This window comes from Eutrigla gurnardus (genome assembly GCF_963514095.1).
Source record: "Eutrigla gurnardus genome assembly, chromosome: 22".
In the NCBI taxonomy this organism is placed as follows: domain Eukaryota; kingdom Metazoa; phylum Chordata; class Actinopteri; order Perciformes; family Triglidae; genus Eutrigla; species Eutrigla gurnardus.
Genome location: NC_139933.1, coordinates 1 through 51,771, shown reverse-complemented (window position 1 = coordinate 51,771; position 51,771 = coordinate 1). Strand labels below are relative to the sequence as shown.

Genomic DNA, 51,771 nt, shown 5'->3' with positions numbered 1-51,771 from the left:
AATGCATTATTCCCAGTGTCTCATTACATTTTCTGTAACAGCTTTTTGTCAATTGTACCTTTAAGATACCTCAGTACATGTTTAACTGTGGCCCATTGCTCAACAGTTGGCTCTGTGAAGTACTGTGACAGTTTGCTTACCACAAAACTTATATCAGGTCTAGTACAGATGGTCAGATAGATGAGGCTTCCCACTGCCTCTCTATATTTTTTCACATGAATCATCTTTTCAGCATCATTAGTATAGTCTAGTTTTTGTTCACACGGTGTCGATCTAGGTTTGCAATCCTGCATGTTAAACCTTTGCAATATTTTTGACACATATTTTGCTTGAGACATTCTCACACAGTTGTCACTCTGTTGGAAATCAATACCTAGAAAATGCCTTAGTTTGCCCAAGTCCTTCATTTTGAATCTCTCTGTAAGTATGTCCTTCACATCTCTGAGAACATTTTCATCACTTGCAGCAATCAACAAATCATCAACCCATATTACAATTATCACTTTTCCATTTTCAGTTTCCCGTGTATAAACACAGCGGTCAGCTTGATTCTGCTCAAAATGGTTTTTGGTTAGGTACTCATGTAGCACCTTGTTCCAGTTTCTGCCAGATTGTTTTAACCCATACAATGACCTTTCCAATTTACAAACCAATTTTTCATTTGTGCCAGATTTCACCTCATAGCCCTCTGGCTGTTCCATGTAAATTTCATGATCTATTGGTGCGTTCAGGTAGGCAGTTTTTACATCCATTTGGTGCAGAATCAGGTTTTCTTGTGCTGCTTTTTGTATTATCACTCGGATACTTGTCAAGTTAGCTGTAGGGGAAAAAGTCTCTTCATAATCTACACCTCTCTTCTGACTGTATCCTTTTGCCACATAACGTGCCTTGCACTTTTCAGATCCATCAATGTTGTTCTTGATTGCATATACCCATCTACCCCCCACTGTTTTCTTACCCTCAGGCAAGCTACTTAGGGTAAATGTGTGATTTTCTCTAAGTGACTCCATCTCCTCATCCATTGCAGTGACCCATTCTTTTGATCTGTCTGAGGTTATAGCCTCTGTGAAAGTTACAGGTATGTTACATGTCACTCTATAACAGTAATCTATGTTAATCTGCACCTGATCAGTTTCCTCATCAGATGCCTGTTGAGAAACACAGTCATGGAAATAGTCTGGCCTCTTCCTCTCTCTAGAAGGGTACCTTGTAGGCTCAGACATAGCTTCAACTGTCTGGGTCTGAGGACTGCTACTCAGTTCCTCCTCTTTGACTGGAACCTGGTCACTTACTGGACTTACATTCTGCCTTGTCCTATTGACCTTCTGCTCCAGATCATCATCATCATCATCATCATCATCATCAACAATGCTAGTCTGAGTCTGTCGCTCAACACAGGTCTTAGAAAGAAACTTAACTAACCTGTGTTTCTGCACTTTCCTGCTGTCAGGGAAATAGATAATGTATGCTGGACTGCTTTTATCATAACCAATAAAAACACCTTTTTCACATCTTGGATCCAGCTTTCTTTTATCTTGTCTATAAGCAAAACACTCTGAACCAAACCTTTGCATCCTGGATAGATTGGGCCGTCGTCCTGTTAACATCTGAACTGGTGTCTGTTTGGTGCGTTTGTTAAAACACCTGTTCCTGATTATGGCTGCTGTCTGCACTGCATAAGGCCATAAACCTTTAGGTAACTCACTCTCTATCAGCATGCACCGTGCCATGTCAAAAAGTGTACGCCAATTTCGCTCTGCTGTACCATTTTGGTGGGGAGAATATGGTGCAGAAGTCTCATGTTTAATACCATTCTTAACCAACAGAGTTTTGTAATGCTTTGCCGTAAACTCAGTGCCATTGTCAGATCTAAGACGCAGAATTTTACCATATGGGGCCGTATCTGCAAGAAACCTCTCTGTTGCTTGTAGTGTGTCACTTTTATTCTTAAGGGCATATACAAACACTGCACTGGAAAAATCATCAGTGAATGACAAGACATATTTGTACCCCTCTCTGGACTCTGGGTGAATTGGACCTGCCAAATTTGTGTGCACTAGCTCTAGAATAATAATAATAATAATAATAATAATGAATTTTATTTGTAATGCACTTTATATTGAGCAAACAATCTCAAAGTGCTACATAAAAAAAGAAACGTAAAAGTTAAAATTTGGAGAGAGAGCGTCTCTCCAAAGGAAACAACTAATGAAAGGCTTTTTTAAAAAGGTAGGTTTTTAGGCCTTTTTTAAAAGTGTCCAGGGTCAGTGGTGCTCTCAGGTGGTCAGGGAGAGCATTCCAAAGACAGGGAGCGGCGTGACAGAAAGCTCTGTCTCCCATGGTTCGGAGTTTGGTCCTTGGGATCTGCAGAAGGTTTGCCTGACCGGATCGGAGGTGTCGTGAAGTGGGCTGAGGGGTGATTAGCTCCTTCAGGTAAATAGGAGCATTACCATGGAGGCACTGGTGGGTCAGTAGGGAAACCTTGTATTCAATCCTGAATGGGACAGGGAGCCAGTGGAGGGATTTGAGAATTGGTGTGATGTGGTCAAATTTTCGTGTCCTTGTAAGGATCCGGGCAGCACAGTTTTGAATGTATTGGAGTTTTTGGATGTTTTTGTTGGAGATCCCGGCAAGAAGAGCATTACAGTAGTCCAGCCTGGTGGAGACAAAGGCATGGACGAGTTTTTCTGCATCTGGGAGAGAGAGTGATGGACGGAGTTTTGCAATGTTTTTTAGGTGGTAAAAAGAGTTTTTGCAAAGCTGTTTGATGTGAAGTTCAAAGGTCAGGTGGGGGTCCATTATTACACCAAGGTTGGTGACTGATGGAGAAAGGTGGATGTCGTGGCCGGCGAAGGTGATACTGGTAATGGTGGATGACCGGGTCTGATGTGGGGTGCCAATGAGAATGGCTTCAGTTTTTGAACTGTTAAGCTGCAGAAAATTCTCCTTCATCCACGCCTTTGTCTCCCCCAGGCAGGTGGTGAGTGTGGAAGATGGCAGGGTGTCAGAGGATGCTGGGTTGATTTTGAAATAAAGTTGGGTGTCATCAGCATAGCAATGGAAAGATATTCCATGCCGGCTGATGACACGGCCAAGGGGAAGCATGTAGACAGTGAAAAGGGTGGGTCCGAGGACTGACCCTTGGGGGACACCACAGGAGACGGGGAGTGTGTCTGACTTGGCTTCTCCCAGGGAGACGTATTCAGTTCTGTTAGTGAGATAGGAGGTAAACCAGTTGAGAGTTGAGTCAGATAGTCCGATGGTGGAGTGTAGGCGATGGAGGAGAATGTGGTGGTCAACCGTATCAAAAGCTGCAGTGAGATCAAGGAGAATGAGCAGGGATGGTGAGCCAGCATCAGCTGACATCAGTAGGTCGTTAGTGACCCTGACCAGAGCAGTTTCCGTGCTGTGGCCAGGGCGGAAACCAGACTGAAATTTTTCAAACATGTTGTTTGTTTGAAGGTGGTCGTGAAGTTGGGCAGCAACTACCTTTTCCAGCACTTTTGAAAGGAACGGGAGATTTGAGATTGGTCTGTAGTTAGCAAGCACTTCCGGGTCAAGGCTGGGTTTTTTAAGGAGTGGCTTAATGACTGCAGTTTTCAGGACAGATGGGATGTGGCCAGTCTGGAGGGAGCAGTTTATGATTTTAGTAATCATGGGACTTATGGCAGAGGTGTGTGTTTTTATCAAAGCTGAAGGGAATGGGTCGAGGGCACAGGTAGAGGGTTTCATCTTCCTCATGATTTCCTCAGCCTCACGCTGTGTGATGTCCTGGAAGCAGCAGAGAGGTTGGGTCGTCCCAGGCTGAGGGCTGACAGTTGGGATTGTGGGGGCAGAGGGGGTGGAGAGGATGGCACGGATGTTATCTACCTTTGCCCTGAAGAAAAAGATGAAGTTGTTGCACTGCTCCAGTGTGGTGTCTAGTTTCAGGGGGATTTGAGGTTTGAGAAGGTTATTGACAGTGGAAAAAAGTCTTTTGGAGTTTCCAGAGCTATTGTTGATGAGATTGGAGAAGAAGCGAGACCGTGTATCACTGAGGGATTTTGAGTAGGCCTTCTGATGTTCCCGATAGGCTGCTTTGTGCACTGTGAGACCTGAAACCTTGAAACGCCGTTCGAGGACACGTCCTGCTCTCTTCATTTCCCGCAGCTGGCTGGTATACCAGGGGGCTGAATGGGTGAAAGTAACTGTTCTGGTTTTGACAGGGGCATGGAGATCCAGGAGACTGCTGAGTGATGCATTATAGAAATTCACAAAGTCAGTGACTGTTTGAAAATTAACAGAAGAAAGATGCTGTAGGTCAGAAGTTAGGGAGTTCGGGTTGATATTTTTTAAATTCCTGAAGCTGATCTGACGTTTGGGTTTGTCAAGGGGGAACAGGATTGGAAGCTCCATTGAAATGGCCTTGTGATCAGACACGCCCAGGTCGAACACCAAAAGGTTGCTGATGAGAGTGGAGTTTGTGATGACTAGGTCAAGAGTGTGCCCCCTGGTGTGTGTTGGGGCAACAACATGTTGTGTCAGGTTGAGGCAGTCAAGGAGATGCAGAAACTCAGAAGCAGGGTGGCAGGAGGGAGCGTCAACATGAATGTTGAAGTCACCAAGTATTATAATATTAGCTGAGGTTGTGCAGAGTGTGGTGAGGAGGTCATGTATCTCTGGGATGAAAGCTGAGTTAGGTTTGGGGGGGCCTATAGACCAAGAGTATTGTAAATGAGCAAGGGGGTTTGCATTTAAATGCAAGGCATTCAAATGAAGCGTATGCAGGCAGGGGCAGGGGAGACAAATCAAAATTGCTTCGGTATACCACAGCTAAGCCACCACCACGCCCAGTGCAGCGGGCTTTTTCCAGGTAACTATAGCCAGGAGGACAAGCTTCATTCAAGGCAGAATAGACCTCAGGTTGTTGCCATGTCTCTGTGAGGCACATGAAGTCAATCTGTTTGTCAGCAATGTGGTCCTGAATGAAGGAGGATTTATTGTTCAGAGATTGTGTGTTAAAAAGTTCAACTTTGACTTTTGTTGAGGAGGTGGTGTGACGCTGAAGAGGGCGGAGTATACTGGAATCAGCTCCCCGTTTATTGTCCTGCTTGGTGTGTGACCGTCTCGCGGTGTTTCCTGCGAGACTACGGCACGGACTACAGCCCGAGGCGGCAGCGCTCTGATGACGTGTCAGATGTGCGACAGACGTCCAGATGGAAGGAATGTAACGATCATGCCGCCGGTGGTAAACAAACTTTTTCCGACAGCTTCTGTGGATATAGCGGGGCCGACTCAGGAGTCCGAGTTCCTTGATGGCGAGGGGGATTCCATATCCAGGGGAGATTGTGGATTTGATTCGGAGGAGTTGGGCGGCGGAATAAGTGAGTGTCATGCTGTCCAAGGGAAGATGTTGTGTAGCCTCACTAGCCGCTAGCCACAGCAATGCCAGCACCAGCCACCTGCCTGCTAGTGTCGCTTTGCTGGTGGTCTTGGACCGGGGTCCCAGAGATGGAGAGCAGACGGGCAGAGGGGAGCAGTCCCGAGGATCAGCTCGCCGCGGACGCCGGGAAGAGGCTATCCGCCGGGGATGGTGCGATGAGCGGTTCCCGGGCGCGGAGCTCCCCCAGGGCGAGGACGGCAGTTCCAGGTAGCCGGTAGCAGGCAGGTACACCATCGGTAGGCAGTGGATGGTCAAACGATGAGATCCAGAGATCCGAAAAAGTTTGAATCCCAAGGTACCGCAATTAAAACATTCTTACACTGCTTAAACTAATTAGACTGGCTAAAAAAATACAAGGATAGGATACAATCACAGAGTTAAGTCACAGAAGGAGAAGCGGCGAACAGACAAACGCCAGCGTCCTCTCCCTCCGCACCACTAGAGGTCTTTTAGCTCTCACATCAGGCTTTCTGTTTCTTGTTTGCGTAAACTTGCCTTGGGTGCACACTTCACAAGTTGGAGGTTTGCTTATTGGACCTTCAATTTTCATGCCATCAACAACACCTTCCAACCTTTGCACATCATCAAAATTACAGTGCCCCAGTATCTCATGCCATGTCTTTAAATCATAACATCCCTTCACTCGGTCATCACATTCATCAGGTACTGTATGCAAGTAATATAGTCTATCATGTACATGAATGGGAAATTTTGTACCGTTTTTGTGCACCAGAATGTCCTCGCCTTTCTTGAAAGTCACGCTTGCTCCGCTGGCAGCCGCTGCTTGCACCGAGAATATGTCTTGCGGGTAAGAGGGAATGTACAGCGCCCGTCTCAATATTGTTTTGAGGTGGTGTCCGCGGCTGTCGATCAAGCAGACCTCAGCATCACCTCTGCGCTCTGCTACTCCCTTGCATCTTGTGCCGTCAGCTAGCTCCATGCAATGAGTCCCGGCCTGGCACTCGTCATCGAACCTCTTGAACTTGGAGATGTCGGTGACTATATGCGAGGTTGCCCCGCAGTCGACCATCAGGCCCCTCACGTCGACACCCTGGCTGCTTGGCTGGGATCCTGCCGCCCCATCGGTCACCAGGAATACGTACTCGTCGGTCACTTCCTCGGTGGTTCTCCATGTTGCGTCCTGGCGCCGCCTCCTTCTGCAGGTCGTGTCGCGGTGTGTGCTGCTTTTGCAGTGGCTGCACCACAGTTTGCGCTGGCAAGCGCGGGCAATGTGTCCTTTCAGGCCGCACCTGTAGCACACCACGTCCGCTGCAGCCCGTTCAGTTGGGCTTGCACTGGCGGGTCTCGCAGGCCTCTGTCGTGCCCGCACCGCCATTACATTGTCCTCTGCGGCTGAAGCACGCATCTTTTCGATGTCCTCGTAGCTTCGAAGCTTGGTTTTTAATTCAGCAAACGTTATTTTCTCATCCGATTGCGTTATATGGATGGCAAACTGTTTAAAAGTCTCAGGAAGCCCCTTTAGAACCATAGCCACCAGCAGCCCGTCACTTAAAGTCTCTTCAGCATTTCGTAATGCCGTGATAGCAGTTTCCGCAAGAATAACATATTCCGTCACACTCTCGCTGCTTGATTTTTGAAGCGAGGTTAACTCAGTATACAGACTTATTACTCGCGGCTTTCCTTTACCTGCATAATAGTCTCTCAAAATCTTTAGCGCTGCGCGCCCATCGTCGGCTGCTTCTCGCATCACTAGTGATAAACTTTTATCGTCCAAGAACTGGATTAATTCAGCATATGCCTCAGCATTTGAGTCCGCTTCTTCCGCTGTCTCCACACCTTCGGGCTCCACAGTAATAATTTCTTTCAGGCCTTGCAGCCGGAGGTGGCCCAAAAACTTAATCTCCCAAAGTTCGTAATTCTTTTCATCCCCGTCAAACAAAAGCCGCAACCAGTGACCGCTCTGTTCTGGGGATCTTCTAGCATTAGGCCTACTCATAGCGCTACTACAGTACGCTAAAAAACAAAGAAACACTTTTAGACTTAGACTGGGCCCATAACCTGTTGACAGAGTAGACGCAGCGACATTACTGACTTGTAACACACAGCCGCAGCTGTGCTCACTCAAGGTGATTTATTGAACACCCAATCACGATACATGTACACACCCACATTAATAATCATGTGTCAGTTCAACCAACTCAATAAAGTCAAAACTATCAATCAATAAAGAAAACAAAAACCGCATTCTCTCATTTGCGACCTTAACAAGACAAAAACATAATGCACACCGTTAACACCCCCACTTGCTCTCACATTAACATACAGTAACATCATTTTCCAAAAATAAATGCAACAAACTTCATCAACGTACACTTGGTTGCAGGCTTTGTCAACACATCTGCTACCATCTCATTAGTGGGACAATACTCCAATATAATTGTACCATTATTTACAGAAGACCTAATAAAATGATACTTGATGTCTACATGTTTGCATCTCTGCCTGCTCACGGTATTTTTTGTTAAGGCTATTGTACCTTGGTTATCTTCATATACCTTAGGTGGTGAGTACTGACATTTATCAAGATTTTCCAACAGCTGTTTAAGATGGAGACACTCCTGTATGGTTGTGGCTAGGGCTATATACTCTGCTTCACAAGTGGACAGTGCGACAGTTCTTCTACAAGCTAGAAGGCGTGAAAGAAGAAGAAGAAGAAGAAGAAAAAAAAAACATTTGAATAACAATAGGGCTTCGCAGCCCGACGTTGTCGGCGCTCGGGCCCTAATAACTTCACATGCAGGGGCACCAGGACAGGCGATGCGATGTGGTCGATCGGAGATAGAATAATTTTAACTTTCTGCGATGCGAGTGAAGTGAGTACCAAGCGAGTACCAATCACAATGTAGAATAGAGATGATTGACAGTGGACGTCAACAGAGAGTTCCACAGAGAGTTTCCGTTTGAAGTCGCCGCCGGCGGCAGTGAGCTTTTTTTTGGCAGCGAGTAGAATTCAGCGAGAAAGCGAGTGACGGGCGAGTAGCGACGTATGTGAACGGGGCTATACGCGCACGCACTGTCAAACTTGCCGGCTGGGGGGGGGGCTAACTTTTGTTCAGTAACATGATTTGACTCGTGAGTGGTGGCACTGGAGCCCTAGCAGTAGCTACCTCCTGTTGGGAAGATTCTTTTATTCTTTTGCTTTTTTCCGCATGCTTTCTTCATACCACTGCTGATGCGGGGAGAGACAGTAGAGAATCGAGGTCCGGCAAGATGGGCGAAACCAAATCTCAGAGCGGGAGGGGGCACAGACAAACGTCACTATTTTTTACTGGTAAATTGAGAAAATCTACCACACTGTTGTGATTATAATGCTTAACATTCAATATCAATAATTCTGATATCATATTGGGTGGGTTGTGGTGGTTGGTTTGGATTATTGGGTGGGTTACAACCCACCCATCCCCCCCATAAATTACGCCTATGGATATGAGTGTAATGGGTTGTTTTAGTAGTGGGAAAGGTAGCGTGTGTTTCGTGTCAGAGTGTTGTGGAGAAGATATGCTCTGTAAATGAAACAGTATGTGTTCTCAGTAACGATGCCGTTGGACTGTGGTTTATCGTTGTTTTGGGGTTTAGAGCTTTGAGTTGGTACCGTTGGTGTGCGTGTTTCGGTTAAAAAAAACATTTAGTATTTTCACCGTCATGTCTGGCTTCATGTTGCTTGTACTGTTCTCTCTGTGTGTTTTGCTCTTGCGTGAACACAGATACACAGCCAGCCAAACTCCTTATTCAAGAGCCAGGGACGTGAGCGCCTTGCTCCTTTAATGTCTTTTCACACATAAGTCAGCATTTCTGACTGCATTGAATTCGGTGTAAAACTAGAAAAGAATGATACAGAAATGTCTTAATAAACAGCCATGTAAATATCAGTATCAATGTATCAACTGCTTAATAATAACTCAACAGGTATTAGCACAGCAGGCTAGAAAACAAGGCAAATTAGTGGACAGTATACACACTGCTGTCCCACAAGCTACGACATTATACTGTTACTTTTATACACAAAATACCCACAAAGTTCGTTAACACATCTTATCAAACTGTAAACAATGTGTAACACTTACAACCATTGCTTTCTGAAAGATTAACTGCATTGATGCGGCCGTGAGACGATGCACATACACGTCTCCCAAGTACTGCTCGCTGCAGAACCACAAAGGTGGAGCTGCACCAGAGTCAGCCCCGCCCAGCTGGTGCAGCCCCGCCCACCAGAGTCAGCCCAACCCCAGACGACTTTTATTTATTTTTTTTTTTTTAAACTTTATTGCAAATGAATCCCCGCCGACTTCTTTTCTTTTTTAAAAAAAACTTTATTGCAAATGAATCCCCGCGGACTTCTTTTCTTCTTTTTAAAACTTTATTGCAAATGAATGAATTTACAAGCAAATCGCGCAAATAATCATTTTCTATAATGTTTGGTTTTTATTGAAAATACTTTTAATGGTTAAAATAATAAACAAGGATTACACACAAACTAAGGGGGGGCGCCGCCTTAGTTTACAGTAGTAAATTTAAGTGTTCACATATACTAAAAATATTAATATTCGTACCAGCAAAAAGATTAATGCCCCTGTCCCCTCCCTGATGGATATCATATGTCCTCGCAGGTTGCAGGTTATGATCTTTCCTTCCACGCTGTACAATAACAACTCTGGTCATTACTTACAGTCACTCCGCACTTTACACATGACACACATTGCACACTGACATGACAGGTGCCGTGTCTCTGAAATCTGTATAACTTTTGGTCTATGTTTTCTATTAATATGCACCTGCAAGTTCTTTTTATTTAATGTGATGCCACAGTGGTTGCATGTCACTTTCACCTGCTGGCGGACTTTTAAGCGTCCTGATGATGACGACGACGGTGTTGCTTGTGCTGCTGCTGGTGGAGGAGGAGGAGGTGCTGTCTTTGCTAGTGGTGGTGGTGGAGGTGGAGGAGGAGGAGGAGGTGCTGTCTTTGGTGGCGGTGGTGGTGGAGGAGTAGGAGGAGGAGGAGCTGTCTTTGCTGCTGGTGGTGGTGGTGTTGGTGGTGGAGGAAGAGGTGCTGTCTGTGCTGGCTTACATTTACTGAGATGTTTTATTAAAGCGATTCTCCGGAGTACAGATGACTCACAATAGCAACAGTGGAAATGTGCATTTTCCCTGCAGCCCAGGTTGCATTTCACAATTACAAAATCTAAAATGGAAAAAACAGATTTGATTAACTGTCTTGTGTACAGTGATGCTTCATAGAAAGTAGCACAACAGACTTCACCCCATACCAGCCCAACTGCGTGAATTTCAAGTCCTTTGTGAAAAGTACTTGCCTTGTATTTTACGTTATTCATTGCTAATAAAAAAGAAAAACTGACATAAAATAAATGACTAAATATTCATATTGGCAAAAAGTATACACTGATTGAAGGTTTGTGAAGGAAGGCCAAGACATGCAAACAACAGAAGGGTCCATACAGTTCTAAACATTGTGTGGGGGATGGACGGACACACACACACATACATACACACACACACACACACACACACTCACACTCACACACACACACAGAATACGGAACAGTAGGGAACTGACTTGACAAACTTGAAATAATGTATACGTACCTTCATGTTTTATAGCAGTACTCAGGTGATTTTCTATGTGGTACTTCACCTGGTACAAATGGGCAAATACTGTTTTGCAGAAAGGGCAATGAAAGCCACTGCAACACTTGCTGCATTGCTGGAGGTCCTCAAGGGGATCCTGCCCTCTCCTAAGTATTGTCTGATGCATCTGTGCAGGTCAAACACACACAAGCACACGTTGTCAATAGGAAAAAAAGTTACTATAAGTTCTCATGATACATACACTGAGCACATTTTAATTTCATTTCATTTTTTTTAGTGCTAATCAAGTGCACTGGGAAAGTCTACCACACTACCTACGTTAGCATGTACCGTAATTACCGAGTGTAATTACCGCAGAATTTACCGCACATTGCAAGATAAACGTTTAAAAAATAACCTAATGGTTATGTCAACATAATGACATATGTCTTGGAAAACACTTTAAACACTTAATAATTATGTTTATGTTACGTTGGGTTACTTACAGCCGTCAATCACTTCCTTACAGCTCTTAAATCCAGAGAGTACTACCACTTGCCTCCACTTGGGGCAGGCTAACTGTGGAAGTATATCAATGGGCGGGGCTGCACCAACTGGGCGGGACTGACTCTGGTGCAGCTCCACCTTTGTGTTCTGCAGCGAGCAGCCTCTCCACGTTTTTCGTCTTGTTTACGTTTTTACTTCCTACTTCCGGTCGGGAGATTTTCAAAATAAAAGCGCTGCAAATACATATAATGATAGAAAAACAATAGATCAACATTTTAACGTCATTTTGAACATATTAATACATTAAACATATTCAGGGAAGAACATTGCTGGTTTACGCCGCTGGTGAAGATGTAAACAGCAGCACATGAGGGGTATTCCACCAAACTCGCTAATTAAAGCGGCGCTTACCTGGTTAAGCCTGGTTAGAACTAACGCCAACTTCCACTTGCGGCTAAACCCGTTCCATTAACGCATTTCAGCTGCACCTTGTTGAGGCTTATTCAAGCCAGGCTAACGTTGTCGTGTGTTACGCACGTTCACGGGATATGAAGCCAGACCAGGGCCCTCATTCATAAAACTGTGCGTAGGATCCTTACTAAAAGTGTACGGCAAAAAGCCAAACGTTTGCGTGCGCCAAAAAAAAAATCTGATTTATAAAACTGTGCGCACGCAAGCTGTACGCAATGTTTCCTTTATAAATCACAGGATCACCTACAAGTGTGCGTACCTGAGTCCCGCCCTGTAGCCTACACGCCCACATTTTACTATGTTAATGAGCCGGTGTTGTACCCAATTCGGCACCCCCCGCGTCAGATGCACCCCCTCGCGGGAGCGCGCACCACTCGCTTGATCGGAAAGGAAAGCAGTTCGACTAAACAAACGCAGGGGAAAATACTATACTACGATTTAATTATTTGTGAAAGAGATGGAAGAGAAGAATACAAGTGATTACAGTCTTTAAAACTGTTCTAAAGAGTACAAACAACCGATGTTTTTCTTCCAAAAAACTCGAACGAACGAGTTTTTTGGAATGAACGCAAAAGAACACCTTATTGTTCTGTGGAAATATATAGCCTACCCCAGCCATGACTACAAAATGAATTAACTTAATTTTGATTTGAGCAAGTTGAATGTATTTGACACGGCGTTTCACAACACTAAATATGATTCTAGCATTTCTTGCAATTCATAGGTTCAAAAGTAAGTGCTTTTAAATGGGTTAACCTGTATATAGGTCGAAACAATAGCCTTCTGATCCTGAATATCTCTTGATGAAAATGTAATGTGATCTATGCCTGATAGACAAGTCATAACCTGCAAACTAGTTTACAGTAGTAAATTTAAGTGTTCACATATACTAAAAATATTAATATTCGTACCAGCAAAAAGATTAATGCCCCTGTCCCCTCCCTGATGGATATCATATGTCCTCGCAGGTTGCAGGTTATGATCTTTCCTTCCACGCTGTACAATAACAACTCTGGTCATTACTTACAGTCACTCCGCACTTTACACATGACACACATTGCACACTGACATGACAGGTGCCGTGTCTCTGAAATCTGTATAACTTTTGGTCTATGTTTTCTATTAATATGCACCTGCAAGTTCTTTTTATTTAATGTGATGCCACAGTGGTTGCATGTCACTTTCACCTGCTGGCGGACTTTTAAGCGTCCTGATGATGACGACGACGGTGTTGCTTGTGCTGCTGCTGGTGGAGGAGGAGGAGGTGCTGTCTTTGCTAGTGGTGGTGGTGGAGGTGGAGGAGGAGGAGGAGGTGCTGTCTTTGGTGGCGGTGGTGGTGGAGGAGTAGGAGGAGGAGGAGCTGTCTTTGCTGCTGGTGGTGGTGGTGTTGGTGGTGGAGGAAGAGGTGCTGTCTGTGCTGGCTTACATTTACTGAGATGTTTTATTAAAGCGATTCTCCGGAGTACAGATGACTCACAATAGCAACAGTGGAAATGTGCATTTTCCCTGCAGCCCAGGTTGCATTTCACAATTACAAAATCTAAAATGGAAAAAACAGATTTGATTAACTGTCTTGTGTACAGTGATGCTTCATAGAAAGTAGCACAACAGACTTCACCCCATACCAGCCCAACTGCGTGAATTTCAAGTCCTTTGTGAAAAGTACTTGCCTTGTATTTTACGTTATTCATTGCTAATAAAAAAGAAAAACTGACATAAAATAAATGACTAAATATTCATATTGGCAAAAAGTATACACTGATTGAAGGTTTGTGAAGGAAGGCCAAGACATGCAAACAACAGAAGGGTCCATACAGTTCTAAACATTGTGTGGGGGATGGACGGACACACACACACATACATACACACACACACACACACACACACTCACACTCACACACACACACAGAATACGGAACAGTAGGGAACTGACTTGACAAACTTGAAATAATGTATACGTACCTTCATGTTTTATAGCAGTACTCAGGTGATTTTCTATGTGGTACTTCACCTGGTACAAATGGGCAAATACTGTTTTGCAGAAAGGGCAATGAAAGCCACTGCAACACTTGCTGCATTGCTGGAGGTCCTCAAGGGGATCCTGCCCTCTCCTAAGTATTGTCTGATGCATCTGTGCAGGTCAAACACACACAAGCACACGTTGTCAATAGGAAAAAAAGTTACTATAAGTTCTCATGATACATACACTGAGCACATTTTAATTTCATTTCATTTTTTTTAGTGCTAATCAAGTGCACTGGGAAAGTCTACCACACTACCTACGTTAGCATGTACCGTAATTACCGAGTGTAATTACCGCAGAATTTACCGCACATTGCAAGATAAACGTTTAAAAAATAACCTAATGGTTATGTCAACATAATGACATATGTCTTGGAAAACACTTTAAACACTTAATAATTATGTTTATGTTACGTTGGGTTACTTACAGCCGTCAATCACTTCCTTACAGCTCTTAAATCCAGAGAGTACTACCACTTGCCTCCACTTGGGGCAGGCTAACTGTGGAAGTATATCAATGGGCGGGGCTGCACCAACTGGGCGGGACTGACTCTGGTGCAGCTCCACCTTTGTGTTCTGCAGCGAGCAGCCTCTCCACGTTTTTCGTCTTGTTTACGTTTTTACTTCCTACTTCCGGTCGGGAGATTTTCAAAATAAAAGCGCTGCAAATACATATAATGATAGAAAAACAATAGATCAACATTTTAACGTCATTTTGAACATATTAATACATTAAACATATTCAGGGAAGAACATTGCTGGTTTACGCCGCTGGTGAAGATGTAAACAGCAGCACATGAGGGGTATTCCACCAAACTCGCTAATTAAAGCGGCGCTTACCTGGTTAAGCCTGGTTAGAACTAACGCCAACTTCCACTTGCGGCTAAACCCGTTCCATTAACGCATTTCAGCTGCACCTTGTTGAGGCTTATTCAAGCCAGGCTAACGTTGTCGTGTGTTACGCACGTTCACGGGATATGAAGCCAGACCAGGGCCCTCATTCATAAAACTGTGCGTAGGATCCTTACTAAAAGTGTACGGCAAAAAGCCAAACGTTTGCGTGCGCCAAAAAAAAAATCTGATTTATAAAACTGTGCGCACGCAAGCTGTACGCAATGTTTCCTTTATAAATCACAGGATCACCTACAAGTGTGCGTACCTGAGTCCCGCCCTGTAGCCTACACGCCCACATTTTACTATGTTAATGAGCCGGTGTTGTACCCAATTCGGCACCCCCCGCGTCAGATGCACCCCCTCGCGGGAGCGCGCACCACTCGCTTGATCGGAAAGGAAAGCAGTTCGACTAAACAAACGCAGGGGAAAATACTATACTACGATTTAATTATTTGTGAAAGAGATGGAAGAGAAGAATACAAGTGATTACAGTCTTTAAAACTGTTCTAAAGAGTACAAACAACCGATGTTTTTCTTCCAAAAAACTCGAACGAACGAGTTTTTTGGAATGAACGCAAAAGAACACCTTATTGTTCTGTGGAAATATATAGCCTACCCCAGCCATGACTACAAAATGAATTAACTTAATTTTGATTTGAGCAAGTTGAATGTATTTGACACGGCGTTTCACAACACTAAATATGATTCTAGCATTTCTTGCAATTCATAGGTTCAAAAGTAAGTGCTTTTAAATGGGTTAACCTGTATATAGGTCGAAACAATAGCCTTCTGATCCTGAATATCTCTTGATGAAAATGTAATGTGATCTATGCCTGATAGACAAGTCATAACCTATGTGTGTTTCTCACCATTAAAGGGCAAATTCTCTTCATCAAATAGCTACACTTGTTTTTGTGAAATTAAACATTTTTCTTGCTGCTTTATAAGATAAAATATAATAAACCAATTCCACATCCACCACTGACTTATCTGTTGTCAGACCTATCAAACTCATACATATCTTGGCACCAATTGCATGCAGTTAAAAGCACCAATAGTGAGGTCAAAGGAACAAAATGATGCAGATGGGGTGCATTTCATGGCAGGCCTTGTGTTCCATTTCCTGTGATATGTACCCCCAGCATAACTCTTACTGTGAAGCTGTCACATACACTAAACTGACTCTGGTTACACATACTAGTCTCATCTGCGTAGCGTGAAAAGCATTTGATGCTAGGATCAACAGAATCATGAATGAAACTGACTCTGCTTAGACATAATAGTCCCATGTGTGTACTGTCAAAAGTATTTGATGCTGGGATCAACAGGAAAATAATTAGGAGGGGGTGCATATCACGACAGGCCTATTTTCACACCAGGCAGAATAAGCACCCCCTCTTAACTTTTACTAGGAAAGTGGCACATGCATGAAACTCACACTGCTTACTCATACTAGTCCCATGTCTGTACTCTGAAAAGCATTTGATGCTGGGATCAACAGAATTCTTTTAAAGGGGGGGGTGCATATCACGCCAGGCCTATTCACAACAGGCAGAATAAGCACCCCCTCTTAACTTTTACTAGGAAAGTGGCACATGCATGAAACTCACACTGCTTACTCATACTAGTCCCATGTCTGTACTCTGAAAAGCATTTGATGCTGGGATCAACAGAATTCTTTTAAGGGGGGGGTGCATATCACGCCAGGCCTATTCACAACAGGCAGAATAAGCACCCCCTCTTAACTTTAACTAGGAAGGTGGCACATGCATGAAACTCACACTGCTTACTCATACTAGTCCCATGTCTGTACTCTGAAAAGCATTTGATGCTGGGATCAACAGAATTCTTTTAAAGGGGGGGGGGGGGGGTGCATATCACGCCAGGCCTATTCACAACAGGCAGAATAAGCACCCCCTCTTAACTTTTACTAGGAAAGTGGCACATGCATGAAACTCACACTGCTTACTCATACTAGTCCCATGTCTGTACTCTGAAAAGCATTTGATGCTGGGATCAACAGAATTCTTTTAAAGGGGGGGGTGCATATCACGCCAGGCCTATTCACAACAGGCAGAATAAGCACCCCCTCTTAACTTTTACTAGGAAGGTGGCAGATTTATGAAATGGACTCCCCTCATCAGTCCTGTGTGTACTCTGACAAGTACAGTAGTGATGCTGGGAGAAACACACCACTTTCATGAAAATAATGTAATTGTTGAATTTAATTAGTTTTTATTTTTACACTGAATAGTATTTGCATATGAAATGAATAGAAATGTAGGCAACATTCCTCACTCCCCACCATCGAGGCTGTCCAGCACAGAAGATGTCTGCGGAGGGCGCGCAGCATCACCAAGTACAGCTCCCACCCCAACCGTTCCCGGACTAGCAGGTTCAGGAACATCTTCTTTCCTGGGGCTGTCTCCCTGCTGAACTCTGCACCTCCCCCCACCCCCCCACTGAACCCTGCAACATCACCCCCCCCCCCCGGCACATCGACCCCCATTGACTGTACTCCTCCCGGCCTTGACGGCCATGCACCTTGACCCACCTGTTCATTTGCACTGACTGCTTTATACTGTTTTACTGTACTCCACTTATGCCCTCTACCTCAATCCACTTCACTCCACACCACTTGTTCTTCACCTGTCTTAACTGCACTTTACATACAGAGTCTGATCTGCACTCCCCTCTGCTATTTAGCAAAACTGCTGCTCACTTTTATAGTCATGTTATAGTCTTATATTGTACTGCACATATCCTACTTCATACTGTGCATTCTCATGTCTATAGTCTTTGTCATATTTTACTACTCCGTGTTACTGTACATATCTATCCATACTGTATATATCTTATTTATAGTCTTTTCATAGTTTACAACCTTACTGCTCACATTGCACATACTGTATCTTATTATATACTATCTCATTATTTATATACCACTGCCATTCATATGCACATATTCTGCACTTTCTGCTTATTTGCACTTCTGGTCAGATACTAAACTGCATTTCGTTGTCTCAGTACCTTTACTCTGTGCAATGACAATAAAGTTGAATCTAATCTAATCTTAAACATAAGTAGCTTAGAAATTAATTGCATTTGCCCCTTCATGTAGTGTAACTACTTTATTTAATTACATTTTACATAATAGCATAAATTTGTTAGCAAAGGATGATAATGTGCAGCAGTTGTAGCGCACAAATCCAGAACTAGTCTGATAAAGAATTAACGGTGGGAGAAAATACACAGTGGGGAATCAGCTCTGTTTACCCTGGAACAACTTCTCTCTCACTGGAGAGGAAAATCTCCTATTGATACATGCTCTATGAAATAGGCCTACATGCACATCACGTCCCTTTTAGTATCTCATTGGCTGTCAACTATCACGCAGACTACCTGCATTAACATATCAAGTAATACACAACACAAAATAAAGGTTAATTTTCTATAATTAAGAGCATCAAATGTCAAAATATTAATGTAGCCATATCTAGTCATTCTATTATAATTTATATACATTTACACAGCATGTGATAGCTACTGAATACATTAATTGTAGCCTAGGCGTATATTATCCAATTTCGGAAATGACGCTACTCCATAGAGACGACACATTGACCGACGACAGTAGCTATTGACCGACAATTGAAAGGAATCTATTGACCAACAATTTTAAGCAATGGATCCAACACTGTACCAATCAATTTTGGACTACAAATCTGAAGGCCGATATTTGCCCAATATAACAAAGAAAGAAAAAAATGAAGTTCAGAGAAAGGCTACAAAGTTTATTCTCGAAGGTGAGTTATGGATGTCTTGGAATAGGCCTACAGCCTATACATCACGCGCTTACGTGGATTTAATTGTAGCCTAGGTCTCCGACTTTGCAATGTATAATACATTTGTTGATGTTAATGTAGGCTTATGTTACAATTAATTTCCTAGGTGGATCACTATACTTTTTGAAGGGTCCTGGAAAGGCCATAAAAACCAAAGTGGTTAGAGGCACAGAGGAGGCTAACGACATTTTTAGGGATTGTCATGACAGCTCCAGAGGTGGTCACGCTGGTCAAAGAAAAACCCGAGATGCCATTTCTTGCCGATTTTTCTGGCCTGGAATGACAGATGACATCAATAAATGGGTAAGTAAGCACTGCAATTGAAGGGGTGGGGCACATTGGTTTCTATTTACTTTCATCGCGTTACACATAAAGATAGGACAGCATGTCTAGTAAAAAACAGATCACATGACATATGTTCTAAAACTTGTTCTAGCTATGTTCGACTCAAATATGAAGTGACATAATAAATGTCAGCAGATATTTAACTATTTCATGTTTCAGGTGTCAGAATGTGCAGTGTGCCAGGCAGCTGCTCATATCATTAAACAGGAGGTGGAGTATACCCCAGGTAGCTGTTGTTGACACATTCTAAAAATCAATGCCTGTTGTTTTATCACAAAACATATTACATATTGCCATACAGATAAAAATACATAAATATCATTATATACTTCACAGCAGTTACCAAACTGGTTTTGTTTTCAGTGCCCAATTACCATCTTCTGCCCTTTATGGGGAGAAGATTTCTACAGAAATGTATAATTTTATTTTGTACTGGTTTTTTTTTTTCAGGTTACACATCCATTTGAGCTAATCGGGATGGACTTAATTGGCAAACTGAAAAAAACTGACAGTGGATACGAGTACATATGTGTGATGGTAGACTACCTGACCAAATGGCCACAAGCCTATCCTCTCCATAGAAAATCGGCAGCTGAGGTGACGGAATGCATAATCAAATTCTTTCACCAGTTTGAGGCTCCCAAAAGGATCCTGACGGACCAAGGAAGGGAGTTTGTGAATGAGGTAAGTTAAAAATACTTTGAAAAAATATTGCAGAAATATTTCAGTTGTGTTTTGATCTATATAGAGTATGTTCTTTTTATTTAACAGATTAACAAGGAAGTTTGCAAAAAGTTGGGAATCAAAAGGAGTCTTTGTTCACCGTATCATCCTCAGACAAATGGGCTGGTAGAGAGGATGAATGGTACAATACAAAGGTACAATACAAATGGTTGATTTAACATGAATTCATTAAATATTTAATGTACATTATCATCATATATTGTACCTATACCATATGGTCGTACAGCAGCAAATGCAAATGGGATCACAAATATTTTCATGAGATGCCTATGGTCAATTCAAATTCTGATTTTTTTTAGAGCTCTCGGCAAGCTGGTGGCCAACAAACCTCAGAGTTGGGATCAGTACCTGGATGCGATCATGTTTGGGTTGAGGACCAAAAAGCAGATTACAACTAAGTTCTCCCCATTCATGTTGATGTTTGGACGAGAGGCTCGGTACTTAACACAAGTGCCAGAACACTTCATGGTTAGTAGACACATGTCTCAATATAATTTTATGTCTATCGATGCAGTGTTGAAAACATGGGCTGAAAGAATATAAAAAACATTTGTTCACAGGTTGACAGCAGTGTTGAAGACGTGGTGGCTGAGGAAGCTGTGTCGGAGGACATAAAGCGCCTTGACGACATCAAGGACATTCTCCAGGGCAACATCTCCAAGCAGCAGGAGAAAATCAGGAGACAAATGAAGCACGGTGCTGCTAAACCAGCATTAAAAGTAGGGGACAAGGTGTGGAGGCAGAATGTGAGGAGTCAGCAGAGGAAAGGTGGAAAGCTGGAGCCAAACTTTCTTGGCCCTTTCACCGTGGTGGCACTTCAGGGGAAAAGTGCAGATCTGCTGGCTGAAGGTGGGACTGTCATAAATAAAGTTAATGTAGACCACCTTCAGCTTGCAAAGGTGGAGCAGCCCCGAATCCCCCACAAAATCGATGCATCATTGGGCCCAGTCTCCGCAGCACCAACCTCTGCAGCACCAGCCACAACAGCAGGTCAAGCATCGCCAGCCTCCACCCCACCAGCCTCCACCCCACCAGCCTCCACCCCACCAGCAGCACCAGCCTCCACCCCACCAGCCTCCACCCCACCAGCAGCACCAGCCTCCACCCCACCAGCCTCCACCCCACCAGCAGCACCAGCCTCCACCCCACCAGCAGCACCAGCCTCCACCCCACCAGCAGCACCAGCCTCCACCCCACCAGCCTCCACCCCACCAGCAGCACCAGCCTCCACCCCACCAGCAGCACCAGCCTCCACCCCACCAGCCTCCACCCCACCAGCAGCACCAGCCTCCATCCCACCAGCCTCCATCCCACCAGCAGCACCAGCCTCCACATCCACCTCACCAGCTCCATATACTCTTACTTCAGCAGAAAAATGTAGGTATTATGATATTGTATTTCTTAAATTTGATTTTTTTTCCCCCAAAATGTACAAATCTTCTTTTTTCCCCCAGATGTTCAGGAGGCATGGGCAGGGAAAGATGTTCATGTACTTCTTTCCAAAGTGGGCCCATACAAGCTGTTTTATTGGGACATTCTGAATACTGGTCCGGACAAGGAGCTGGAGAGTGAGGTAATACTCTTTCATTATTGTATGAAATCATCAATTTCCACTCCCTATTGGGTAATACTTCAGTAATGACATTTAGAGTATATTGTGTAGAAATAAAATGACCTTAAAACATGCAAGGAAAATCAGGAATACTACAACAGTGTAGTTGATAGTTTTACAGTGAAACTGCCACTGTGTAATACTAATGACATCTTTATAACATTTTTTATAGGTGATCAATGCGTATTTGTCTTTGCTACTGCGTCAGTACAACCAGTGCAATCCTGGAGATGGTGCGGTCATTGACACTTTCACAATGCCCTCAATATGGAAAAGAAATTTCAGAAAAATCCGCGTATGTACTGGAGTGAAATGACTTTGCATTTTGTAAATATTACAAATATGCATTTTCAAGTTAAAGAGATTATGATTTTTTTCCCCCTTTAACTTCTTTCAGATTGATCCAATGGCACACAAAGTCATAGTGGGAATTGTGAATGACAACCATCACTGGATGTTGGTGGTGAGAAGAGCAGCATTGCCCAACATTATAGAATTTCACTAATATCACTAATGCCCAGGGTGTTTTCCTAATTTATGTTGTGTTTCCATGTGAAAAATAAAAGGTGATGTACCCACATGAAAAAAGAAGCCTTTTCTTGGATCCATTTGGGGAATCCAAAGGCAAGATCCAAACGTGCCTGGAGTCAACAAGGTAAATTTGACTCTTAAATGTAGTAGCTCTTCTATGAGTTGCTAAATGATGTACAACAGTTTTCACACATGTGTTATTTACATACTTTAGAGCCTTCATGAGGAAAAAGGGCTGCAACGTTTCCAGGTGGACATGCAGCACTCTCCCCCATAGCCGTCAAAGAGATGGCACATCCTGTGGTGTCCTGGCCTTAAAAGTGAGTGTGAAATGCAGTTACGGAAACATTATTGTCAAACTCAAATTAAGTAGCAATTGCAGTGAAGGTCTTGACCTGCTTTTAGACATCCTGACGTAGGTTTAATAGGTAGGTAATACTTAGAATTTGTTTGATTTGTATTTAATGAATTGGGGCAGGCGGTCATAGACCATGCAATGCTTATTACATGTTCTTAATCAAAGTTCTCTTCAGTTTGCAGAGAAAATTTTACAAGGGCAGGCAATGGACATCGACACATCACAGAAGGCAGTGGACAAGTTCAGACTAGAGATAGCCAAGTCCCTCCTTAGAGAATCAGGTGTTTCCTTTTTGCTCAACATTGTCAGTCACTTCATGTTGTTGTTTTTTATTCATGTTCTCTCACAAATATGAAACCGTAAGACAGTCGATTAATACTGTGCAATGCAAATTGTATTAATCTGAACATGTTTGTCCAATATTGTTTGTCTTAACAGATGACCTGAGCAACGTGTGCTTCTTTTGTGGGATGGAGCACCAGGATGAAACACAATGGGTAATTTCTACGCTTTCAAAAATGTTAAAAAAGGAAAAGGAATAGTTTTTACTTCATCATTGTCATGGTTGCCCTGGTTATTTACAACAATTGATTACAACAATCTTATGCTTCATCGGCATCTATTAATAAAGACATTGCTTATGTTGTGCTCGTTTTGTGTTGACATTTAAGATTACTTACTTTCTATTATGTGCTGGACAAAATATTTTTTTAGCCCGAACAAAACACTTATGTTGGTGAGAACATTCAAAAACTGAATTAATATTAAAGATATTATTAGTCAATAAAATTAGAGTTATTCTATATTTAAGGACACGTTATAATATAAAACTTGCATACCACTACCCCTCCCTATTTCCCCAGATTTGCTGTAACGTCTGTCAGAGGTGGTACCACCACGGTTGTGTAGGTTGGCCTCCAGTGGATGAGGAGTACCTGTGTCTCGCTTGTGAATAATGGCGCCACTTGCTATTTATTGTATATATTTGTATATTGTTAGAATATTTATATTATTTATATTTTTGTTTGTTTTTTTAGATGTGATGTGTTTATTGTGAAGGTGTTCAGTGTTCAAAGTGTTTTTTCCATCACAATAAATTATGTAAATGTTCCCTATGACTTTGTGTGCACATTTCCCAAAAGAAGAGTCTAGAGAGAATATGTCATCACCAGGTATGAATTACACTATCGTAGTGGGAGATGTGTTGCCGTTTCTCCCAGCATAAAATACTTTTTCAGAGTATAGTCAAAGGACTGATACTGATGACGGGAGTCCGTTTCATGCATCTGCCACCTTCCAAGAAAAAATTAAAAGGGGGTGCTTATTCTGCCTGTTGTGAAAATAGGCCTGGCGTGATATGCACCCCCCCCTTTAAAAGAATTCTGTTGATCCCAGCATCAAATGCTTTTCAGAGTACAGACATGGGACTAGTATGAGTAAGCAGTGTGAGTTTCATGCATGTGCCACCTTCCTAGTAAAAGTTAAGAGGGGGTGCTTATTCTGCCTGTTGTGAATAGGCCTGGCGTGATATGCACCCCCCCCTTTAAAAGAATTCTGTTGATCCCAGCATCAAATGCTTTTCAGAGTACAGACATGGGACTAGTATGAGTAAGCAATGTGAGTTTCATGCATGTGCCACTTTCCTAGTAAAAGTTAAGAGGGGGTGCTTATTCTGCCTGTTGTGAATAGGCCTGGCGTGATATGCACCCCCCCTTTAAAAGAATTCTGTTGATCCCAGCATCAAATGCTTTTCAGAGTACAGACATGGGACTAGTATGAGTAAGCAGTGTGAGTTTCATGCATGTGCCACTTTCCTAGTAAAAGTTAAGAGGGGGTGCTTATTCTGCCTGGTGTGAAAATAGGCCTGTCGTGATATGCACCCCCTCCTAATTATTTTCCTGTTGATCCCAGCATCAAATACTTTTGACAGTACACACATGGGACTATTATGTCTAAGCAGAGTCAGTTTCATTCATGATTCTGTTGATCCTAGCATCAAATGCTTTTCACGCTACGCAGATGAGACTAGTATGTGTAACCAGAGTCAGTTTAGTGTATGTGACAGCTTCACAGTAAGAGTTATGCTGGGGGTACATATCACAGGAAATGGAACACAAGGCCTGCCATGAAATGCACCCCATCTGCATCATTTTGTTCCTTTGACCTCACTATTGGTGCTTTTAACTGCATGCAATTGGTGCCAAGATATGTATGAGTTTGATAGGTCTGACAACAGATAAGTCAGTGGTGGATGTGGAATTGGTTTATTATATTTTATCTTATAAAGCAGCAAGAAAAATGTTTAATTTCACAAAAACAAGTGTAGCTATTTGATGAAGAGAATTTGCCCTTTAATGGTGAGAAACACACATAGGTTATGACTTGTCTATCAGGCATAGATCACATTACATTTTCATCAAGAGATATTCAGGATCAGAAGGCTATTGTTTCGACCTATATACAGGTTAACCCATTTAAAAGCACTTACTTTTGAACCTATGAATTGCAAGAAATGCTAGAATCATATTTAGTCTTGTGAAACGCCGTGTCTTTTGTAGTCATGGCTGGGGTAGGCTATATATTTCCACAGAACAATAAGGTGTTCCTTTGCGTTCGTTTTAAAGTTTTAAAGACTGTAATCACTTGTATTCTTCTCTTCCATCTCTTTCACAAATAATTAAATCGTAGTATAGTATTTTCCCCTGCGTTTGTTTAGTCGAACTGCTTTCCTTTCCGATCAAGCGAGTGGTGCGCGCTCCCGCGAGGGGGTGCATCTGACGCGGGGGGTGCCGAATTGGGTACAACACCGGCATGCAATCGTTTCCGTATGGTGAATCACGGCGACAGGTCAGAAAAATAGCGAAGAAAATTAACTTTTCAGAAACGGAGAAAGAGACACTTGTTGGGGAGGTGGAGGCCCGGACAATAATTTAATTTAGTGGCCACAGCAGCGGGATCACGAATAAAAAGACGCAGTGCGAGTGACAACACACTGCTGCAGTCAACAGCGTCAGCTGGACGGAGCGGACGGTGATCTGAAGGTAAATGACATCTTTCCGCTCCTAACATGTATTTGATATATTATTGCTTGAGTATTTGAGGAAGTTTGATTTTGATGTGACTTTGACGGGGATTGTGTCCGAAAAGGAGGGAGACACAGACGCAACTGAGACCAGAGGGATAAGGGTGAACAGATTTTAAACTTTTATTGTATATAAAACAAAACGTTAAATCGTTTCTGTCCTTCCAGAGTCTGCAGCGTGTGGCGTAGAGGAGGGTGACGGTGAGGAGGTTGATGTGAGGAGGGTGACGTGAGGAGGGTGATGTGAGGAGGGTGAAGGTGACGGGCCCTCGCCACAGCGTCCGGGTCCGGCGCAAAGCAGCAGCGCACCCCGGACGAATGGCACATCAAGCGGTCGGGTGCTCACTGATGCCGTCCTGCAACTTCAGCGAGACACAATCACCGCCATCAACAACGTTGCAGATGAGCTACGGCAAACGCGCACTGTGATTAATAAAATAATACGTTTACAATGAACATTGATTGTTGTCTTCCTTATCTTACAAACGCAGCATGACATCCTCACGGATTCATGCACCCTGTTGATACCCCTCCAGTCGGGCAGGGGGCCGTGGCTCATCATGCTGGGGACTCTACCACCTTTGCCGGGTGGTAGATTCTGCCTCCTGAAGTTCGGTAAAGTTGCGCTCTCCACGGTCCACGACTGAGCGTGGAGCGTGGCACTCATTATAGCGCATTTCCTCTGCGCTCTGGTGGTTTAAAAACGAGGATAAAGTGTAACAATTATACGATGGCTTAATGGCTGTATGTATGTGTGTTGATGATATATGCACATAAATAAGGAGAATATTTAGTTATTCCCGCTGTGTTCTACAGTGATCTAATGGAAGGTATTGTATTACATGCATTTGGGCCGTCTCCTCCTCCTGCGGTGACAGCGCTGATTCAATATTTAAAAATGATTTTGATTTAAGATTCAAGTCAGATTTTAAAAGAAGGTGTTAACATGAAAAAAACTATCACTCATTAAAAGCGTCAAAAACATTGCTGGAGTTCATCATGATAACGCAGATCTAACGTATGATATGGAGTGTAATTAAATGTGTGCGAGTCATCAAAAATATATAGTTCTTCTCACGTTTACTGCTGATTCCCTTCCAGTCTCCAGAATGTGCGTACCGGTACGCATGCCTCAGAGTTTGCTTACGGGTACGCACACTTTCCCGTCAAGTTTGGTTTTTATAGATCACAACATTTGCGTGGAAAGTGGCGTACGCACGTTTCCAGCCCCGTTTTGTGCGTACGCAAGCTTTATAAATGAGGGCCCAGAACCGTGAATGTCGAATCATCGAGAAAATGGCAGAAAAGACCAGAGCAAAAATTATTGATGGAACTGTATGAGGAGTACAAACCCATCATAACCAATAAAGGGAATACTGTAGTGATAAATAAAAATCGCGAGGCTGCTTGGGCAAGAATTGCCGAGCGATTTAATACGGAAGTACCGTTAAGAGTAACATGTTCTAATATAACACTGACTACATTTTCTCTGATGTGAGGATAGTGTAGAGGTAACGTGCCGGCTTAACATGCGGCCGCCCTTGGTTCAATTCCCGTCCATAGTCGTTTCTTTTTCTTTCTTTGGCCGGAACTCTCTCTCTCTCTCTCTCTCTCTCTCTCTCTCTCTCTTTCTCCCTTTTTTTTTAGATAGGCCTAGTAAATGCATCTACATTGACCAACTCATTTATCGCAACAATTTAATGAATACATTCAATGAACCTATTAATGAACTCACCTGAAAGGAATTTATGTGGCTGAAAATTGCATGCAGCAATGCCTTTGTCATTGGGATCTATAACATGCTATTAATAATAACATCTTTATGCCTATCATGTTTTTGCAAGTTATATTTGGGTTCTGGGGAAATTGTATGACATATTTATCATAGTTAAAGTAAAATGTTGGTCTAATTCTCTGATCTACAGAGAATTATGCAATCAAAAAAAAATTATTTGTAAGACGTCCTGGCCGGGATGTAAACACGGACTGCCTGCACCTGGGGGCAGGTGCATCACCACTCACCCAACTGGGAGACTAGCAACACAAGAAATAGATATGTATTTAGATAGTCGGTGTTCAGGAAATAAACGATTTATTCATATTTTTTAATTGCAAGCATGTATTCTTAGACACTTGATGCAAATATAGTTTGTACTTCATATATGTAATTTTTGGTCTTTCACGTGACGAAATCACGAGGACTAGGCTTGGCGGAACCTTCTGCTGGTACAGTTGTTTCCGACAGATGGACTTCTCTGAAACCCCCGCTAAAGTAAGCCTGATGTTTAGCCTGCCCCGGAGCAGGCTAGTTTGGTCGGATAAATTCCCATGGTTACTTAGCGGAGAGTCCCTCAAGTCACGTTGATGGAACGCAACTCTCGCTAAAGGTAGCGGGGCTTATCGAAATTAGCCCGGCTTTGCGCTTAGCGAGTTTGATGGAATACCCCTATGGTTGCTTGTTGTGCAGGCGTAGTGCGTGTGTGGGTGTGTACGTAACGGCGGTTACAGTTCATTGGTTGGACGTTTTTTCTTAACCCCGCCCTTTTATATTTGCCGTTTGTGATTGGCTGTCATGTGTTTAACTTGTGTTGCGCGGGTCGGCTTCGGTAATTCTGTAGTGTTTCTCAGAGACTCTGCACGGATTCGTGAGCGCGAGCGTTTCGGTCTTTTTTAAGAGTTTGCTGGATTGCAAGTCTTTTCAAAGAAGTCGGATTTTCGTTTCATCATCTTTGCTGTTTGAGGACGTGTCGGTGTGTTTTTTTCTCACGTAAGTTCATTTATTTATACTATTATAGCGATTTTGTGCAATATGTTGTTGTGTGCGGTAGTTTTTTTTTGTATGTAGCCTACGTATTGGGTTGTATTGAAACGAAGGTTACGATGTTTATTTCCAGGTGCTTTTTGTTTAAAAATGTGCGGTGTTTGGGGACAGAATTAAAAATCACACATAATTATGTGTGTTTTCTATTTATACACATTTATTGAAACGGAGTTAACGTAATTTAGTTCCATGTTAAAGTAAATGGTGGCTTGTTTAATGCGGCTTCTTGTTTGGAAATGTGTGGTGTTAAGTTAGAGAATTAGAAAGCACACATAATTATGTGTGTTGGTTTCTAATATACGCATTTATCGAAACGGAGTTTACGTAATTTAGTTCCAGGTTAAAGTAAATGTTGGTTTGTTATGCTGCTTCTTGTTTGAAAATGTGTGGTGTTAACGGATAGAATTAAAAAGCAGTCATTTTAATGTACGCATTTATGGAAACGGGGTTTACGTAATTTAGTTCCAGGGTAAAGTAAATGTTGGTTTGTTTAATGCTGCGTCTTGTTTGAAAATGTGTGGTGTTAACGGATAGAATTAAAAAGCAGTCATTTTAATGTACGCATTTATGGAAACGGGGTCTACGTAATTTAGTTCCAGGTTAAAGTAAATGTTGGTTTGTTTAATGCTGCGTCTTGTTTGAAAATGTGTGGTGTTAACGGATAGAATTAAAAAGCAGTCATTTTAATGTACGCATTTATGGAAACGGGGTTTACGTAATTTAGTTCCAGGTTAAAGTAAATGTTGGTTTGTTTAATGCTGCGTCTTGTTTGAAAATGTGTGGTGTTAACGGATAGAATTAAAAAGCAGTCATTTTAATGTACGCATTTATGGAAACGGGGTTTACGTAATTTAGTTCCAGGTTAAAGTAAATGTTGGTTTGTTTAATGCTGCGTCTTGTTTGAAAATGTGTGGTGTTAACGGATACAATTAAAAAGCAGTCATTTTAATGTACGCATTTATGGAAACGGGGTTTACGTAATTTAGTTCCAGGTTAAAGTAAATGTTGGTTTGTTTAATGCTGCGTCTTGTTTGAAAATGTGTGGTGTTAACGGATAGAATTAAAAAGCAGTCATTTTAATGTACGCATTTATGGAAACGGGGTTTACGTAATTTAGTTCCAGGTTAAAGTAAATGTTGGTTTGTTTAATAGTGCGTCTTGTTTGAAAATGTGTGGTGTTAACGGATAGAATTAAAAAGCAGTCATTTTAATGTACGCATTTATGGAAACGAGGTTTACGTAATTTAGTTCCGGGGTAAAGTAAATGTTGGTTTGTTTAATGCTGCGTCTTGTTTGAAAATGTGTGGTGTTAACGGATAGAATTAAAAAGCAGTCATTTTAATGTACGCATTTATGGAAACGGGGTTTACGTAATTTAGTTCCAGGTTAAAGTAAATGTTTGTTTGTAGGCCCTATATCGTGTTTCAAACCACACGTTATTATGTGGGTTATAAGTTTGATGTAGGTTGCTGCATGTGAAGTTATTAGGGCCCGAGCGCCGACAACGTCGGGCTGCGAAGCCCTATTGTTATTCAAATGTTTTTTTTTTTTTCTTCTTCTTCTTCTTCTTCTTTCACGCCTTCGCCCTGCATTTTGGGGGCCTGAGAATGAAAAAAAACTAACCAAAATTGGAGTGTCTATAGGGCCTGGTGAAAAATGTAAGAATTTGCCATCTTCGCATTCGCTCATGAAAAAGTTGCTCGCTAGCGCCACCTACAGTGGAGAATCGCCAGCCCCGCCGCACCGTAAGTCCGATTGACATTAAACTTTGCACACATGTGCAAACAAGTGTCCTCTACAAAAAATCCTCTTGGAGTACCAAAGTCCGCCTACCGAAATTTTCCGCCATCTTGGATTTTATGAAAAAAAGGAAGTTGTTCATTCCTCAGACACCGTCGGTCCGATTTGGATATAATTTGGTACGCATACTCTTTACACCTAGCTGGGGGGGTGGTCCAAAAATGTTAGGGTTAGGGTTAGGGGAAGAAGGGGGTGGTGGACTCCGACGCTGCGAAGCAGCGGCGGAGTCCGATGCACAGTCCATCTGCGGCTCTTCCTCCCGAGTACGACCCATCCCTCGTCGCAGTGCAGGCAGTGGTCACCTCTCATTCAGTCCTCCTGGGTGTGTTGTGCCGAGCCTGGCGATCCACTCCTTCTCAAACCGGGTTCTCTGTGCCTTGGTCCACCTCAGGTCGCATTGCACCACCGTGGCCCGCACCGCCTGCCAGCCATGCAGGATAAAGTGATGGACCAGGTGGGTGTGTGTGTTCTTGCGCCTGAGAACGTTGTAGCGATGCTGGGTGAACCTGGTGAGAAGGGTGTTAAGTGTTTCCCCGACATACTGTGCCCCACAGGTTGAACACATAATGACATACACACAGTTGCTAGACTTTACACACCCATAAAAGCCAGTCTTGTATATGTTGTTGTTGTGTGGGTTTTTGAGCCATGTCACATGTTTAAAGAACTGGGCCCACACAGATGTCCGTGGGGGGTTCAACACTTTTAATTTAGCCTTAACCAATTTGTCCTGTAAATTCCTGTTCCTTCTGTAAGCTGCGATGATTCTGTGATCCATCAGGAGCTGGTTGTCCCTGGAAAACACAGAGAAGCTGTTCTTCGTGGCTGTAACAAGCTTCACAGTGGAAGGAGAATACATGGTGACAAGTGGCAGTGGGGATTCAACAACAATCGGCTTCTTAACCATAAAGTTTCTCCGGCATTTGCGGAGAAATGTCCAGGAGTACCCTCTAGTGGTCAACACTGAGAATAGCACCTTAGTGGCTTTAACAAAGTCTACATCAAGTGTGCATATTCTCTTGAACCGTAACAACTGGGATTTAACCAGACCCGGAAAAGTGTGTTTGGGATGGAAGCTGGTTTTATGAAGGAGGGCGTGAGTGTCTGTCTCCTTAAAGAAGACTTTGATCTCCAAACGGTGAGTGTCTTTGAAGTCCGTGTGTTCGAAGGTCGTTGTGTCGAGGAAATCGACAGAGTGATGGTCAGCTGTGGATTTAAGTGTTATGGAGGCGTTATGCGTGTTCAAAGTCTTGAGAAACACCTGGAAATCCTCCCTCGAATGAGTCCAAACGCCCCAAATATCATCCAGATATCTGAAGTACTGTGCAGGTTTTTTAACACATGCGGCTAGGGCTGAAGCCTCCCACTGGGCCATGAATATGTTGGCGTAGGCCGGTGCGAACTTTTTACCCATGGCTGTGCCTTTAATCTGCAGAAAACAGTTACCATCAAACTGAAAGTCATTTCTCTTGAGATTAATATCCAAAAGTTGAAGCAGCTCCTTATCCGGCCTCTTTTTATCAGGATATTTGAAAAAAATGTTTTTAACGGCTAAAATGCCCTCATCAATGTCAATGTTAGTATAGAGGCTGTCAATGTCCATGGTAAATAGGATAGATTGCTCTGGCATGTGGAGCTGCTTCACCTTGTTGACAAAATCATAAGTATCCTTAATGTAACTGGGATGCCTGGTCGAGAGAGGAGTTAAATAGTGGTCTAGAAACTCAGCTGTGTAGTACGTTTCACTATCACAATCGGAAACAATCGGTCTACCCGGTGGGATCACATGTGGAACACTCCATTTAGCAGGATCTTTATGGATCTTAGGAAGCATGTAGAACAGTCTGGCCCTCGGTACAGAGTTACCCAGTAAATACTTCTTCTGCTTAAGATTAATAAATTTCTTATCAACCAGTGATTGTATGACCTTGGCCACTAGGGGGATTGTGTCCCGGAATATGGGTTTGGGTAGCCTAGTGTAGTATTGACTGTCATTAAGCTGCCGATAGCCCTCCCACAGGTATTGGGCCCGGTCCATAATGGTGATCGCACTGCCTTTGTCAGCCGGTTTAATAACAATGTGTTTGTTATGGCAAAGTCGTTTGAGAGCCTCCACTTCTGCAGGAAGGAGATTAGGTTTAACAGGAACAACCTTGAACTCAGTATCAAACTGTGAAATGTCTGCATAAACAAGTGCATTAACGGCTGGGTGGATCTTTCCAGGAGGAGGGGTCCAGGTCGACGCAGGTGTGAAGGGGCGGTGGTTCCGAGTCCGGCTTGTCCTGGAAGTACACAGCGAGTTTCAGTTTTCTGTGGTAAGTCTGGAGATCAAATCTACTTTGTTCCCTAACATGTTTATGGCACCCCTCTGTGGGGATGAATGAAAGACCCCTGTTCAGTAGGGAAAATTGGGTCTCGGACAATTGAAAGTTTTTAGCCAGCACAATCACATTCTTACTGTTGTTGATGTTCGTGCTGTTAATGTTAGTGCTATTCCCCTCCTGATTAGACAGGTTTGTGGGGAAGTCTAATTTAGGTAGTTGATCCAATGCTCTGAGACATTAACTGCCATTGAACGAGTCCAATGAACCATGTCTCTTTCAGTGTTGAAGTTTTCTTGGGGCAGAGCCTCAATGAACCCACAGTTTGTGGAAATGTGTTGATTGAGGTGGGCCAGGAGGGTCTGCTCCTTGTGTGGGAGAGTTTTGGAAAAGTTAATCTCTGGGACCAGGATCTCAGCATGAGGGAACCTGGTCTTAGCAGTCTTAAGTAGTTTCTGTAGCTCTTTAACGGCAGTCTCGCCGTTTAGTTGGCCCTTGTTGTTGAGGCCGAAGGAGAGGACCATTTTGTCGACCGTCACAGTGCTCGTGGCGGTGGCGAGGATGGCCTCTGCATGTCTGATCATGGCACCTGGGAAGCCGTCGATCTGTAGGTCTGAAATGGTGTATGGCGGGAGTCTGGTGACGTTCGAGTCGCCCAGGACGACCCACTTCTTTACAATGTGTAGAGACCAGGTCTGAAGCTTCTTAGTAGTGTTGCAATGTCTAGTGGGTTTGCGTGCTCTGCTCTCAGGGGGAGAGAGAAGAGGCAGTTTGGTTTGAACCATAGTCTTACGGCCCAGGGGGGACAAGTTGTTCCCGGTCCTCGGTGATAGTCTCTGGGCGAGTCCAGGAGGAGGAGGAGAAGGAGAGGGGGACGGAGAAGACGACTGGAGCTCCGATTCAAAAGCGTCGGCGTAGTCGAGGTCCATTGCATCCATCTCTGGGTTGCCCTCGATCATTTCCTCCTTGGTCGGCAACATAGTGTGTGAGTCCATGGCTGTGTCTTCTCCCATCTCTGACTCCAGCACTTCAATGATGTCCAGGTCCGGTCCCAGGACGCAGACGTGGGATGTAGGAGGGGCCCCGGGGGTCCGAAGGGGTCCACGGGAGTCTCCGGCGGTCGTTGCAGCAGGAGACGTGATCCGTCGGCGTGAAGCGGGTCCCGGCCGTGCACGTGGGACGGGGGTTGGTGTAAAGGGGACCGTGAAGTCCTGATCGACCCTTTCTGGGGCGGCAAACCAGTCAGTAGCGGGCCCTGAAGTGGGGGTCACAGCTTCCGAGACGGCCCCCTGTGGTAACGGGGTAACCGCGTCGGTCTGGACAATGTCTGTAACAACGGTGGGTGGGTTGTGCACCTGCGGCGTTGTTAGAAGCGTCCCCGGACATGGGGGCGTGGTCTTTGATGGTACAGGATGTTGGGGGGGTCCCTGCGTGGGCCCCGGTTCAGCGGTGTCCTCCCCCGGTGGTTGAGGGGGTCGAGGAGATCTCCGGAGGGTCTCTGGTCCCGCCGTGTGAGATGGTTGAGAGCGCTGGGGGGGTCTCTGGAGGGTCTCAGGTCCCGCAGTGTCTCCGTCGATGGGCCGGGAAGGTCTCTGCGCCGTCGCTGGTCCCGCAGTGTCTTTGTTCGGTGGTCTAGGAGGTCTCCGTGAAGAAGCTGGTCCCGCAGTCCTTCTAGCCGGCTGTACCGAAGATCCCCGCGAAGCCAAAGGTGTCGCAGTCCGTGCCCTGAGTGTTGTGATGATCTGGTCGATGGCGATTCTCTCCGGTACGATGTCAGAGTCCTCATCGGTGGTCTCATGGATCGTCAGGTAAGCTGCCAGCATTGTCTTAGCCCGTTGTAGGGTTTCTGGCAGGAGACGGTTACCCAGGCTGCGCCTGGCCCAGATAGTCGCCACCTGGAGGGGGTCCTGGTACTCGAGGGTGGACAGGTTAACAAACTTTGTAAATTCAGTCTCTAGGGTACTTTGGTAGTGATTACGTAGGATAACCAGTGTGGAGCTTTCCCAACTATTAGCGTTATCCTCAATTAGTTTCATTGTCTCATCAGTGGGCGCTGATGGCTTAATGCACGTCGCGAGATGCTTTGTCGTGCGAGATATGGTGACGGGAGGGTCCCGTTCTGAGACGTTTTTAAGATGGTGTACCGCTTTAATGATCCTATGGAGGATACAAACTTTAACCGTGAAGTCTGGGTCATCAGAGAGTGGTCTTTCGGTGCGTGTGTCTGCGCGGGATGAGTCGTGACGTGGATCACGTGTTGGTTTCCGCGTATGGTAGGGTCTCGGGTTATGTTGCGGTCCACGGCGTGGTTCCCGTCTGTAAGAGTTACTGTCATATCGGTTTTGTGGACGGTATTGATCGCGTCCCTGTCGGTAACTGGGCCTGGTTGTATCAGACCGGTCAGCCCGTCGATAAGTTTGGTCGTATGTGTTACGTTCATTACGGTAAACGGTTGTGTTATCATAAAGGCGATCGTCACGGGGACGGTTGTTATTAACAGGCCGGTGATCGGTCGTTCTATGTGTGTCATACACGTAGGGAGGACGGCGGCGGTCCGGGGAGTCTCTCCGGATTGTACGTCGGGGGACATCATCTCGCGTGGCCGCGTCATCGATCCGTACGGTCGGGTGTTGTTGATGTTGCGGGTAACGGTCCCGTTTAGTGGGCACATCGTGCTTATGTGGTGAACGGCATCGGTCCGGGGAATCCCGCCGGGATGTGCGTCGGGGAACGTCGTCGCGCTTGACCTCGTCGTCGTCACGCACGGAGGGTGCCCGGTTTTGTGTACGTGGCGGGTGATATATATCCCGTGTTGTGTCCGCGTCTCGTTCGGGAGAAGGACGGCGGAGGCTAGGGAATTCCCGCCTGTACTGGCATCGGGGAGAAGCTTCCCGTAAAATTATGTCGTTATCACGGACAATATCCGCGTAAGACGGTTGGTGGTGGCGCCGGGAATCATGCCTAGGAGAAGGCTGGCGCTCACGTTGTGTCTGGCGGCCGCGACGGTGCTTAACTACCGTCCAGCCGTCGTCTCTGTCTCGTTCGAGAATAGTCATAGTGGAATAACGGTGCACAAACGGTGAAATAACGGTGAATAAACGGTGAAATAGCCGTAGATAACGATGGTGTTAGCTAGCTTAGGCCCCGTGGCTAACACGCTACAATAAAACAGTACGTGCACAGCAATAATGGCGAGCGACACTGTGTCTGCAATAGAGCGTACTCACGCGGGCAGAGAATGACAAGTTACATGGTCGACGTTTCGGTTCTATGGCAGAACCTTCTTCAGGAAATAACTTGTCTATATTTAGGAAAAGAATGATGAACGAGCTCGTGTAGAATATCCGGGAATCGTGCAGCTACGGTGCGTAATGAGCAGCACGTCCACTCAGGTGTGAGTGTCTCTTGTGGTCACTGCAGGTAAGTAAACCGTGAAAGGCGGTAACCAGTCCGCCATTTTGTTTAAAGCGCGCCATTGACTGTGGGTAATGTCGTTTTTCGCAGGAAAACCAAGATGGCGGTGCTCGGAGGACACGGGATATCCTCACAGGTCCTGGAAGGGAGCTAACGCGCCAGCAGTTTCCTGGAAGAGAGCTAAACATCACGTTTAGGCATTCAACATGGACATAGTGTATGAACAACAATAATAATAATACATGCTTGTATTTATATATTAATTGTTCTACTGTAAATAGTTGTTTTTTATGTGTATTAATAAAAAATGTTGTTACATCCATGCGATGTCTGAGTGTGTGTTTTTATAAGTTCCAAATACAGTGGATGGCGGCTTATGGTTGGGCTCAGGGAGTCTGGACTAGTCCGTGGATCCAAACCCACCAGATCGTCATCCAGGTCGTGTGACTGGGGTCGAACACGGGTGGAGAAGGATCCGTCCTACCCCGTAATTAGGGTTAGGTGTGGAGATGGAGTGGTTAGGGTTAGGGAAAGTGGACAGGGTGAGGTGTCTCACTTCCCTAAGCACCGTGGGTCTGCAGTGGGGCGTGATGGGGTCCAAATTGTGTAGGGTTAGGTTAGAGGAAAGAAATAGAGACAGGTGCACTACCTGTCCCCCCAAAGGTGCACGGTCCATCTTGTACATGGGGGATGATCAGACGCCCCTCCCCATCACCTCTAATTGGGTTTGTTGTCGCGGTGTATATATATAATAACGTATTTGTTTTATCTAGTTGAGTTTATTTATCATCAAATTAAATTTTATATCAAGTATAACTTATATGTTTTAATACACCACTCTTTTTCTTGTTTTCATTGTGTTTACTATTTTTTTGTTGTTTTTAACTTTTTTGTTTGGCATCATGTTGTTTTTTTTAAATAATTCCCTCCCTTGTTTGAGTTGGTTAACCTTGTTTTTCTTCTGCATGTGGCGTCGACGTTTCGTCTTGATTCGGACTTCTTCAGGTTGCCATCATACAGGTAAGTATCGGTAAGTAATTGAGTTTCTCTGGGGAGATGTTGCTCCTCCGAAGTTCCCCGCCAAACTGATGCACTTCATGTTCTGCTCTCCCTTTTATACTCCGCCTCCGTACGAAACAATTTGTGTTCAGCCAATTTGTGTTTATGTATTGGATATGTTTTTATATTCCCTGTGTTTGCAATAAAGATGAATTTGTTTACCCTTTCAATTTGTATTTATTGTGTTTGTATTAAAAATGAATTTATTTACCCTTATCAAATTATATTTAATTTATATACCCTACTATCCATATTCCTCCTCCTTCTTCCTTTCCTTTCCTTCTTCCCATCTCCCATCCTTTACTCATAACCGGTGTCCAAATTAGTGTACCTCGTATATTTATTTTGCCATTTCCACTTGGGTTTATGTTAAGGCCATATACGGTAAAATCAATTTAGGGCCTCTGGGGCCAACTTACGGGCTAGAGTCAGGGTTTGGTGTTAGGATTAGGGTTGGGAACCAAATTGGGATAAGTCCTGGGGTTGGGGTCTGAGCCACAAATGGGGCTAGTCTTTAGGGTTAGGGGAAGGAGGGGGTGGTGGACTCCACCGCTGCGAAGCAGCGGCGGAGTCCGATGCACTGTCCATCGACGGCTGGTCACCCCCGGCACGACCCATCCCTCGTCGCAGTTGGGCAGTGGTCACCTCTCGTTCAGGCCTCCCGGGTGTGTCATGCCAAGCCTGGCGATCCACTCCTTCTCACACCGGCGTCGTTGTGCCGTGGTCCAGCTCAGGTCGCACTGGACCACCGTGGCTCTCACCGCTTCCCAGCCGTGCAGGATGAAGTGGTGGACCAGGTGGGTGTGCGTGCATTTTCGTCTGAGGACGTTGTAGCGATGCTGAGCGAACCTGGTGAGAAGGGTGTTGGAGGTTTCCCCGACATACTGTAGCTCACAGTTTGTGCACATAATAACATAGACACAGTTTTTGCTCTTAACACACCCATAAAAGAGCGTTTTGTGTAATCCGTTGTTATGTGTGTTTTTTAACCATGTAATATGTTTAAAAAAACCGGGCTAACACAGGTGTCCTGGGGGGATTTAACACTTTTACTTTGGCTTTGACTAATTTGTCTTGCAGGTTCCTGTTCCGTCTGTAAGCTGCTATTATTCTGTGATCCTGCAGTAGTTTGCTGTCCCTGGAAAACACAGAAAACGACTCTTTCGTCATAGTAACAAGCTTAACAGTGGAAGGTGAGTAGGTTACAATGAAAGGCAGGGGAGACTCGACTGAAATAGGCTTTTTTGCCATGAAAACCCTCCGGCATTTCCGGAGAAATGTCCTGGAGTACCCTCTGGTGGTCAACACCGAGAATAGCACCTTGGTGGCTTGTTCAAAGTCCGTGTCAAGTGTGCATATTCTTCTAAATCTCAGTAATTGAGATTTAACCAGACCCTGAAAAGTGTGTTTGGGGTGAAAGCTGGTTTTGTGGAGGAGGGCGTGAGTGTCTGTCTCCTTGAAGAAGACTTTGATCTCCAGGCGGTGAGTGTCCTTGAAGTCCGTGTGCTTGAAGGTGGTGGTGTCGAGGAAATCGACAGATTGCTGGTCCACTGTGGATTTCAAAGTTATTGAGGGGTTATGTGTGTTCAATGTCTGTATAAACATTTGAAAGTCCTCGCTCGAATGAGTCCAGACGCCCCAGATATCATCAAGATATCGAAAGTACTGTGCAGGCTTCTTAACACAAGCGGCCAGGGCCGAAGCCTCCCACTGGGCCATGAAGATGTTGGCATATGCAGGTGCAAACTTTTTCCCCATGGCTGTGCCTTTAATCTGCAGAAAGTAGTTATCGTCAAATTGGAAATCATTCCTCTTAAGATTAATTTCCAACAGCTGAAGCAGCTCCTTATCCGGCCTCTTTTTATCGGGATACTTAGCAAAGATGTTTTTGATAGCTAATATGCCCTCATCAATGTCAATATTGGTGTAGAGGCTGTCAACATCCATAGTGAAGAGGATAGATTGCTCTGGGATGTGGAGCTGCTTCACCTTGTGGACAAAATCGTAGGTGTCCTTGATGTAGCTAGGGTGTCTAGTCGAGAGAGGAGTCAGGAAGTGATCTAGGTACTCAGCTGTGTAATAAGTTTCACTGTCGCAATCGGACACTATTGGTCTCCCTGGTGGGATTACATGTGGAATACTCCATTTAGTGGGATCCTTGTGGATCTTGGGGAGCATATAGAACAATCTGGCCCTCGGAACAGAGTTGCCCAGTAAATACTTCTTTTGTTTGAAGTTAATAAACTTTTTATCAACGAGTGATTGGATAATCTTAGCCACCAGGGGGATTGTATCCCGGAAAATGGGTTTAGGAAGCTTAGTGTAGTAAGTGCTATCGTTAAGCTGCCTATAGCCCTCCCACAAGTATTGAGACCGGTCCATAATGGTGATCGCACTGCCCTTATCTGCCGGTTTGATAACAATATGCTTGTTATGACAAAGACGTTTGAGAGCCTCCACTTCTGCAGGGAGGAGATTAGGTTTAACCGGAATAACCTTAAAATCAGTGTCAAACTGTACAATGTCTGCCTTAATAAGTGCATTGACGGCTGGGTGGGTCTTTCCAGGAGGAGGAGTCCAGGTGGATGCAGGCGTGAAGGGCGGCGGTTCCGAGTCCGGCTTGTCCTGGAAATACACAGCGAGTTTCAACTTCCTATGGTAAGTTTGTAGATCAAATCGAGACTGTTCTCTGACATGCTTGTGACAACCCTCTGTAGGGATGAAGGAGAGGCCCCTGTTCAGTAAAGAGAATTCAGCCTCAGACAGTTTAAAGTTCTTAGCTAACACAATGACAGTTTTATTGTTCATAATGTTCGTGTTGCTAGAATCAGTCCTATTCCCCTCCTGATTAGACAGGCTTGTGGGGAAGTCTAGTTTAGGTACTTGATCCAGTGCTCGGAGACATTAACTGCCGTGGAGCGAGTCCAGTGAATCATGTCCCTTTCGGTATTAAAGTCTTGCTGGGGCAGAGCCTCAATGAACCCACAGTTGGTGGAGATGTGTTGGTTGAGGTGGGTCAGGAGGGTCTGCTCCTTGTGTGGGAGTGCTTTAGAAAAGTTCACTTCCGGGATCAGGATCTCAGCGTGAGGAAACCTGGTCTTGGCAGTCTTAAGGAGTTTCTGCAGTTCCTTAACAGCTGTTTCGCCGTTCAGCTGGCCCTTGTTGTTGAGGCCGAAGGAGAGGACCATCTTGTCGACTGTCACGGTGTTTGTGGCAGTGGCGATGATGGCCTCTGCATGCTTGAGCGTGGCACCTGGGAAGCCGTCAATCTGCAGGTCCGGAATCGTGAAGGGCGGGAGTCTGGTGACGTTGGAGTCGCCTATGACGATCCACTTCTTCACGATGTGTAGAGACCAGTGTTGAAGCTTCTTGGTGGTGCTGCAGTGCCTGGTAGGCTTGCGTGCTCTGCTTTCAAGAGGGGAGAGACGAGGCAACTTGGTTTGCACAAGAGTCTTTTTTCTCCCTATAGGGGACAAGTTCACCCCGGTCATCGGCAATAGTTTCTGGATGAGCTTGGGTGGAGGAGGAGGAGGCGGAGGGGTGGACCGAGAGTCAGAGGAAGTGTCCAGGAGGTCCGCTACACACACGTCCGCGTAGTCGGGGTCCATAGCCTCCATCTCTGAAGGGTCCTCCCGCTTAGTCTCCATGGCCGGCTGCACAGTGTGTGAGTCCAAGGTCGTTTCCTCTCCCAGTTCCGATTCCAGTACCTCAATGATGTCCAGGTCCGGTCCCAGCACGCAGATGTTGGATGGAGAGGGGGCCCCAGGGGTCCGAGGGGGTCCTCCGGTGTCCAAAGATGCGGTCAATCGGCTTGGGGTGGGTCCCCGGCGAATCCGTGGAGCAGGGGTCGGTGTCAGGGGGATGGTGATGTTCTCCTCTTCCCCTTCTGGGGCGGCAAACCAGCCAGTGTTGGGCCCTGTAGGGGGGGTGTCCTTTTCCGGGGCGGCCCCCAGTGGCATAGGGGTAACCGCGTCGGCCTGGATGATGTTTGTGACAACAGTGGGTGGATTATGCACCTGTGGTGTTGTCAGGAGTGCCCCCGGGTGTGAGGGCGTGGTCCTGGGTGAGGCAGGATGCTGGGAGGGGCTCCGTTGGAGTCCCGGTCCCGCTGTGTCCTCGTGTGGTGGTTGTGGGGGTCTCGGAGGTCTCTGGAGGATCTCAGGTCCCGCCGTACGAGATGGTCGAGGACGTTGAGGGAGTCCCCGGACGGTCTCAGGTCCCGCAGAGTCGCTGCCGGTAGGTTGAGAAGGTCTCTGCGTTGTCACTGGTCCCGCAGTACTCTTAGCCGATGGTTGTGGAGGTCTCTGGGAGGTAACAGGTCCCGCAGTCCTTCTAGTAGGCTGTGTAGAGGATCCCCGCGAGGTCACCGGTGGCTCAGACCGTGCTCTGAGGGACGTGATGATGTGGTCGATGGCGGTTCTGTCTGGAACGATGTCAGAGTCCTCGTCGGTGGTCTCGTGGATCGCCAGGAACGCTGCCAGCATAGTCTCAGCCCTTTGCAGGGTTTCAGGTAGGAGGCGGTTGCCCAAGCTGCGTCTGGCCCAGATGGTCGCCACCTGGAGGGGGTCCTGGTACTCAAGAGTAGAGAGAGACACAAACTGCGCAATTTCCGTTTCTAGCGCGCTTTGGTAGTGTTCGCGTAGGATAGTTAAAGTGGAACTTTCCCAGTTTTTAGCGTTATCCTGTATGCGTTTAGTGGTCTCATCAGTAGGTGCTGATGGTTTAATACACGTAATTCCTATGAACGGGCCGGTGTTGGGTCGTGTTATGTGTGTCATACACGTAGGAAGGACGGTGGCGGTCTGGGGAGTCCCTACGGGTCATCCGTGGGGGGACATCTACGCGCGTGGCCACGTCATCGATCCGTACGGTCGGGTGTTGTTGACGTTGCGAGTAACGGTTCCGGTTAACGGGTACAGCCTGCTTATGTGGCGAACGATGCCGGTCAGGGGATTCCCGCCGGGATGTGCGTCGGGGGACGTCGTCACGCTGGACTTCGTCGTAGTCACGTAAGACGGGCGTACGGCCTTGTACACGTGGCGGGTAATGTTCGTCCCGTGTTCTATCCGCGTCTCGTACGGGAGAAGGACGGCGGAGACTGGGGAATTCCCGCCTGTACTGGCGTCGGGGAGAAGCTTCCCGTACAGTTACGTCATTATCACGGACAATATCCGCGTAGGACGGTTGATAACGGTGTCGAGAGTCATGCCTGGGAGAAGGCTGACGTTCGCGGTGTGGCTGGCGGCCACGACGGCGTTCAACTACTGTCCAACCTTCATCTCTGTCTCGTTCGAGAATAGTCATAATGGCGGAGCAGTGAATAAACGATGAATAACGATGAATTAGCGGTGAAATAGCAATGAATTAGCAACAGATAGCGTAGCATAAATTAGCTTTAGGCCCCGTGGCTAACACGCTAATAAAACAGCACGTGTAAGGCCCTAATGGCGAGCGACACTGTGTCTGCAATAGAGCGTACTCACGCGGGCGGAGAATGACAAGTTATGTGGTCGACGTTTCGGTTCTGTGGCAGAACCTTCTTCAGGAAATAACTTGTCAATATTAGAGAAAGGAATGATGAAAGAGCTCATGTAGAAAGTCCGGTAATTGTGCAGCTTCGGTGCGTGGTGAGTAGCACATCCACTCAGGTGTGAGTGTCTCTCGCGGTCGATGCAGGTAAGTACACCTTTAAGGCGGTAACTAGGCCGCCATTTTGACCGGAGCGCGCCATTAATTATGGGTAATGTTGTCTTTCACAGGAAGGGTTAGGGTTAGGGTTAGGTATAGAGAAAGGACACATGGAGCTCCCCGCGTCGTCCAACGACTTCGCAGTTGAATGGAGCACCAAGGCATGGCACTGGCCGGCGCATGTCGTTCAAGTCTCCCCCGCCAGATGAACTTAGACCTGAGGAGTGAGTGAGGCGTTGAGGACAGGCATGGTGGTGGAATACTGAGGGTCAGGACACGTTATTGGCTGTTGGCATCATACAAGAGGAGTTAGGTTTAGGGTCAGGTGGTTAGGATTAGGTATAGAGGTCAGGGTGATGGTTAGGGTAAGGGTTAGAGGTCAGGGTGAGGGATAGCAGTTAAGGCTCCTCTGGGGCCCTCTAGCCGAGGAGCGGGAGGGCGATGTGACGAGAATGTGAGATGTGAAGACCTAAGAAGCTAAGCCAGAGATAAAGAGGGGTGATGTGTCTACATCAAGAACCCTCCCCGCCTGTCTAGGCTCCTCTGGGGCCCTACACGCACTCTCCAGCCGAGGAGCGGAGGAGGGGCGGGAGGGCGATGTGACGAGAATGTGAGATGTGAAGACCTAAGAAGCTAAACCAGAGATAAAGAGCGGTGATGTGTCTACATCAAGAACGCTCCCCCGCCCGTCTAGGCTCCTCTGGGGCCCTACGCGCTCCCTCCAGCCGAGGAGCGGAGGAGGGGCGGGAGGGCGTGAACTGTGACGAATGTGGTGAAGCAGTGGCCAGGTGAGCGTGTGTGCGTGTGTGTGTTCCAGGTCCGTAGTGAGGATGATGAGTAACAGATCCTGCCTCTCCAGATCCAGATGTCCCAGTCCGAGTCCCTCGTGCAGTGATTCCAGAAGAGCAGAGCAGTCATGATTGTGGTTTCCTGTTTGAGCTGCTGTTTAGACCTTTTGGAGGGAATTTGCTTGAAGGATTGTTATACAGTTAATTAAATAATCAATTAAACACTTAATTGAATAATTCAATAATTTATTAAATGAATCTTCTGCCATAATCACTACTCAGCAACAGTCCCGACCTGAACACTGGAGCAACAGAGACGAGCTCTTCGCGGCAGCCGAGCTGACCACGGCCCAGATCCGACATAAACACCCGAGCAACAGAGATTACCTCTTCGCGGCAGCCAAGCTGACCACGGCCGGACGGCGTTTGACCGGAAGCTGAACAGGACGGAAAGTGCTGTATTGAATTAATAATAAATAAAATACACAATTGAATAATAATCCCTTTTGGTTTTGTTGTCATTGTTGTTGTTGTGGTCGTCTTTCAGGTTGTTAAGGGTTAGTGTCTCTTCAGACGTGTTAAATAAATCTGTTTTTGGTTTTATTATTGGTTATTGTTGTCTTTAGGGTTGTTCAGTAGTTTTGTTCCTTTAAGCTTGTTGTCCTTTAGTTTTTTCAAATGTTGTCGGGATTGAGTTTTGCTGTTGAGTAATTATATGATTTCGGACACATCATCAGTAGTGGACCCCAGGATCATCGGGCGTTTCGGCCATTGTCACTAGACACCCTCACCCGGGGGGGGGCCCTCTCCAGCTGATCAGTTCCGGAGAGTGTGTCTGTCTTATTGCCAATCAGGTGTTATTCCGTTTTTCCTTTTATCTGGAATTAATCATTAATTAATTACTATTTATTTATTATTTATTCTGTATTATTTCATAAATGAATAATAGATAGTAGATAAATAAATAAGCCGGGTTGGCGTTAGGCTTGCAGTCAGGTTATCATCAGTCTGGTGTTTAAACCTCATTTTTAACCGTATATTTAATCTAATTTAATTTGACTTTAATTAAGATTGAATCCGTCCAGTAGGTATTAGTTGTACAAACAGGGGAGAAAAGGTTAATGGAGGTGAATACTTACCAACTGTTTAAACCAGACCAGTTGTTAACACCGCTAGGTAGCTCTGGCCTGGCCCAACAGGTTGAAAGTCTGCCTGTTTATTCAAAATGATCCCCCTGTGTGTCCCATACACCGCTCGACCACCAGGAGATGCTGTTAATCCATATCCAGTCCAGAGCTTAGTTCCTGAAGTCATGAACTGCAACATTACTTTCTGTCATGGTGCAAGCAGACAAAATTAGTTTTCTTTTATTTTTTGCAGTTGGTATAAAAGTCTGCTTACTTTGTTGAGAGTAGTTTATTTAGCAGTTAATGAGGTTTTTAACATCAAATTGTGGTTAAAATGAGGAGAAATTAGCGTTTTTGTTTTCTACCCAGCATGCTTTGCTGTTAAAATGTGTGTTTTGTGAATAACTTTCCTTCTGAAGGTGCTAGAGAGTTAGGATCAAAGCCGACTTGGTTTTAGGAGGTCCCGTGCATCCAGTAGAGTCCGGCCCGTCCTCTTCAGGTTCACCAGAAGTACATTATTTCTTGCAGTTGGTATAAAAGTATTCTTACTTTGTTGAGAGTAGTTTATTTAGCAGTTATGAGGTTTTTTTTAACATCAAATGGTGGTTAAAATAAGGGGAAATTAGCGTTTTGGTTTTCTACCCAGCATGCTTTGCTGTTAAAACGTGTGTTTTGTGAATAACTTGCCTTCTGAAGGTGCTAGAGGGTTAGGATTAAAGCCAACTTGGTTTTACGAGGTCCCGTGCATCCAGTAGTGTCCGGCTCGTCCTCTTCAGGTTCACCAGAAGTACATTAATGGTCATACAGGGAGTGTTTTACCTTAATTATCTGGGGTAGGTGGACCCTTAAGAGAACCAGGATGGAGTATGGGTCCCAGAAGAGGAGAGTTATGCCAGGTCTAAGTCAAAGAGGCTTGCAGGGAGACAAGTCAGTCCGAAGGCTCTGGCTGGTTAGGTATAGAGAAAGGACACATGGAGCTCCCCGCGTCGTCCAACGACTTCGCAGTTGAATGGAGCACCAAGGCATGGCACTGGCCGGCGCTTGTCGTTCAAGTCTCCCCCGCCAGATGAACTTAGACCTGAGGAGTGAGTGAGGTGTTAAGGACAGGCATGGTGGTGGAATGCTGAGGGTCAGACCACGTTATTGGATGTTGGCATCATACAAGAGGAGTTAGGTTTAGGGTCAGGTGGTTAGGGTTAGGATTAGAGGTCAGGGTGATGGTTAGGATTAGAGGTCAGGGTCAGGGTTAGGAGTTAAGGCTCCTCTGTGGCCCTCCAGCCGAGGAGCGGAGGAGGGGTGGGAGGGAGATGTGACGAAGTTCCCGAGAGGAATGTGAGGTGTGGAGTGTGAGGACCTAAGAAGCTAAACCAGAGATGAGGAGGGGTGATGTGGTTACATCAAGAACCCTCCCCCACCCGTTGAGGCGCCTCTGGGGCCCTACGCGCACCCTCCAGCCGAGGAGCGGAGGAGGGGCGGTAGGGCGATGTGACGTGAATGTGAGATGTGACATGTGAAGACCTAAGAAGCTAAACCAGAGATAAGGAGGGGTGATGTGGTTACATCAAGAACCCTCCCCCACCCGTTGAGGCGCCTCTGGGGCCCTACGCGCACCCTCCAGCCGAGGAGCGGAGGAGGGGCGGGAGGGCGTGAAATGTGACGGATGTGGTGAAGCAGTGGCTAGGTGAGCGTGCGTGTGTGTGTGTGCGCGTGTGTGTGTTCCAGGTCCGTAGTGAGGATGATGAGTAACAGATCCTGCCTTTCCAGATCCAGATGTCCCAGTCCGAGTCCCTCGTGCAGTGATTCCAGAAGAGCAGAGCAGTCATGATTGTGGTTTCCTGTTTGAGCTGCTTTTTCAACCTTTTGGAGGGAATTTACTTGAAGGATTGTTATAAAAATTAATTAAATAAATAATCAATTAAACACTCAATTGAATAATGAATTAAATTAACCTAATGCCATAATCACTACTCAGCAACCGTGCCGACCTGAAAACTGGAGCAACAGAGACGAGCTCTTCGCGGCAGCCGAGCTGACCACGGCCCAGATCCGACATGAACACCCAAGCAACAGAGATTACCTCTTCGCGGCAGCCAAGCTGACCACGGCTGGACGGTGTTTAACCGGAAGCTGAACAGGACGGAAAGTGCTGTATTAACTTAATAATAAATAAAATACACAATTGAATAATAAGCCAATTACTTAAATAACTCTCTTTTTGTTTTGTTGTCATTATTGTTGTTGTTGTCTTTCAGGTTGTTAAGGGTTAGTGTCTCTTCAGACCTGTTAAATAAATCCATTTTTGGTTTTGTTATTGGTTATTGTTGTCTTTAGGGTCGTTCAGTAGTTTTGTTCCTGTAAGCTTGTTGTCCTTTAGTTTTTTCAAATGTTGTCGGGATTGAGTTTTCCTGTTGAATAATTATATGATTTTGGACACATCATCAGTAGTGGATCCCAGGATCATTGGGTTAAGGTTAGGGTTAGGTATAGAGGTCAGGGTGAGGGATAGAGATCCAGATCCAGATGTCCCAATCCGAGTCCCTCGTGCAGTGATTCCAGAAGAGCAGAGCAGCCATGATTGTGGTTTCCTGTTTGAACTGACTTTTAAGTCTTTTTGAAGGATTTTTCTTGAAAGAGATTTTAATGAAATCTGTTATTATTATTATTATTATTATTATTATGCTTATTATTATTCTCGTTTTCTTTAAACTTGTTGTCCTTTAGTTTTTTCAAATGTTGGGATTGAGTTTTCCTGTTGAATAATTATATGATTTCGGACACATCATCAGTAGTGGTCCCCGGGATCATTGGGCGTTTCGGCCATTTATCACTAGACACCCTCACCCAGGGGTGGCCCTCCCCAGATTGATCAGTTCCGGAGAGTGTGTCTGTCTTATTGCCAATCAGGTGTTATTCTGCTTTTCCTTTTATCCAGAATTAATCATTAAATAATTATTTATTTATTTATTTTTTATAGTTATTTATTAATTGATTTGTTTATTATTATATTATTTTATGATTATATTTTTTATATATTTTATTATTATATTTTTATTTATTTATTATTATTTAGTAATTAATTATTTATTTATTTTTTATTATTTCATAAACGAATAATAGATAGTAGATAAATAAATAAGCCGGGTTGGCGTTAGGCTTTCTGAATCCCATCCCTCCCCACCTGCAGGCCTGTGCAGGAGGGGCGGTAATGTTATGAAGAGTGGCCAGGTGAGTGTGTTCCAGGTCCGTAGTGAGGATGATGAGTAGCAGATCCTGCCTTTCCAGATCCAGATGTCCCAGTCCGAGTCCCTCGTGCAGTGATTTCAGAAGCGCCGAGCAGCCATGATTGTGGTTTCCTGTTTGAACTGACGTTTTTCCTTCATATCCGGAATTAATCATTAATTAATTAATTAATTAATTATTATTTATCATTTCATAAATGAGTAACAGGTAGAAGATAAATAAATAAATAAGTCGGGTTGGTTTTAGGCTTGCAGTCAGGTTATCATCAGTCTGGTGTTTAAACCTCATTTTTAACTGTATATTTAATCTAATTTAAATTGACTTTAATTTAGATTTATTCAGTCTAGTATAAATAGGGGAGAAAAGCTAAATGGAGGTGAATACTTACCTACTGTTTAAACCAGACCAGTTGTTAACACCGCTAGGTAGCCCCGGCCTGGCTGAACAGAGTTGAAGTCTGTTTATTCTCAATGATCCCCATGTGTCCCATACACCGCACGACCACCAGAGGATGCTGTTGATCCATGTCCACTCCAGTGCTTAGTTTCCTTAGGTCAAGTTCTGCAACGTTGATTACAGTCATGGTGCAAGCAGGAAAAATTAGTTTTCTGTTATTTTTTGCAGTTGGTATAAAAGTATTCTTACTTTGTTGAGAGTAGTTTATTTAGCAGTGTAATTGAGGTTTTTTAAATCAACAAATGGTGGTAAAATAAGGGGAAATTAGCGTTTTTGTTGTTTACCCAGCATGCTTTGCTGTTGAAATCTGCATTTTGGGAATAACTTGCTTTCTGAAGGTGCTAGAGGGTTAGAATCAACGCCCACTTGGTATTATGAGGTCCCGTGCATCCAATAGTGTCCGGCTCGTCCTCTTCAGGTTCACCAGAAGTACATTATTCATTGCAGTTGGTATAAAAGTATTCTTACTTTGTTGAGAGTAGTTTATTTAACAGTCTTAATGAGGTTTTTAATCATCAAATGGTGGTAAAATAAGGAGAAATGAGCGTTTTTGTTATTTACCCAGCATGCTTTGCTGTTAAAATGTGTGTTTTGGGAATAACTTGCCTTCTGAAGGTGCTAGAGGGTTCAGATCAAAGCCAACTTGATATTATGAGGTCCCGTGCATCCAGGAGTGTCCGGCTCGTCCTCTTCAGGTTCACCAGAAGTACATATAATGGTCATACAGGGAGTGTTTTACCTTAATAATCTGGGGTAGGTGGACCCTTAAGAGAACCAGGATGGAGTATGTGTCCCAGAAGAGGAGAGTAATGCCAGGTCTAAGTCATTTAGGATTGCAAGGAGACAAGTCAGTCCGAAGGCTCTGGCTGGTTAGGTATAGAGAAAGAACACATGGAGCTCCCCGCGTCGTCCAACGACTTCGCAGTTGAATGGAGCACCAAGGCATGGCACTGGCCGGCGCTTGTCGTTCAAGTCTCCCCAGCCAGCTGAACTTAGACCTGAGGAGTGAGTGAGGTGTTAAGGACAGGCATGGTGGTGGAATGCTGAGGGTCAGACCACGTTATTGGATGTTGGCATCATACAAGAGGAGTTAGGTTTAGGGTCAGGTGGTTAGGGTTAGGATTAGAGGTCAGGGTGATGGTTAGGATTAGAGGTCAGGGTCAGGGTTAGGAGTTAAGGCTCCTCTGTGGCCCTCCAGCCGAGGAGCGGAGGAGGGGTGGGAGGGAGATGTGACGAAGTTCCCGAGAGGAATGTGAGGTGTGGAGTGTGAGGACCTAAGAAGCTAAACCAGAGATGAGGAGGGGTGATGTGGTTACATCAAGAACCCTCCCCCACCCGTTGAGGCGCCTCTGGGGCCCTACGCGCACCCTCCAGCCGAGGAGCGGAGGAGGGGCGGTAGGGCGATGTGACGTGAATGTGAGATGTGACATGTGAAGACCTAAGAAGCTAAACCAGAGATAAGGAGGGGTGATGTGGTTACATCAAGAACCCTCCCCCACCCGTTGAGGCGCCTCTGGGGCCCTACGCGCACCCTCCAGCCGAGGAGCGGAGGAGGGGCGGGAGGGCGTGAAATGTGACGGATGTGGTGAAGCAGTGGCTAGGTGAGCGTGCGTGTGTGTGTGTGCGCGTGTGTGTGTTCCAGGTCCGTAGTGAGGATGATGAGTAACAGATCCTGCCTTTCCAGATCCAGATGTCCCAGTCCGAGTCCCTCGTGCAGTGATTCCAGAAGAGCAGAGCAGTCATGATTGTGGTTTCCTGTTTGAGCTGCTTTTTCAACCTTTTGGAGGGAATTTACTTGAAGGATTGTTATAAAAATTAATTAAATAAATAATCAATTAAACACTCAATTGAATAATGAATTAAATTAACCTAATGCCATAATCACTACTCAGCAACCGTGCCGACCTGAAAACTGGAGCAACAGAGACGAGCTCTTCGCGGCAGCCGAGCTGACCACGGCCCAGATCCGACATGAACACCCAAGCAACAGAGATTACCTCTTCGCGGCAGCCAAGCTGACCACGGCTGGACGGTGTTTAACCGGAAGCTGAACAGGACGGAAAGTGCTGTATTAACTTAATAATAAATAAAATACACAATTGAATAATAAGCCAATTACTTAAATAACTCTCTTTTTGTTTTGTTGTCATTATTGTTGTTGTTGTCTTTCAGGTTGTTAAGGGTTAGTGTCTCTTCAGACCTGTTAAATAAATCCATTTTTGGTTTTGTTATTGGTTATTGTTGTCTTTAGGGTCGTTCAGTAGTTTAGGGTTAGGGTTAGGGTTAGGTATAGAGAAAAGACACATGGAGCTCCCCGCGTCGTCCAACGACTTCGCAGTTGAATGGAGCACCAAGGCATGGCACTGGCCGGCGCCTGTCGTTCAAGTCTCCCCCGCCAGATGAACTTAGACCTGAGGAGTGAGTGAGGCGTTGAGGACAGGCATGGTGGTGGAAAACTGAGGGTCAGGACACGTTATTGGATGTTGGCATCATACAAGAAGAGTTAGGTTTAGGGTCAGGTGGTTAGGGTTAGGATTAGAGGTCAGGGTGATGGTTAGGGTCAGGGTTAGAGGTCAGGGTGAGGGATAGGAGTTAAGGCTCCTCTGGGGCCCTCCCAGCACACACCAGCCGAGGAGTGGAGGGCGATGTGACGAGAATGTGAGATGTGAAGACCTAGGAAGCTAAACCAGAGATAAAGAGCGGTGATGTGTCTACATCAAGAACGCTCCCCCGCCCGTCTAGGCTCCTCTGGGGCCCTACGCGCTCCCTCCAGCCGAGGAGCGGAGGAGGGGCGGGAGGGCGATGTGACGAGAATGTGAGATGTGAAGACCTAAGAAGCTAAACCAGAGATAAAGAGCGGTGATGTGTCTACATCAAGAACGCTCCCCCGCCCGTCTAGGCTCCTCTGGGGCCCTACGCGCTCCCTCCAGCCGAGGAGCGGAGGAGGGGCGGGAGGGCGTGAAATGTGACGCATGTGGTGAAGCAGTGGCCAGGTGAGCGTGTGTGCGTTCCAGGTCCGTAGTGAGGATGATGAGTAACAGATCCTGTCTTTCCAGATCCAGATGTCCCAGTCCGAGTCCCTCGTGCAGTGATTCCAGAAGAGCAGAGCAGTCATGATTGTGGTTTCCTGTTTGAGATGCTGTTTAGACTTTTTTGGAGGGAATTTGCTTGAAGGATTGTTATACAATTAATTAAATAATCAATTAAACACTTAATTCAATAATTCAATAATTAATTAAATGAATCTTCTGCCATAATCACTACTCAGCAACAGTCCCGACCTGAACACTGGAGCAACAGAGACGAGCTCTTCGCGGCAGCCGAGCTGACCACGGCCCAGATCCGACATAAACACCCGAGCAACAGAGATTACCTCTTCGCGGCAGCCAAGCTGACCACGGCCGGACGGCGTTTGACCGGAAGCTGAACAGGACGGAAAGTGCTGTATTGAATTAATAATAAATAAAATACACAATTGAATAATAATCCCTTTTGGTTTTGTTGTCATTGTTGTTGTTGTGGTCGTCTTTCAGGTTGTTATGGGTTAGTGTCTCTTCAGACGTGTTAAATAAATCCGTTTTTGGTTTTATTATTGGTTATTGTTGTCTTTAGGGTTGTTC

General features: G+C 45.1%; 2 protein-coding genes across 2 annotated transcripts; one reads left to right on the top strand and one right to left on the bottom strand.

Annotated features, from left to right (window-relative positions):
* The first annotated feature begins 21,279 nt into the window (after positions 1–21,279).
* Positions 21,280–23,458, top strand: LOC311033365 (uncharacterized protein). The gene is made up of 7 exons (XM_084040709.1): positions 21,280–21,427; positions 21,864–21,929; positions 22,033–22,121; positions 22,212–22,317; positions 22,531–22,636; positions 22,794–22,852; positions 23,219–23,458. The coding sequence occupies exons 2-7, from the start codon at positions 21,873–21,875 to the stop codon at positions 23,309–23,311; spliced, it is 510 nt and encodes a 169-aa protein (XP_083896835.1). The 5' UTR covers positions 21,280–21,427; positions 21,864–21,872; the 3' UTR covers positions 23,312–23,458.
* Positions 23,459–39,722: 16,264 nt separating this feature from the next.
* On the bottom strand, positions 39,723–41,582 carry LOC311032812 (uncharacterized protein; the record flags this gene model as incomplete). Its single annotated transcript, XM_084039862.1, has 2 exons — positions 40,817–41,582; positions 39,723–40,630 (listed from the first exon to the last, which is right to left on the bottom strand). Exons 1-2 carry the CDS (start codon positions 41,334–41,336, stop codon positions 39,723–39,725), a joined length of 1,428 nt encoding a protein of 475 aa, XP_083895988.1. The 5' UTR covers positions 41,337–41,582.
* Positions 41,583–51,771: the final 10,189 nt, after the last annotated feature.

Excerpts from the sequence above, each read along its gene's own strand:
- LOC311033365 (XM_084040709.1), top strand. The coding sequence starts at position 21,873 with ATGGCACACAAAGTCATAGTGGGAATTGTGAATGACAACCATCACTGG. Across the intron at positions 21,930-22,032 it reads ACCATCACTGGATGTTGGTG|GTGATGTACCCACATGAAAA; the intron begins GTGAGAAGAGCA and ends GAAAAATAAAAG. Across the intron at positions 22,637-22,793 it reads GTCCCTCCTTAGAGAATCAG|ATGACCTGAGCAACGTGTGC; the intron begins GTGTTTCCTTTT and ends TTGTCTTAACAG.